The 72,089-nt window shown below is 39.3% G+C and overlaps 1 protein-coding gene across 1 annotated transcript; it reads right to left on the bottom strand.

Moving 5' to 3' along the window:
* Window positions 1-772: 772 nt before the first annotated feature.
* Fbxl5 (F-box and leucine rich repeat protein 5) lies at window positions 773-35,767 on the bottom strand. The gene is made up of 11 exons (XM_027387013.2): window positions 35,596-35,767; window positions 26,474-26,689; window positions 25,523-25,618; window positions 23,221-23,407; window positions 20,324-20,506; window positions 17,849-17,974; window positions 15,787-15,935; window positions 14,815-14,897; window positions 13,299-14,021; window positions 6,626-6,774; window positions 773-1,571 (listed from the first exon to the last, which is right to left on the bottom strand). The coding sequence occupies exons 1-11, from the start codon at window positions 35,677-35,679 to the stop codon at window positions 1,495-1,497; spliced, it is 2,073 nt and encodes a 690-aa protein (XP_027242814.1). The 5' UTR covers window positions 35,680-35,767; the 3' UTR covers window positions 773-1,494.
* Between the last annotated feature and the right edge of the window lie 36,322 nt (window positions 35,768-72,089).

Here is a 72,089-nt window from a genome sequence, read left to right on the forward strand (position 1 = left end):
CAAAAATGGTACCTGCCCACAAATAAGCATTATGAAACACTTTGAGAAATAAAAACACAGTAACTACAGTATATCTTACAAAATAGTCAAACTTTAGACTTGACTCTATATTCAATTTCCTTTCACATTCTCACAGAGGAGATACTGTTTTTTCCTTTGTACATTCAGGAGTAAGCTAATTTTAGTGTGCACAAGACTCGATAAATTCCTCACAGGAGTAACAAACTCAAAATGCTAAGGTTACCTCGATGTACATGTGCTCAGCCCTATACCAAATCTGCAGGGTTCTATTTTGTTTTCAAATGATAACGAAATCAAAATGAAAACTCACAACAGCAGGGTGATACTTCAAAGAGAATGCCAGTAGATATGCCAGTGTTTAATTCAAATGTCAGCTGAACTGCAAAGTGTTCCAGAATTCCTCCGACTGGTTAAATTAACTCTTGCTTCATTTTTAGACACACTGAAACAGTCTCCCCAGCTCTGCTCCTTCCCAAACAGGCAGGAAATACAGCTATAATGAAGCTGACTGCAGGATTACTACCTTCCACGGTTTTGTTTGCACTTAAGAGGAGAAGCAAGGAAAAGACAAGAGACAGGGCACTATTTTCTATAACTTCACAATTATAATTCATTTCAAAAAGAAAATTTAATTCAATTTTAGTATCTAAAACTGTTAATGTCTCAAGAGTCATAATTTCATGGAGGCTCAATAAATAAAACATTTAGTTAACCTGAAATCAGATTTAAAATAAAATCACAACACATGATATTGCTTGGTAAAGTTCTCAAAGTAGATTTTATTTATACATTTCTTTAAACAATTGTGGAATTTTTAAAAATCCCTCCCAAATTCGACAGTTTAGGGACAGTAGTGGAACCAGTTGTCTAAAGCAAATACAAATAGACAGGTGCTTTTGCTAGCTCACTGAGCAAATACTGAGAGGCCAATTTATTCTACAATCTTAAAGAATCTCATTTCTAGGTGTGTTTGAATTGGCTCCTGAGAATTATTAAAATAAAGAAAATGTTAGGAAAAGAGATTCATTTCCAAAATGTTCAGTCTTTGAAAATAAAAGTTCAGAAAGTGTATCTGAAAGGATCTGTAAAACTTGGTACAGTGCTTACACATAGAGAACCAATAACCCCCACTGACTAAAATGCAAAATAATCTAAAAATACTTTAAATACCATGGCATTAGTGATACACTTTTTAAAGCATTTCATTTAAAAGAAACCAGTAAGTCTGTTCTCATCCTAATTAAAGGAGAAAAAAAAAAAAACCTAATCCCTATCTAAAAAAAATATATTTTGCAAGGAAAAACAACACTGTACAGTTGACTGCTAAATTAAATTTCTGAGACTGTAAGAAATGGGGCCAAAACAAAACACACCCAAAAGGGAGCTGTTACCACAAGAAATGTGCTATAAGTAAAGTGCATGAAAGGAAGCCTGCTCAGCTAATTGAAGTAGACAAAGGTCAGAAGTCAAGGGTCATTCGCCAGAGCGGCAGCAGGCTCGAAAACCACACTGCAAATTCTGGCATCCACTGGCGGTGTCAGCATGAGGACCTGTATGAAAGTAAAAGACATGTGAAAGGAGGAACTTCTTGTAGATCATGCAAAAACAGTTCTGCCTATCAATCTGAAACTGCTTTATTAGCAGTTCACTGACATCATGAAAGTAAAATTTTATAGTAAAAGCATTAAAAATTCAGACACAAATTCCCAAAAATATCCTCCATAGAATATGGAACATAGTAAAATTTCCCAAGAATCTTATAACCCAAGAAGAAAAGAAGACAATCCACAGAAACAATAAGAGTGCTAGATAATTTAAAAACAAACTCTTCGAGCATCCTTCCTAGAAACACAATTAACACAAAACATAAAACCCCACCTGAACTGTGTCAACTCAATAATGTAGCACTGAAATTAGATTAAATGTCATATTCAAAGTTTAAAACAATATGCTATATAGACACAGATTCGATGTATGTGCCATATTCTGATCATCTGTAGAACTCTGAACAAAATGGTAGCTTTAGGCGAAATTACTTCCCAAAACTGAATGCAGAATGAGTGATTAAGTAAACATCTAGAATATAAAATAGTGATTCACTTACAAACAATAATAAACCACTTGCGGAATTTTACCCAACCTGCACTATGCAATCAGACACTAGATGAAAGATCTAGATTCAGGAGCATAGCTAAAAATTAGAAAAGTTAACAGGAATTTCACCAAAGTTAGAGAGTGCTCTGAATAAAACTGTTTTCATAAGGGGAAAAAAATGTACAAGGTTGTTTCTAGCATTTCAGAGATTCAATGTAGCTGGTGGTACACTGAATTAAGGAGCAGTTTTTGATGCTTTGACTGGGAAAAACCAAAGCTTGCAATTATGATACATAAGGACAAAACAAAATGAAATATTATGAAACAGAATTTCAATGTAGAATGTATCTAATAAACCCCCTCAGTGATCACAGCTTAACTCAAAAATAGTGTCCATTTGCATCACTCTGGTTTTGTTTTTGTTTTGTTTTGTTTTGTTTTTAGGTTTTTCAAGACAGGGTTTCTCTGTGGAGCTTTGGAGCCTATCCTGGCACTCGCTCTGGAGACCAGGTTGGCCTGGAACTCACAGAGATCCACCTGGCTCTGCCTCCCTAGTGCTGGGATTAAAGGTGTGTGCCACCATCATCTGCTTTTTAAGAGCAGCAGTATATGCAAAGGGTGAATATGCTAATACCCGTGTAAGATAGAAATCATGGTAACTGAAATTAAATACAGAATACATGTATCTATCACCAGAAGTTTAACATTTCCTTTTATTCCCAAGACAGCACATATGAAAGAAAATGAAGAATTTCTTAGGAGAATGTCACTGAGATATAATGTTCATATATTTTATTATGTAAATGGAAAATTAAGGAAAACACTGAATTTTACACTCATGTGTAGAATTGGAATCAATTATTATTTTACTTATGTTTACATATTGAAGACTGACATGTCTGAATTAGCTTCAAATAGAGGAAATGGACATGACATACAATATGGAAATGAGAAATACGATAAATTAAAAAAGATTGGCCCTCAGATTTCAGACTCTTGAAACTGATTGCACATGTTTGTACGTCTAAAAAAATACCCTATAAAACTGGAGCACTACAGGTCCATTTTTATTTAATATTAAAATCTTCCATTTTTAATTAAGGTGTATGTCAAACATTTAAAATATATTTTTTAAAAAAATCCTCCTCAGTACAAGTGGTCAAAGATGGTATTCTCCCACAGACTAACAATTCAAAGAACACTTCCCTCTAAATATTTGACTTAGCCACTTAATATATCAGCCTAAATGATAGTGAGAATATAGAAAATTAAAAGGTAAAACTCTCCTAATTTTTAAAGCAAAGAATACTACTTCTTTATATTTAGATGAAAAGAACTACAAAGGCAGCTAATTTATTCTGTTCATAAAATAACATGTTTTTCCTTGGTTTTAAGTACTATATATTACTCATGCTGTGCGTATGTCTTCACTTACCTTCACTTACCTTTAATTCCTTTTTAACTTAAATTAGAAACATAAGAGAGCAAATCATCTGAGACTGTCATCTCCAGAACTATGAGCTAATCTATCTTAACTGCTAAATTATGCACAAACTGAAATGCAAAGCAGCACAACGAAGTTTACTCACTAACATTGTTCAAATGTTCTTCAGAGCTCAAAACTAGGCCAAACAACAACCACGTTAATGACAAAGGTTTGTGTGAATATTACAGGTAAGACACCTTGCATATTCAAGTCAAGTAACAATTCAAAAATCATGGAGAATCATTCAGAAGAGCCAGAGGGTGTGTTTGGCATCAGAGCTTAGTACAATATCTTGCTCAAAGTAGAAATGGAATTGATGGCTAACACCTTCCCCAGTGTCTGCCAGTGCTTAGGATGTAGGTCATTCTGCCTTTTCATTCATTACTTAATCTATAAGTAAAGTTTATCAGCATTAAATTTTTTTAGTAAATAATGTGGTAATTACATAGATTTTCTTTTAACAAAATACATTTTAAATTAAATGTTATTTTCAAATATGTATGCTTCCTCATTACTCTGAACCATGTACTAGATCTTACCTACTTTCAGAAATAAGCCTAAACCTTCACCAAGTATTTCCTGTACAAGCTGAGCTTTGAAAGACACTATGCCAATGCTGTCACCTTTTATAACTAGGTATAATTTTAGTACCTTACAAGTTCTTTTACAAAAAAGACTTACTCAAAGTATTGCTTTAAGAACAACTACCTAGAATCCTAGAAAATGCATTAAATGAGAAGTCATCCTATAAATGTTAAAGGATTTTCATTTCATCCAAATCATGCTCTACCAATTTAAGAAATTTAGTACTATTTCAAGTACTATAAATACCTTTCAAAACTTAAAAGAAAATGATCTCTAAATTAAAATTTCCTACTGAAAATTGGAAATAAAAAAATTACATTCAGCAAAGGAGTAAATAGCTCCTTTGGAATGCCGATATTACATATTCAAAACAGATTACGATAAAAATAATATTAAAGTACAAAAGATTTTAAGCATTTAACTTTTTCATCTAAATATTTTTCAAAAAGTTTAAAAACACTTAAGTACAAAGTAGGCAGATAATAAAAATTAACTAAAACTCAATACTTTTCACTAAAATACCTAAAGCCACTAAGCACAACAAATTAGGTTATGAGATTTGTTTCCAAACACAATCCATACTGAAAGTATATAGTCAATTCAAATGTAACATACAAAATATCTTATTTAAAAGTTACTTATTAATTAGTCTAAAAATGCATCCTATAAGCCTTGGGAAGCTTTGTTTTTAACAGATATATTTACTGGCCAGGCGTTGGTGGTGCACGCCTTTAATCCCAGCACTGGGGAGGCAGAGGCAGGCGGATCTCTGTGAGTTCATGGCCAGCCTGGTCTACAGAACAGCTATATTTATTTTTAGTTGTTGAGATTACATGTCTGTGTTTGAATTTATGTGCATGAGTACACTGACCACAGAAGCCAGATAGGGTGTTGGATGCCCTGGAACTACAGACAGTTGCAAACTGCCCAGTGTGCTTATTGGGAACCAAACTCTGGTCCTCTGTAAGAACAATATGAGTCATCCACTTAACCACTAAGTCATCTGTCCAGTCCCCTGTGGTTTTATTTTATAACAAACAAAACATTCCATTCATGAATATCCTTTTTCCTTTGTTCAACTAGGTACAACAGTAACAACAAAAAACAAAACAAAAAAAACTTTTTTTCTCTTCTTTCCACTCCTTCTTCTATACTGTCAGCAAGAAAAAGATAGGTTCTAAGAAGTTACTTTTGTCAAGAACATGTCAGCTCTTCCAGAAACAAAAGAGCTGAGATCTCCATCTCATTTATTTTAAGAGAAATCTAAATTCCAAGCAATAGGAAATTTGCTAACTTCTCTGCATGCTAAAATGGTTTCCTTCTCTCTAGTTTCCTGCTCCTGTCAACTGTTCTCCCTCAGATAAACTCTGATCTTCCCTCTCATTTCAGAATAACTGGGCTCCCAAAAACAACAGTGTAAGATAGGTATATAGTAGAATGGAGCTGTTTAAATTTGTTTTTAGTTAAGAAGGGATTTGTTCTATTTATTAATAATTGAGAAGCTTTATTATGCTTTTGAAAAAATCAGTTTCTACTAAACACGGTCAAATGTCCAAAAAAGCAACAAATATAATTTGAAAATCATGTTCTAACCAACAGACTTTTAAAAGGGGGGGATGCTTAACTGATATTGTGGGAGGTGGGGGGGGGTTAAGATGGAGTCTCACATAGTCCAAGCTGGACTTGAAGCAAGGGATGTCCTTGAATTACTGAAACTACCTCCTGAGTACTGGGATTAATTACAAGAACAAGCCACCACTCTTGATTTTATGTGGTGCTGGGGCTCAAACCCAGAATTTCATGCATGCTATGCAAGCACTCTTTCAAATCTCTACTTCATGGTTTTTAAATCGGTTCAGGAGCAACCTCTAAAACAGTATAGAAATTTTGGTCATACATAAGGAAGACTCTCGGTCTTTTCTCAATACTGCATAATCTACTTAAGAGAGAATAATATGAAACAAGACTCGGGGCTCCAGAGTTCACATTGCCAGAGTCTTCCTTTGTCTATCTAACACGATGGATAAAGCAGTGCTGTAAGGAGCATGAGTCTGTCATTCCTAAGAAATCAGTGTGTCTAGAAATCAAAGCTAGTCAATTGTTAATGGTGAGTGCTACAATACTACAGTAGAATCCCCAAAATCTCAGAATAAACTTAGTATTTCTGTAACAACTTGTCATTTTCAAATGATTTAAACTCTTACATGCCCAAAAATCTGTTAGAATGGATAAAGAAACTTAACTTCAAGAAGTAAGTGAAAATGAATGGTATTTTGTTTATATTACCTTGGAAACCCAAATCATTTTAATTTTATTAAATTTAAAGGACTAAACCTGAAATCTGTGCAATTGAGAATCTAGAAAGCAAATAAAAATTATTAGAACTGCCAAAAAATCTAAATGCACTCCTTTAAGTAGTTCACTGTTAAAAGGCATTACCGTTAATGTTGTCACAGTAGTAAAAGTATTCATCATTTAAGGAAGGACATGCTGAGACCAAATCCTGCAGCCCCGCACCAGTTACAGTAAGACAGCCAGAGAGATTAAGGTGCTCCAAGTAAGGCAGCCCTCCTCCCAGAGTCAACACCCTGCGAGAGAAATAATGTGACAGTCAGGAAATACTAACCTTTGAAATTTTTAATATTACAATAGTTCACTCTATCAATATTTTACATACCTCTCAAATTTGATAATAAATTTTTTATAAAACACTGATAACTGACTCATCCTTAGGCAGAAACATATGACTCCAAAAATGTTCTAGCTTTTTCCTAAAGATTCCAATAAAGAAGCATAGGACGTTGCTTTATAAGACCACTTATAACAACTCAATTCTTATATGAAGAAACATTGAGACCTAGAGATGTACTGTTCATTCTCCTACTGAAAATTATCAAGAAAATTCCTGAAGTCTGAAATCTAATTACCAGTTCTGGAATTCCTCCCATAACCTAGTGAGGGGAGCCCTACAGGTGTCAGAAAGGGAAGTGAACCAAACACATGAAGAAATAACCATAAAACCCGGTGCAGACTGACTTCACCAACCACTTCGGGGCATCTAATGCCAGGTGGTTCATTGTCAGCATATTTAAAACACAGTACAATTTAGGAAAAGGTTTCCAGGCAACTATCAGTCCAATTGGTTCAATTTCAGGAGCACGATAAAGCTTGGACTACATAGAAACTCCTTTACAAAGTACATTCGATCACGAGGGTGGCTTCTATAGCTAAAAGACCTAGAATCTAATGTGTGGTCTCTGACTGATAGCACAAAGTGACGTCAGAAGACCATAAAGTACATGTGACATCTCCCCTAAGGATGGGTAATGGTCTGGGGAGGAAAGAGTTCAGATAATCATTCAGGGTGATTTGGGCGAGGTCTGCCTCTACAGATAGCAAAAGGTCACCAGGTCATTAACAAAATCCACTCTCAACTTTTTGGATGGAATGCAGGTATTTGGCTTTTTTCTCCTCCAGTGAGGAGATAAGATATCCCTGTATGATAAACATTCCTGGTTCTCTTAGTGCTTCTCTGGTGAGTACAAGGAGCTCTGTGCCCCCAACAACCTAATAAGTCTTTCCCCTAGGTATACACACACACACACACACACACACACACACACACACACACACACACACGAGAAATAAAACATGTTTATACCACAACTAACATATAAATGTCCACAGCAGTATTAGTCACATCAGATAAAAAGCAAAATCACCCCAAAGGCCAACTGAAGAATGGATAAACAAAATGTGTTATATCCATACAATCAAATGTTATACAGCTATGAAGTACCCATTTTGCCATCTCTATAGACTTCAGGTTAACAATGGTAGTAGTTCAGAATCTACATGGTTTGACAGGAATGAGGGAATTTTTTTTTAAGACAGAGTCTCACTATGTAGTTCAAGCTGACCTTGAACTCATGTAGCCAAGGATGGTATAGAAAGAATCTTTTGCCTCAGCCTCCTAAGTGCTGGGATTTATTGGGCCAAGAAAAGCCTTTAAAGGAGAAAATACTTAAAACCCACTAGTTCATAAAGTCTAAGAACTTTAGCAAATTCACAACAAAACATGTTCCTTTCAAAGGTTAGTCTAAAAGAGCTCAAATAGTGTCTGAATATAAAACAAACTGAATGAAATGTAAAATGTTTCTATTAGAAGTATATCTAAATCAATAATCCGTACAGTCACTGTCTTTATTGGCTCTCAGTGGGAAAGCAACTATGAATACAAACAAGCAATTATAATACCACATGAGGACTACTCTTCTGAAAACACACAGAAAGGTTTTGAGAGGTCAAAAAAGGTTTCTTATAATGACATATGCTACGAGAGAAATAATAAGAATTTTTATCCTGTAGTACTGTTACAAAGAGAAAATAAAATTATTAAAGACAAAAGAAGACAGTACCATAAAAAAATAAGTAAACAGCTATTTAGGCCTAAAGTTGAAGTGTGTATGTGAATGCATCCCCCTCACCCCATGTGTGTTCTGGGCAAGGATAAGAATAGTAAAAAGTCGAAATATCAAAATTACAAAGTTTAGCAGCAAATGCTATAAAGTTGGTTTTAAACAAAGGCAGTATAAGTCAATGATAGACTAAAATGTATTAGTAACAAACAGCAAGAAAATGTATTCTGGTAATATCTCTGTGTCGTGTCACAAATGCCTAAGTACATCAGACACAGGCTGAAATAACAAAAAGACAAATGAATAATAAACAAGGAAATGCCAGGGAAAGGAGCAATTAATAAAGCATACAAAGAGAAGAAAAAGCACAGAAAAATGTGCAAGTTATAGAACTGATTCAAACAATAGTGATTCAAAGGGAATAATTATTAAAGAATTAAAAAGTCCCAAATTCAATGATATGTAATTCAAATTATTTAGTACCCAATGAAAAACTTTTAAATATTAAAACAATATGGGAGGAAAATCACCCATTAGTAACACATAATAAATAATAAAGATGGTAGAGCTAGTAAACATTGACTTTAAGAGTTTTTAGGAGATGTCAGCAAGATAGCCAACTAAATGACCCTAACAGCTGGTCCCTCCCCAAAAGTCAGCAAGACAACCAATAAAAACTACACTTGGATGAAACTAACACAAGGAGAAGGAATATATCAGAAACTCTGTATACAACCTTGAGTCCAGAGTAGCCTCACCACAATGAAAGAAAACATTTCATCTCCACAACCCAATCCCCAACCAGCAACCAGGAGGAACTTCTTTCTTATTGTAGGTAAAGGGAAAGAAAGGACCTCCAGCAACCCCATTGTGGTGAACACTTGAACACTTACAGTCCTCTAAGTATTAAACAGTTGACAGAGTTAACTAGAGACCACACAGCTGTGATATGCCACAGAAGGAGACAAACTGTGTCCCATCTCCTACCCATGCATTGGCTGCATTATAACGTTTTGGAACTAAAACCAACTGCTGGAACATGCCCTGCTCCAGAGGGAAGTAGTCATGGCATCCTTCTATCCCTAAGGCTTTGTGATCAGAGTCACACCTGCCCATGATTCCAAATTCCCAGGGAATAAATACCCTTGTCACCATGATTATGGCCCATACCTCAAGCAAAGTAGTACTCCTGCCTCCAGAGAAAATGGTGCCTTGGTCATCCTAAGCAGTCACACTATTATCAGATTGAGATGACACATTGTTCCAGTGGAAACTAAAACCTAGGCCCCTGGGCCCATGGTGCTGACAGGTACCTCAGAGTCACTGACATTAGTTTTGGTTTTATTTTTAACTTTATTTTATATGTATGTGGAGGCCAGAAGAGGGCATCAGGTCCTCTAGAACTGAAGTTACAGAAGAATGTGAGTAAGTTTGGCATTGAACTCAAAAGCAACAAGTGTTCTTAATCACTGAGCCATCTCTCCAGCCCCAGTCACCAGTTTTTTGGCCAATCTACACCCAAATCTGCCTCAGAGATTGACCCTCTTCCAAGACTCAAGTGTCACACAGGTTTCTGGGATCCCTTACTCCCTGTGGTGGTTTGAATTAGTATGGCCCTCATGGGCTCATGTGTTTGAATGCTTGGCCCATAGAGTGAGCACTACTAGGAGGTATGGTCGGTCATATTGGAGGAAGAATGTCACTTTGGGGGTGGACTTTGAGGTCTTATAGACTCAAGCTACACCCAGTGTAGCTTGGCTTGAGGAACACAATCTCCTGCTGACTATGGATCAAGATGCAGAACTCTTAGGTCCTCCTCCAGCACCATGCCTGCCTGCATGCCACCATGTCCTGCCATGATGACAATGAACTAAATTCTGAAACTGTAAGTCAGCCCCAATTAAATGCTTTCTTTTTAAGAGTTGCCATGATCATGGTGTCTCTTCACAGCAATAAAACCCTAATTAAGACATCACTCCCACCCATCACCCCACACCCCACAAAAGACAAAACAGTTTGAAGAAAGGCACCTTACACATAAAGAGAAAGGCACTCTTTAAAAGTCACAGTACCCAAAATGGGCTACCTCTCTATGCTTTGGCAGCCAGAGAGGTCACTACTACTGTTTTGTTTAAGTAAATATGATGTGCAGTTTTTAGAAACTGCATTCAATTAAACATTTGTATTTGTGCCCACAGATTACGGAGGCTGTCAATCTCAGTCACGGAGGAAAACATTAAGCAGTTTTCAAAGACTCAGAACTTGTCCAGATGCTGAGATTAAGTGCTGTAGCAGATGGTAAAATGAATGCTCAGCCATAAATGGAGAAAAATAATCATTTCTTTATCAGCCCCTCCAAAACTCAGAGAACATCAGGGATGTGGGTATAGGATGAATCAGAGTTCTAGAAAGGGGTGTTGTAGAGGCTGGAGAGATGGCTCGGAGGTTAAGAGCACTGACTTCCAGGACCTTCTTCCAGAGGTCCTGAGTTCAATTCCCAGCAACCACATGGTGGCTCACAACCATCTGTTATGGGATCTGGTGCCCTCTTCTGGTGTGCAGATATACATGGAAGCAGAATGTTGTATACATAATAAATAAAATCTAGAAGGAAGGAAGGAAGGAAGGAAGGAAAGAAAGAAAGGAAGGAAGGAAGGAAGGGGTGTTGTATACTATTTTCCCTAAATTGAAACACTCTCTCTGTGAGGCAGAAGCTCAGAAGATTCAATAAATCCATAAAACTCACTAGACTCAGAAGTTCACCACACTTACAAGACTCAGCTCAGGATTCACAAGGCCCTTTGCCAACATCACACATGCAGTAAATAATTGTGGAGGATGAGAAAACTCTTCTGTAGAGCTGCCTCATAGGGAGCTCTAGGTGCAGCCTTGTGATTCATGGTGGGTGGGCTTTTCAGTGATACAGTTACCTTTAACATTCATGTTTAGTATCAAGAGGCTCCAGAGAGCCAAACAATCTTAACACAATTGGAAGACAACTTTCTATTTCTAAACCTTTTCATAGCTACAATCACTGAAATAGTACTGTCATTTCTACTTATGTTAAAACATTGTAAGTTTAGTCAGATCAACTGAGTAAACAAAATAAAGCAAATGCATCCAAACAGGAAAGGTATAATGAAAATGATCTGTTTATAAATGACATTGGATGTAGAAAAACTTAAAGAATCCACACACAGACTTAGGAGTTTAGCTCAACTGAAAAGCACTTGTCTGATACATATAATGTCCTGGGTTATTTCATCAATATAGGGAAAAAGAAGAAAAAAAAATCACTACAAAACACAGTTAACAATAACAAGTTCAACAAAATAGAGGAATAAATAAACCAACACACAAAAATCAATTCCTGTTTTAAACATATGCCCACCATGGGGGCATACACCTATCCCAGAATGGGGAAGCTGAAATAGTTTGGAGGAAAGCCAGGTCAAAATCAAATTATTAAAACCCATGAAATTCTAAAGTATTTAACTCCATTCCAGCATATTTTTAATTATGTATATAGGTGTATGTTTCTGCATGTACTGCCTATAACACCATTTAACAGGGGCTGGAGAGATGACTCAGATTAAGAGTACTTACTGCTCTTCCAGTGGACCCAAGTTCTGTTCCCAGCATCTGTATCAGGCAGCTCATAACCAACCATAACTCCAGTTTCAGAGGATCCATTGACTCTGGCCTCAGCAAAGACCCCCCATATATGTGCAAATGAAAAACACATACCTACATACATAATTAAAAATAAATCCAAAAAGAAAAAGAGTATTCATAACCTAACAGTTCTAGGTGGGTCCCCACAGCATATGGAAGACCTGGCTGGTGAGATCTGCCTGTCAGTCACTCAGAGATACTGAACACTTCACCCCCAATTTTCTCTCCACTAAAAAAAAGGGGGGGAGTAATAGGGAAGTTGAAGGCAATTAGTATCCTATGCTAAAGATTGTGCTTATAGGGCTGGGATGTCACAAAGTTTCTAGAGTTCTTGCCTACAATACACAGTCTATAGGTTTGATCTCCAACAATGCCAAAACTGGATGTGATATGCCTACATGTATGTTCGTATCAAGATGATATGTGGTACCTTCAGAGGACAGAGGAGAGCACTGGGTCACCTAGAACTAGAGTTAGAGAAGGTTTCAAGCACTCATGAACTCCCATGTGGTTCTAGGAAGTAGATTGCAGCAAGTATGAGGGCAGCCTGGGACAGAGTGAGAGTCCTTGGCTCAAAATTGCAGCAAGTGTTGTCTTTAATCTCAGCACCTAGGAGTCAGAACTAGGTCAATCTCTGTGAGTCCAAAGCCAGATTGGTCTACTAGGCAAGCACCAGGCCAGCCAAGGCTACTTACTTACTAAAACGTGTCTCAACAGCAGCAATGAGTGGATGCAGACCAACAGCAATTTGGTTACAGGCACTTCAAGGCTATAAAAAAATCACACCAAACTACAACAGACATGCTTTCCAAAGTCCTCAATATAAAATGTACTTCTGCAATGCCCTTGAGACAATAACCTATACATCAACCCACCAAAACATATTAAAAAAAAATGTAATGTGGCCAGTTACTAAGCAATTAAACTTCTAAATACATATTCCTCTATATATCACAATGCACTTGAACTGAATGAGTAAGAATATGTCCATTTCCTAATAACTGGAACTGATCACTCACCTGAGACCATGGTCTGTGATCTGATAACATCCAGATAGACTGAGGAACAAAAGTACTCGTCCAGTCTCTTGGTCAGACTTTTCACTCCCAAAATAAATTAAGTCTTTTGCCCTAGGCAATGTAGTCCTTAATGCTTTCCTACACATTGTAGAAGTCGCTGGGAGTGCAGACATAGTCCTTAGAGCTGTCCCTGTGCAGCAGAATGAATGACCACAATATGCAAAGGCTGGAGAAGCACAATGCTGCTGCCAACAAACTCTGGTCCTTAATCCCACAAAGTCCCTATTGTAACAACCAGATGAAGAACAACCAAAGTTGGAGGCTGTTTCCATTACACAGAGACTTTCAACATTTCTGTGTCTCCACTCTACAGCATCTTCGATATCAGCCAAATCTTCAGCATCTAGCATCCACACGTAAGGAGAAGTAAAACTTTCAGAAGATACAGGTTTAGTCCAAGAGTGATCATTGTCTATTTTTTCACCAACACCTTTGTCAGTTAAATTGTGCAAGCAGGCATACTGCTTGGAGGATTGCATGGTAATGTCTTTATTTATCCATGGAGCTGAAGTGGCCTTGCCTGCACTTTTCAAAAAGCCACTCTGATGAGATGTCAGCACTCCAAGAGCTCTAGAAATCTTCTCTAGAGCCATGTCTGTGATTTTTTCACATCCAGACAGATCAAGATGCCGAAGATTCTGGCAGCAACCAAGCCAAGACCAACTACAAGAGGAAAGAAGACTATTAAATTCTCAAAAGCATTAAACTACATACATACAGATGAGCATTAGAATTATTTTAAATACAAAATCATCACTTAAACGTTTCTGGAATTTATATCATTAGGGGATATTTTTAGTGCTAGGAATACAAAAAGATACTAAGACAAGTAATTAAAAAAACAAGTATTATTTCTAACCTAGTAGAGGACAGGATGTGAGAAAGACATGGATGGGAGAAATGTAAGTGTCCTATTCTACAAGTAAACAGTAGAGGAAAAGCAGTGTACACATGGAGGACTCAATACTGCATAATGAAGATTCAGAAGAAGCAAACTCTAGAAATGGGTAGAAGAATCTCTCTCTCCCTCTGAAACAGGATATATCAGAACTTGGAAGAAAGGGGAAGCTAAAATAAGAAGAAAACTAGTAGCCTCTAAGGAAGAAGCATTTGCAAAGAGTGTGGCTTGAACAAACTGGTACTGAACCAGAAAAACAATGAATTAAAAGGGAGTTTTGAAAAATAGCACTTAAAAACTGGAATAAAACCTTGAAAATGGGTAATGTTGATCTAGAAAGTTACAAAGCAAGATTCATAAGCTTAGACACTACGTACAGATGGCTGTAAAAATGTTCTGGATCAGCTGCCATATATAAACAAAAGGCAAGTTACAGCTACACATGGCAGGAATTTAGCAGGAATATAGAATGAGTAAACAGCGATTATGTAAGCAAGAAAATAGAGAATTTTTTACTGATTTCATAGTCAGAATTTATTATATTTGAAAATAAATAACCTGTCAAATGCAGAATCAGAAATATCAGTCTGGGTAAGATCCAGATGTTCCAGGTTAGGACAAAGCTCTAAAATCTGCCTAACCTAAGAAAGAAAAGAAAGTCGCCATGAGGACACATGGAGCTTTAGTTAGATAAGCAACAGACAATACTAAATATAACCCACTGGCTTTTCCTAAGTCTATACTCATACTGAAAGAAAAAACTTAAAGAACACATTAAAATAGATATACTCTGTGCTCAAATTCTTTTGGTTTGTGTGGTATATGTGGAGCCCAGAAGTTAATTCCTATATCTTCCTCCATTTAATTTTCTGATAACTGTTTTCCCTGAACTCTAAAGCCACAGGTTCTGCTAGTGTAGCTGCCAATGAATACCAGGAATCTGCTGTCTCTGCACACAGTTCTCCTGACCCCCAGCACTGTGGTTAGTTACATTCTATTATACACTTATCTGTATATGCTGGGGATCCAAACTCTGGTCCTTGTGCTTGCACAAAAGGCACTTTACTAGATGAACCATTTACTTCCCCAGTCCCTGAATTCAAATTTCTAGCAATCTTCTTAAAGATTCTTAGAAAATTAGACCCTGAAAAAAAGTCTACATTTTTAAGGACTACCTAAGGAGTAAGAAGTCATAATTTTTATAAAACTGGTTTCATCTCATTTGTCCATCTTGTCATTCCTTACACGTTATAATCAATCAGAGCGAACTAAGACTCATCATTTTACATCTATAAATCCAAATAAATGATTACCTACCTAGTTTCAGTTCCATTATCTATAGCACAGGCAATAATTCCTAAGCTACGGAGAATACTATAAAAAATGAAATTATATGAAAACAAGCAGTGTACAACCTACCCATAGGAAGACACTCTATTGTTTCCCTCTTAAATAAACATTAATAAGCAAACCAAAGTTGTCTCACTGCTATTTTTCTTAATACTCAAGCTAGTATTCATTTGTACATACCATTTTGCTGGAGACTGCAGAGCTGTATGCTAACACTAAAGTTTTTACAGAGGTACCAACATATGGCAGAACATTATGAATTAAGCCATGGAGTAAACGTTTTTCCATTTGTGCAATGCTGATAGCAATCGATTCCTCTGCAGACTCTTCTGTAAAATGAATTCAAACATCTAAGAACTAGATACACCAATTATAAGTAGGCCACTCAAAGGATGCATCAAATACTAAATAGGAAATACTCTATACTGCCCTCAAACTCCCTTTTGCAAGCAATTTCATTTTCAGGCAACAAGAAAAAGTTCTGAAGAGAATTCTGAATGGTGAAAAACTGTAAAAATTCTTCAAGAGAACAGAATGATACAAAGGAATAAATTATCTACAGTTTTAAGCTATTCTACCTCATTAAAAAGGACACTAAGCCAGAAGAGATGTGAAACAACTCTATTAACCTTATTATTATGAATCTTCAAGCAAAAGAGACACTTTTGCTCATAAGAAGTTAAACATGAACATGGCCTTTTGCACTTAGTATTTTCTTTAGAGTACTTTCTATAGAACAACAAACAAAAAAACTACAGCTTTAGCTTGGCAAAACTGTTTTCAGAGAATGGGTAAAGGCCTGAGTTTAAGCCCCAATATTAAGGAAAACAAAATTACTACAACTCCAATTTTATGAAAAGAAAAACCTACTGTAAATAGACCTAAAATTTGTATCACTTTTCAGGATTCTATCTTTACTATACTATTCTATCTATACTATACTTATGTATCTAAACATAAAACAGCTTAATACATTAAAGATTTACTTAAAATAAAATAGAATAGAGTAGCTAAAAGAGTTCAGAGAGTAATTGCTGAATAGTTTGCTGATTTCAAGTATTTTATAAATGCCTTAAATTCCTCCTTTACTTGGATATTATCACTAAAAATCACTTTAGCAAACCTTATTTATTCCACACTTTTATTCCTAAGTCATTCTTTCCCCTCCATCCCTACCTGGATGTGCTTTATTTACTATAAAATCTAAAGTTACACATCCTATTGCCTGCCACAGGTATGCATATGATTGAAGCTAATGAAAATAGATCTCTTCACTATTAGACAAATTTTCAAAATGTGCCCTCTTCAACTCATGAAAATCAGAAACACATTAGCTACCAAAGTACAACCGTTGTAGTTCTTATTTTCTACAAGGATCTTCCACCAAACCTTAGCTTACTTCTTTTAGCTTTATAAACAGAAACTTCTTAAAATTTCTCATCTATAGATTTTCACTAGTTTATGATCTTTTAGAAATTACTATAAATATAAAGTAATATATAAGACAGGATCTGCCTTCCTCCTCTCTACTCCCAAGCATCACCTGCTCATCTTTATCTATTACAGCAATTCTCATTATGTACCTTAAAGGAAGAATTGTGTATTCTAAATTCTCCCTTACTATTTATTTAACAGTAGAAATAAATAACTTTTTATCCACTCTCAAACTCTCCCTCATACAGTACTTAATTTTTGCCAAAACTGGGCAACACAATTAATCTTCATGCATGATTTTTTTTCTGCGGTGGTAGAGACTAAAGCCAGGGCTTTACGGTGTTATATAAGTGTTCTACCCTAAGCTACACCTACCCAGTCTCTCATACACATTACTTCTTAACTCTACAAGTAATATGACTTTATAGACAAAACATCATCCTATTTCCCATCTCTCAACCACAGGATGATTCAATAAAAGCTGATGAATTAGATTAACTGAAATCCTCAATCACATATTGTAAGCTATAAAGCACTATAATGGAGATAGTTTATTTCTACACAAAAAGACCATCATTTTCCTGATTTTGTTATTTTAATATAAAAACACAAGAGAAACCACTCTATTTTTAAAAATACTTCTAACAAGAAATTCTAAATTTACTTATTGTTCCTTCAAATTCTTCAGAAGTAGGCTTTTAAGTCTTTACAAAGCATGAAATACAAGGATTTTAAGACCTAACAATATTAACTAGAATGTCAATTATTTAAACACCATGTAATAATTTTTATTCCAAGCATGAAATACCAGATTCATCTATATCAGCATCTTCATCCCATTCCTGAAAAGCACGACTTTCATCTTTCCTACTTCTCACCCACTCCTCATCAGGCTCAGTATCAAGTTCAGTGGCGGGACCACTATACCAGTCACCTAGACAATGAATAAACAAGAGCAACAAAGTCAAATTAGATTATAAGGTCAGTACAGAAAAGAATCTGCTATTCACATCTGAACTTCAGGCAATGGCTATTTTTAGAAATATTTTTAAAAACTGCACACATATAAGCAAATGATTCAATTTAAAACACAAAAAGAACTATGACTATGTGACTTCAAGTAATAGTAGCAATTACTAATCAACAGTATTTCCCAGAGTAGTAACCTTTCTCTAAAACTAAAGAAAAAGAACTTCAAAAGCTACATAGTTTGCTGTATACCTGTCATGTATCTGTTCTCTTGGAAAGGTTTTCAATGATTCCCTTCATAAAAAAAAGGTAAGTTTAATGATCATAATCTAGTTTCTAAGAAACTAGGTATCTATAGGTGCAATTAAAGAAAAAAGAATTGCTGGAAATGACCTAATCTTTTCTTCCCTACAGTAACTTCACTTTGGATACAGTAATAACCTCATTTTCAGACTGCACAAGTAGGTAGGAACAGAAGTCAAGTGACACACTGAGGTAAAGTGAAACCAAAAATGTATAGATACTACAATTACAGTACATGTATTACATGTTCATGAAGATAGAGACAATAACACACAATTTATTAAATTCTTAAGAGTGTATCTACCTTAGGGTTTGTCAACCTAGACACCACTGACATCGAAGGCTACTACTAACCTATGGATTATAAGTTGCTTAGGAGCAATCTAGGCCTCTACCTACTACACTAGTAGTTCTCAACCTTCCTAATGCTTTGACCCTTTAATACAGTTCCTCATGATGTTGTGGTGACCCCCAACAATAAAATTATTTTCATTGCTACTTCATAACTGTAATTTTGCTACTATTATGAATTATAATGTAAATATCTGATATGAGACCCATGAAGGGGTCTCGTATCAACCTACAGGTTGAGATTCACTGCATTAGATGGTATAATAACCAGAACCAGGACAAGCGAAGATGTCTCCAAACATTATAAATATCCCGGACAGGGACAAAAATAAATATCATTAACAAAAATAATTTTGTTTGGTCTAAATATGTTAAAAACAGAAAAAAAGTAGCATATTTAAGATGCAGTGGTTTCATGAAATGAATACAGCATTATCACTTTTGATGGTATTTACACCATCATTTGAATTTGTCTTAATTCTTAATTAAAAACAGCTGAAAAGAAAAAGCTGACTCATTCATGTGCTTTATTTGATTTTTTACTCAAATTTTACCATCCTACAAGTATCAAAAAAAATTAATCCATACAAAAATAATAATTCTGATCATCCCCAAAACACTAAATATCTAAGAAAATCTTATTTTAAAACTGTCTCAGAAGGTGCCTCTGATTCCAGCACTAAGGAATATGATCCAGGAGAACAGAGATTAAGAGGTCAGTTTAGACACTAGATTAAGAACACTTTTTAAAACAGCACTGGCAAAGAAGAGACAGGTGGATCTCTTTGAGTTCTACATAGTAAGAACCTGTCTTTTTTTTATTTTTTTAACTTATACATTCTACAAAATAAACTTTTAAAATAAGACTCATAATTTAAAAGTCAAAATTTTGTTAAGAAATACGTATTACCATTGCAAACTGTCCTATATAAGGGGAAAGTATATTAACTTCTATGAATTTTGAAGGCACTGTTTTAATTCAGCAACAAAACAATGTAGTGCACAATAACTGTAAATATTCCATGAATATTTTACATGTTCATGAGAAGAAAAGTTCTCTAACCCTTCATATGTGAAAGTAACTTAGCACAATGAAATTAATGTAATTTAAAGAACAATACATTAGCCATCATTGTAAAAAGCTATGTTAAAACTAAAACCAGAGTTGGTTACTTTAAACCATGACCAAATGAAAACTGTATGTATCTCTCACCTTCACATTTTATAGAACTGATTCTATGTTTAAAATACTCAAATAATCCAATTATTTAACAGTTCTAAAAATCAATTTTAAACTTTTACTATGAAAAATTCTAACCATGGTCATATGTACAAAGACACAGTACAATGAATCTCTGTATACCCATTTTTTATCTTCAACAATTATCAACATTTTACCAGTGTTTTTTACAATCCCTGACATATTTTTCCTAATTATCCTAAAGGAAACAGTATTAATTACATAGTTTACTCATAAATACTTCACCATTGCTAGACCTTCAAAAACATATACTAATACTAAAACCACATCAACTATAAAATCTATTTTATTTATTTAGGTCAAACCCTCAAAGGTTCTCTTCCCTGGAATTATAGATGAATGGCCTAAAAATGCAAAATGAAATATTTTGTAAATAAATCAGAAGTCCCATTTACTTACCTCTGGCCCAATGAACAGGGTAAAGATGTTTCCACAAAGATCCTGTTTTTGCCAGCTGAGACCACTTAGTACTGACTTGACTGCATCGACACAATTCTTGAGGATTAAGATAACTGAAAATGGACAGCATTACCTCAGGAGGAAGATGGGTTATACCTGTGGAGTGTTCTGACACTTCCGCTTCTGAAATAAAAAAGAAAACCTTTAAGAGTAAGGCTACACAAGCAATGCAGTAAGAAATTACAATCACACAAGTAAAAGCCAGTGCCTGAAGTTAATTCCTTCCTGCTTGCAACACGTGAAAAGGAAATAACACGTATTAGAGGTAACATGGAGATGTTGAACTTGTTAAGAACCTGGAGGGTTAAAACTATCATGGCCCTGATCATACTTCATCAGTGGGAACTACAATAATGAACATAGAATTGACTTCCTCTTACAAGGGCGTCATAGACAAAACAATACTCACTTTGTAGCATAAGTAACATCATTTGAAAAAGGAACCAAACAGGTTACACCGCTTTAAATCAGCAAGTGTATACTCAGCCAGATTGTGAGATCTACAAGGCATTGTTAATGACATACATGCTCACATTTTCTGTTCATGAATCAAGACTCCTGTTAGTTCCTTGTGTTCCCTCTTTGATTCTGACAATTCATGTAAAAGGTCTATGAAATATGATTTCTTTAATGTACAAATGCCTTACCCTATTTGAACTATGTGCCAACTCAGTAAACATAAATGCCCCTAGTGCACAGGTAAGAAATCTTTTGTTATTAAGTATTATAGAAAGTCACTAAACAACTTCCTATGATCTCATAATTGGTAGCATTTTTCTGAAAGAATGAAAATGGAGTGTTAAGATAAAGAATGAATTGTCTCCGAAGTACTACATGAGATTCTTGTATATCTGGTTCTTCACAAAGAATCTTAAATATGAAATGCTATGATTAAACACTTTAAACTGCCACTTAAAATGCCAAATATTTTAAATATAATGCTGCTATATAATTTGCTTTGAAGAAGAGAAAATTAAATGTGTGTGATGCTTTTAAAAGCTGTCTTATAGTTACAATTAAACAAGACACAACAGGTTTTGGTGTGGTATCCAGGGCACAAGCTGAACTACAAGAGTAATGCTCATAAGCTTTATGGGTTTAATCATAGCTTCAACTTATAAAATTATTTTTCTTTAAACATGAATCTGACTACTTTAATATTTGAAAAATACCAATTTCAAAAAATTTTACAGGACTTACATTGTCATTACCAATCTAGAGGCAGAAGAATTTCTGCTAAGACTAAGGATGCCAACTGTTTGGGCTTTTTTATCTTTTGCCTATGTAACCTTGGCTGGCCTCAAACTCAGTTTCTGAGCCACCAGAGTGCTGGGATTAAGAGTGTGCACTACTATTCCTGGAACCAACTGTATCTTTAGTTTTAAAAAACAAAGCTATTAAGATAAAGCCGGGTGTTGGTGGTGCACGCCCAGCACTAGGAAGGCAGAGGCAGGCGGATCTCAGTGAGCTCAAGGCCAGCCTGGTCTACAGATCAAGTTCCAGGACAGGCTCCAAAGCAATACAGAGAAACCTTGTCTCGAAAAACGGGGGGGGGGGGGGGGGGGGGGGGGATGGGGACAGGGGGTGTAAATAAGAATAAAAATAAGTACAGAGTCTATTAGAAAAGGTAAGCATCTATTTTATTTGCATTTCTGATGTGAATTCTTAATGTAACTATACGGAAAAGCTTTGGATTGTTTCTCTCTCATACTCACTACCCTGAACGTTACTAGAGATATACTGAGAGAATAATAAACATCAGAGGATGAAAATAAAATTATAAATGTTCCTTTCCTTAACTCAAAATGAGAGTTATATCCCAAGAGATATACTGAGAGAATAATAAACATCAGAGGATGAAAATAAAATTATAAATGTTCCTTTCCTTAACTCAAAATGAGAGTTATATCCCAATAAACCCATTAAGTTAAATAAGTTCAGGAACAAAAATGCACATAACATAACAACCACCACAGCTGTTAAACTGTAGAGCATCAATTGTTCTCTATGAACAACATGAATAACATGGTTCATTCCTGGAATGGATATGGTTGACTTGGAACCATGGCTCACTGCTGCCTAGCATTTAGATATTTAGAAAATTTTATATTGTACATAAACTAGGCCAAAAAAGGATCAAAATGCAAAACTGAAGTATACAAATTACTTACTTTCATGCCATTATAAAGTCCAAAAAGTCTACACTGAACCATAAGTCAAGGACAATGCTTATAAATTAACTGACTTTGAAACACACAAAAATAAAAGATGGCACTGTAAGACTGGAGAAATGGACCAGAGGTTTAAGATCATTCACTGGCTGTTCTCCCAGAGGACCCAGATTCCAGTCACAAGACCCAGACGGTAGTAAACAACCAACTGTAACTCCAGTCCCAGAGAAACTTCTAACCAATGCAAGCAATGAAAACACATGGTACATAGACATACAGCAGGCAAAACATCCATATACATACATTAAAATAAAGGGAAAAAAATTTAAACCTGTCACTATAAGGGAGCTCAGAAAGCTGTCTGATTCTGTAACATAGCAGTCCTGAATTTTCATTGGTCAAAAACAGAACTTATTTTATACCTACAAATTCACTCAAGAAACACTACACTACATGGAAGCCAAGCCTATAAGATGGAAGATTAACACTAAATTCTACAATATAAACTACTGTCCTCAATTGTACTTTTAAGAAAAACTAAATGACATAAACTGATCATAGAGTAAAACTGACTTAATTAGTCCTTAAACAAAATCTATAATTTATAACAAAATGTCAAGAGCACTGCATTAATAACATTGTTCTGTCAAAACAGGTGAATCTTACCAGTATCTGACTTTTCATCCACAGAATATTTGAAAAATTTCTGTCGCTCTTCAGCTTGATTCCACAGGCTGAGACCTCTAAGGAGTTCTGCTGTGTCCTTCTGTGAGCAGTGCTGTGCAATCACTTTCTTTTTGATATCTTTAAGCTCTTCATAGGTAAAATATTCCATTAACATGGGCTGAAAAACCTAAATTTAAAAGCATGTATAGGGAAAGATTTTCAGTTTACTTGAAGCCCTTTACTCAAGTTGAGTATTATGAGCATACAATTCAAAGATGAAAAAAATGTAGTTATTACCACTAAACTATCTAAATCTTTTAAAGAATGTAAAAATGGATCTTTTTCTAAGATTTTGTAGGCTTCTATACAATTTTAAAGAATAAGGTTTTCCTGTACCAAGCTTGTTAAATAGTCAATCATTTCATTATTGTCAAAAATTTAGCCCCAAACCTGCCTGTTGGTTTAAATAAGAATGGCCCCCATAAGCTCATATATTTGAATGCTTAGTCATTAGGGAATTGAGAAGAATTAAGAACTGTGACTATGCCAGGATCTGTGTGTGTGTGTGTGTGTGTGTGTGTGTGTGTGTGTGTGTGTGTGTAAGTATGTATGTATGTATGTATGTATGTATGTATGTATAAATTTTTCTTCTCTTTTACGCCTATAGGGTCCTTTTCGTACATATTATGGCTTCCAGTTTGGTGTTTTTATGGGATTCCTGAGTGTGCAAACGAGTGGGTCTCTGATTCTGTGCCTTCTCTTGAGTTCTTTTCCTATTTGTTTGTTCTGTCCAATTCTGAAGTGTTAGTTTTTGTTTTATCTTATTGTGTTATATTATATTATTATCTCATAGAAGTCTGTTTTCTAAAGAGAGAGAGAAAGGGGGTGGATCTAGATGTGAGGGCAGGTTGGGCAAAGCCAGGAAGAGTAGAGGGAGGAATATATTATGTGAGAGGGGGGAAAAAAACAAAACTACTTTCAATCAAAAGAAAAAACAAAAAAAGAAAAGCTTAATCTTGGTTTAAGCATTGGCTACATATTACAATATAAAAAATAACTATAATGAGATATCATCAAGTATCAATGGAAGAGCACCAAACCAAGGCTTCCCATCTTAGGAAGAGTTTAGAAAATAGGTTGCATTTCTTTTAATTATCAAGCCAATTATAAAATGAAACCATATGGGCTGGAGAGATGGCTCAGAGGTTAAGAGCACTGGCTGCTCTTCCAAAGGTCCTGAGCTCAATTCCCAGCAATCACTCTGTAATGAGTTCTGGTGCCTCTTCTGGCATGGAGGCAGAACACTGTATGCATAATAAATAATCTTTTTTTAATGTTAAAAATAAAAAGAACTGTTTAAAAATATGAAACCTTAATTGCAAATCACAATACATGATTTACAACTAGAAAAAATTATCCAGAGGCCAACAAGGTGGCTTAGTGAGTAAGAGTATTTGCTACCAACACTGATGACCTGAGTTCAATTCCCAGAACTCATGGTGGAAGGAAAACAATTCCCAAATGCACAATAAATGTTTTGTTTTTTGTTTTTTAAACTAGGGCTTGAGAGATGGCTAGTAAATTAAGACAACTTGATGCTCTTGCAAGTTTGGCTTCCAGCACCCATATGTTAACTCAAAATCATCTGTAACTTCAGTCCAGGGACTCTGATGTCATCTTTTGGTACACAGTGCAAATGCAAACATAGACAAAAAAAAACTCATACATGTAAAATAAAAATAAATCTCAAAAAAAAAAAGGAAAGAATAAGAAAGAATAGAAGGAAGGAAGGAAGGAAGGAAGGAAGGAAGGAAGGAAAGTATCCAGTCCTCACAGGATAGTTTCTTTGTATTATATTCTGAAAGAAGAAAAATTGTTTGCTGTATGTTTACTGATATGCTAATTCATGTACATAAGGCACAGTGATAAATTTAAAAAACCACCATTTAATTATAAGTCTACTCATAAAAAATTACTAAAAACTCTTTAAAAATACCACACAGAAAATTTAAAGATTTGCGGATTCTTCTAAAGGTTCTGAAAAAAATTAGTGACAATAATGAATGTGCATCACACATAAAAATACATATTTCTTAAATAATTAAACTCATTCATTAAGAGTAGCAACCTTTCCAAGAAAATAAATTCTCACTGGATTCCATTCCTGTTCCCAAAAAGAAAGAGTATTCTCTCCATCAATACAACATTCTCTTTTTATGCATTATTTTGACAAACCTAAGACAAAATTGTATTTTCTGTTAAATTATGAATATAAATCACAACAAAGAAAAATCCTGCTTACCTCTTCTTCCTCTTTCATGTGAGGAAGAAAGTCTCTTGTAAAAGCCTCCAATCTCTCTTTCAGCTGTTTTGCATAATTTAACTGCTCATACTCATTCTAGAAACAAAGAATAATACACATTTAGCAGGAAGTGGAGACACATATCTTTAATGCCAGCACTCAGGAGGCAGCAGCAGGTGGATCTCTAAATTTGAGGCCAACCTAGCCTACATAGCAAGTTCCAGACCAGCCAGGGCAACACAATGAGACACTGCTTCAAATATATATAAAGGTTTGCTTTACTGTATGTTGCCTGATCACAGGAAGTCCATTTAGTTTTCTTTTAGCATAAAGATGTCCTTAGAGCTAGGATACAGTTCAGTGCCAGAGCACTTGCTAACATGTCTGATACTATACACTCAGCCCTGACACCACCTTCCACTCACAGCCCTTAAAATAATAAGCTTTGGATTCCTTAATAACTCTAATCTTGTTTGTTTTTTAATTTTTTTAGACTCTGTCCTTAGCCTCATTTGGTAAGAATCATACTGAGTCAACTTAGCAATAATCATCTTCTTTTCAATATGTAACTATAGCAGTAACTGATCAAATCCCTCACTACTGCCTTGGCCTCAAGGATTTAATACCCTGGCCTACTGTCAGCAGAAATCCTGAAGAGTTAATTCAAGAATCCTGCTGGTTTTAATGTTTTCCCTGAGTAATTTTCCATCCACTGGCTCTCTCCTTGCTTCTTGGCTTTTAACTCCTAGTTTTTCTTGTATTCAGAATTGAGCTTTATCTCTCTGCCTTACTACATCCCTCCACTGTAGCCATTCCTCATGAACAGCCTTCCTAGCTATCATGAATAAATTAAATAGCTTTCCTTAAAATAATAGCATTTACTAAAGTTGCTAATAAAAACTACAATGGCAGGCTGGCATTATTTCTGTTACATATCAATTTTCAACTCACCTTAACATTCTTCAGCCCCTTTTCAAAGAGACTAAGCATCTCAGAAAGTTTATTGTCAGAGTGTACATTATAGATGGTCTGACTGCGTTGCTGAAGTAAACCAATAATATATTCATTTTCAATTTGCTCATGCATTTTAAACTCCTTGAAAGTAGCATATAAAGACTGGAGAAGAGCTCGGAAGTCATTGTTGTTGGAAAAGTTGGTTTTAGAAAGCTGAATAAAAATTTAAAGACATAGTAAATGGATGCAAATATGAGACAATGTAACAAAAAACATTCAAAAGTATACCTAAATTTTTGTACACAGCAAATATTTCCTTTACATAGAAATACCTTGGTTACATTAAAGTACAAATAAATGAAATTGATAAAATAATAATTCATAGCTGTATAATTTAAAAGTGCCCTAAGCTAATATGATGTTGGTTGAAAAATAAAAATCACTTAAATAAAAATGATCAGACCCAGTTCTCTCCAAGCCTAAAATCCCATTACACTCTCTATATCATAAATCATACCAAAGATACCTGCATTAGAAGAATATGCTTAGGATAGTTCGGCTTCTTTTTCTTTGTTCAAAATGTTCTCCATGCTATTACACTACTACAATTTAAAAACTAGAACACACTTCACTACAGTTTAAGTTTTAGTGTCAAGACGAAACTGCTCTGTTTAGGAAATAAGTATTAAATACAGAGCTATTAGAACATTACTAGGTAATTTAAGAGAAGTGTAAACACACACTTTTTTTTTCTTTTTTTGACACAGGGTCTCTCTATGTAGCCCTGGTTTAGCCTAGAACTCATTATGTAAACCTGGCTGATCTCAAACTCACAGAGATGCACCTGCCTCTGCACCCCAAGAGCTGGGATTAAAGGCATGAGTCACCACACCCACAAGAGAAGCATATTTTTAAGAAAACTGATATAAATATTTAACACCTTCAGTATGTCATCATTTTTTTAATTCTAGCATTCATTTTGGAGAAAGATTCCCATTCTGGTGTAATTCTAATCTTTCACACTTAATAGAAAATTAAATTCTAATACTTAAAACACACACATCAAGATGGAGAAATTGGCTCAGTGATTTTAAAAATACTGACTGCTCTTCCAGAGTACCCAAGTTCAAGTTCCAGCACCCACATATCAGCTCACAACTGTCTGTAACTCCAGTTCCAGGGGACTAAACACCCATAGCAAAACATCAATGTAAATACAATAAAAATAATTAAAAAACAACAAAAAGTTTGTTAAAAATTAAAAAAAAAGAAATCTGTTTCAAATACAAAGTAAGTTGAGCATGACGGCACAGAATTTAGAATCTCTGTGAGTTCAAGGCCAGTCTGGGTGTGTTGGTTGACTAGGTATTGCCCCCAAAGCCTCTTGTATCTGAATACTTGGCTCATAGGGAGTGGCACTTTTAGGAGAGAGAGCCTCCTTAAAGGAAGCAGGCTTTGAGATCTCATATATGTTCAAATCATACCCAGTTCATTTCCTGTTGCCTGTGGATCAGGATGTAAAACTCTCAGCTCCTTCTCCAGCACCATGTCTGCTGCATGCCACCATGATGATAACAGACTAAACCTCTGAAATGTAAGCCACTCCAATTAAATGTTTTCTTTTATAAAAATTGCTATGTCTCTTCACATCAATAGAAACCCTAACTTAAGACACTGGTCTATATAGTGAGTTCCAGTAAAGCCAGGGCTATGTGGAGAGGCTCTGCCTAAATAAATCAAACAAATAAATTCAAAGTAACATTCAAATCTTCCATTATCTAGATTAAATTGAACTTCTATTGTTCAATTCTAATTGCAAAATTCATTTGAAATAGGACACAATTAGGTTAAGTATAACAGGTAGATAAATTAAAGGGCAATGTTACTAACACCAAATTTCTTAGGCTTCCTTTCCAAAGTGTGGTCTAGTCTTCCTGAAGAGGAATGTACTGTTTTACTAGCCTTTCACAGCAAGAACTGTGATGGAAGAACAGTGAAAAAGATGCCATTACAGCTAAAGTAAAGCCAATCCACACAGAAGAGAATTTAAATGCAGTTAAGTATTAGTAGCAGAATCACAGTGATCCATAGATTATGATTCCCTAAGAGACATGGTGCAATCATTTATTTAGCTAGGTAACTTTTGTCTCTCAATGTCTTTGTTTCTACTTGATGCTAACTGGGAACAAGATGCCTATACTTCACAGGTTTATCATCTTTTAAAAATTAAATATTCATTTTTATAAATTCAGATACTTTTTGCACTATCCCCAAAATCAGTGAACAGCTATGATGAGCCAGATACTGTTCTTGGTACATGGGAATACACAAGGGAACAAACTAAAGATCTCTGCTTTTATGGAATTGACACTCTACTGAAGAGAAGACAATGAATAGTTAACCATAATACATGAGTCAATCATCTAGAACAGGGGCTGGCAGCATTTCTGTAGAGTCAGACAGTAAATATTTAAATTTTCCCAGGCTAGAAACCTACACTAACTACTGAACTCAGCTACTACAAAAAAGGAATCACAGACAATATGTTAGCAAATGACTTTATTTCTACTACTTTATTTCTATAAAACTTTGTATTTAAGGAACTGAAGTTTAAAGTTTCATACAATTTTCACATGTCACAATGTAAAAATAATGCTTAGCTTCTTCCCATACTAAAAACAATTATGTACAACAGACTTGGAGAAATTCACACTTCAGATTTTAAGAATATTCAGAAATACCGAACCACATTACAACAAACTTTATTAGTGGCTAATAGCTACAAATAATACCATGAGTAATTTTGCTTAAATTGAGGGTGGGGGTGTTAAGGGATTCTTAAAAAGTCTTAGTATAAGAGGCCAGGGATGTCGTTCAGCAATAGAAAGCCGTCCTAACAAGCATTAAGGTATAGGTTTGTTATCAACCCCAGAAGAAAAAAAGAAAAAAAAATTCTTAGTAGACATGACAAAAAAAAGCATTAACAGCCATAAACTTTGAATGCCCATAGAGTACACAACACACTGGTGAGTTAAGAAAATTGTCAATTAAAAACTGTATTTGAAAGTTACTACAGGGTAGATTTAAAGTCTGTTTTTCTTCTATCTATACAGGAATTATAACTATGTCAATGGTAGGGCTAATCAATTAGATATGGGTAATCATTAAACATTACAAATGTATACCATACCACTGTATATCTTGAATATATGTAATTTTGTCAACTACACTTTAAAGCTGGAAAAAAATCAGATTTGAAAAGTGCTTTCTGGAGAGAATGCTTGGACAACAGGTGAAGAAAATAGCTTCATTTGTATTAAATTCTTAATATTTGTTGCCTTGATGAATATGTGAACTAGGCCAAGAGCAAAGAAAGGATGAGAGAAAAGGAGGTTCTTAAGCTATGACTCACATCCAGTTTTCTCCACATAAAAATAATTTTAATCTGATCACACAAGTTAGTGGATTTAACAGATAAAAGCATATCACTGCTGTAGTTCAATAGTAGAGCACTTAGCATGAACAAGGACCTGAATTCAATCTTCAATATCACAAAACAAAAACAAACAAAAAGCCAGAACATATACCATATAACTCTTTAAAAATCTATATTCAAACATTAGATTTAAATAAACCTGGACACTAACCATTTTAGGGTATACTGCAGTTTACACTGTGCTGAATCTAAACTATTTTTGAAGTATTCGTTATTTCTTAAGCCAACATTACAATATAGATTTATCATACCCATTTTATAGATTAGAAAACAGGCTAAGAAATAATTTGTCCTAAATTGTTTAGCTACACAGTAATAGAGATTTAGGTTCTGTAAGTAATTTATGTCATAGATAAAATGTCTATCCCACACAGAAAGCTATCTTTTTGGATTCAAGACAGTAACTGGTTGGAATAATTGCTCCACAACAATGGTCTCACTGTAAGGAACACTGTCCCCCAGGAGATAGGGAGAAAGGTCTCAGGACAGTTTAGTTTGTCACCAATGGCTACTGACATAGGGTGGGTATGAGCCAAGAATGTGGCTAAAACATTTTACAATGCAAAGGACAGCTCCCACAACAAATTCTGTAGCCCAAATGTCAACCGTGCTTTAGCTGAGAAATGTTGCTCCAGGCCAAGTGTTTTCCAAATACTGTTTACTACAAATGATGTTATCAGTCCCTCACTATATAAGACATGGTAAAAACAATGCAGTGAAATCCAAACAGAGAACAAATACTTCAAAGATAATTCAGGAAAAACTATCTCCCTCTGTACTCTGGGATGTATTTACATTTCCACTTTCCTTTTCTAATGCTATTTCTTATGCACAAATTTATGATGTACTAGTGAGTCGTAAGATAAACTGTAAAAAAAAATGCTCTATGATAGAATGAAAGCTACAGATATATAGAAAAGTAGAAATATAGAAAAGCTATAGAAAGTAGCCTACACAATAATATACTCTGGTGTCAACACATTCTACAAAGAACCTACATATAACAAGACACACATAATCAGCAAAGAGTAAAACAATAACGTGGTATTTTTCACATGAAAATGCACAATTGACTTTCTGTCTCAAGACACTGTACAGCCTAAAATATAAAGGCTGGCCTTAAAACTGATTGCCAAAAATACTGTAACATAAAGCCAGTAAGTTCAAAAATAAGATAAAAAAATACGCAGTAAGAATCCAAACATTACTACCCCAGCTGCATTTTTTTTTTCTGCCCAATTAGCCAGACCATACTTTTAGTTACAGAGATGTACACTCAATGAAGAAGTTTTAGTATGCTCTGGCCAAATTTACAGATGGAAAAAATGACCTATAAACATTTTTATAAAAAAACAGTAATAAGCAACAAGTTAGGAAATGCTAAAAATCATAGCTTTCAGAGGGAGAAAAAAATTCTAGGATTAAAATTCAGGCTCTACTAATTGCTAAGTGAGCCAGGTAAGTTATTTAACCACTAAGACTGTTTCCTCACTTTTAAATGGGGGATGATAACACTTGTCTTACAAAGCTCTTGTAAGGATTACTGAAATAATGTCAGTATGTAGTAACAATCCATTAAACTCCCTTTTCCTTCCTCTCAGCTCAAAATTCAGTATTATGTTCACTGAGTCAACCTTCCCAAATGCCAGTACTTTTTATAGGTACATAGAAAAAAATGGGAAAAAACAAAACTGACCATACAGCTACATTCTAGCTTCTGAAAGTAATCTATTCAACTTTGTGTTTACTTTCTTCTTAATTTTGATATAAAATATCTTTTATAAATGATAAAAATAGATGACATTTTTTAATGTCCTTACTTGAAAAACTTAGGCACCCCCTAACTGCTTTCACCACTTAATTGTTTTTTAATTAGGGGGTGGTGTTTTGCCTACATGGATGTCTATGCACCACATGCATACCTGATGCCTGTGGAGGACAGAAGGAAACATCAGAGCCCTAAAACTGGAGCTACAGATTGTTTTGACCTGCCATGTTAGTGCTGGGAATGGAACCTGAGTCCTTTGGAAGAGCAACTAGTGCACTTAATTGCTATGCCCATCTTGAAAGCCCCTCACTTCAAATATATATATTGTCTATGTATATGTCTGGAGATCTCTGTAGAAACCACATAACTGTTCTCAGAAATCCCTTCAGAGACTACCCCCACGTTTACTGTGGACTTGACCATGCACTTCCTTCCTTTTGCTCCACTGCACAATTCTTGCATTCCTGTACTATTATAGATGACAGTGTGTATGAAACTGTGACCTCCTAAGGAACAGTGAGTGAGTGATCACATCTCACAATGCCAACAGAAACTTCTATAGGACAAACAGAAAAGAATTAATGGAATTAGAATTTGAGCATTGAAGGGAATGCTGAAAATTGGGAAGGAAATGGGAAAAGGATTATCTACCATTTGGTGCAAATTTTAACTACACATCCCAAATTGGGAGGTAAGTGAATTATGAAGCAAGATTCTCAGAAGACTGTAACAAAACAAATGAAAAACTAAGATAGCTTCTGATAAAGAAAATTATGCTGTGAGTCTTAGTACTGACTTGGGTGGTTATGGAATTATCACTAGCTTACATAAGCCCTTCACCTGAGCAGTCCAGGCCTACAAATCCCCAAGTACAATACAGAAACAAACAATAGTTTTCCTTGCATCAAAGGCCTGTAGTCTGCATAGCAGAGATAAAGAAACCTTTCCATACCACCTTTTCCAAAAACAAACTAACGAAACCAGTTAGACAAATATATCAAGTACACACAACTATATAGTCTGTTTTGTGGTTGCCAACTAACTACTATTCCTGGGCAAATTGAGTATAGTAGATACACCCAGTGTCAATCCATTAGAGAAAACCTGGAATCAGTTGCAAATAGCTTCTAGGTTATGGGGGAGGACTTTGCATCCACTTCCGCTTCTCAAAGCTTGCATTTTGTTTGGATGACTTTTTTTAATAAAGAAAATCCACAGGCAACACATTAAACTATTATACAGAAATATTTAACATAATCTGTAACAACTTAATAATTCGCTCTAAGTAAATTACTCAAAGCACAGAAAAACTGATTTGATGATCCTAAAGAAATCATTTTGTGAATATACTGTGTTTTACAAGTTCAATACTGGGAATAAAATTGAAATCTTTATGGTTTCTGGACATTCTCAGTCAATATCAAGAATACAGTGAAATAACATACTTTGTAGTTTTTAGCTTTAACCAAAAACTAGTTCTCATTTTGCAGTTTTACTGCAGGTTATTTGGATCAGATAACCTTGATCTATACAACTAAAAGAAAGATGACAATGGCAAACCTGGAAATGACAAACTAACCAAAACAACTCTTAGTTCTTTAAGGCTAGTCTGCCATCAAAAAAGTTATTTTCCCACTTCTGCTCACAAAGGACACCCAGAGAACCTTCCACTGGTCATTGGTAACTAGAAAAAATGATGGAAATTACTGTGCAGTTCTTTTTTCGTCATTAAATTGCTTTGGTCATAGTTAAGAAAACTGAAACTTTTAGTATTCTTGAGGAATATAAGCAATAATCTCATTAACTACATGCAATTAATTCAGAATTAATGACTTCTATACAATGCTGGGAACAAATCAGAGTCAATTTGAAATAAAACTATACCAAATTAAACATGCTTTATTAAACTGGCTATGCAAGAGGGAACATTTAACTACTGAGAAGAATCTTATTTGACTCATTTTATTTAAGTCAACTGCATTTCCAAAATTTGCTCAAATGTTCTCAAACACCAAAAAGAGACACAAAAATAATGGCTGTGCCCAGTGGGGTGACAAATGCCTGTAATTCTTGAACCTGGAAGGTGGAAGCAGGAAGCTCAGAAGTTCAAGGCCAGTCTGTGCAATGTAGTGAATTCTCAAGGCCAGCCTGGACTAGGGGAGAAAACTGTGTCAAAAAAAGTAGGAAAACAAAAGAATATTGTTTTTAAAGAGACTGAGTAGTACATTATAAATTTTGATAATCTGGATTGGTCATAATCCTTTGGCAACCTGAAACATCTTAAATACCAGAAAGCTCATATGGAAGTGTACAAACTGACAACATTTCCCATTATCACCAGAGAGTCTCTCGACTCCCTCTCGACAAAATCAGAGTAAAGCCTTGGATTTAATCAGTCCTCATTAAATTCCCCTTTTGCTTTTTAAGAAAAGTGGGGGAAAAGTTTTTCCTTGCCTGAAATTAAAGCATAGTGTGAGAAAAAAAAATCCAAAAAGTGGAGATTATAAAAACAAAACCACTAACTGAAAAATGCAAGATTATACTCTTCTGCTCAAGGGTTAACCAGTCGTTAAGTTTCTCCTAGATAAAAGAGATAATCACCCTCGTTGTACCCCACTCTCACCTGAGAGCTCAAAATTACACTTGATATCTGGGTTCCATGCTCAGACATCCAATATGAATGGGGTCGGATTTTAAAGAGCAACGAAGTGGAGAACCATGATCTAAACAGTGTGTTTAAAGGTACACCTGACTCGGACTGGGTTTGTTTGTTGTTTTGTTTTTTCTTTTCCCAAAATGGAGATAGAGAAAGGGTTGTCGGACAGTAATGCTAAGATCTGAAACTTCAAATTGCCGGTCTTCCTGTGACCTACCAATGAAGACACTGGGTTCTCTGGGTTGTAGGCCAACTCTTACTTGCTGTTAATATGGTGCTAATTCTGTGTAATTTCTGAAAATTCAACTTATGTCTGTGTTTAAGTAATAATTACTTAACAGCTATTTATTTGGTTCATTCTTACCAAACACAGGACGTGCCCAGAGTTTACACATATTTGACCTTCCAAACATAAACTGACAAATGGGAATTTTAAGAAACATTAGAAAAAGACCTTCAACTCATTTCCATAAAAGTAATTCAATTTAGGCGACATCAATTAAAAGTCCAAAACGAGTTTCACAGCAAACCAACTTTCCCTAAGGCCAACAGAGGAACAGCTAGCTGTCTTAAACCAAAATCAACAAGGACTAAATATTCGGGAAAAATAAAAGCTGGAAGGAAAAAAGGTAAACAGAAATGTAGCGTGCAGGTCTTCCCCGGCCCCTGCGTGCGGAACCAAACCAGTGCGACACTGGCAGGGAAAATAAACCCGCTCCGGTGGCTTCAAGACGCTGCCCATGGAGCCGGGAAGCAAGTCACAGGTCCAGGCGGGGGACGCAATGTTTGCAAAGCGACTCAAAGAGCCCGAAGGGGCCGGGCGGGCAGTCCCGCGGTGGCGAGCAACCGCAGAAGCGGCCTGCGGACGCGGACCGGGAGCTCCCGCGGGCGACCGACCCGGGTCTCTCCAACCCTGAAGGGACAGCGGCTGCGGCTCCGGGAGCGCCCCTCACCCCCGCACAGGCCAGACCCGCGAGCAGGACGCTGGGCAGGCGCCGCGCGCCCCGAAGGCACGTCCCAGGCCGCGGCCGGCGCGGGCTTCCCAGGGACCGGGCGGGAAGGTGCGGGAGGCGCGCGGCTGACGGGGCGCAGGCGGCTGATCGTACGGCCCCAACCCGGGGGCGGCGGGAGGCGCGCAGGCCAGGCCGCCCGGAACCCGCCCGCTCCTCCGCGCCGCCCTCCGCCCCGCGCTCCGTTACCTTGTCGCAGTAGCGCCCCACCAGCTGCTTCATCCGCCAGTGTGGGGCGGTGAAGACGTCCACTTCATCGGGGAAGGGAGCCATCGCCACAGCTTCAGCGTCCGCCTCAGCAGCCGCAGCCGCCGCCTCTCCATAGACACCCTCGCCGCGGGGCAGAGGCGGCGCGCCCCCCTGCGCATGCGCCCGCCCCGTCGGCGCGCGCGCCCGGGCCGCTCCGCGGCCGCTCCGCGGGAGCGCGCGGGCCGCCGCCATGCGATGCCGCAGCCCACGTGACCAGCGCGCGCCGAGGCGTACGGATTCCACCTCCCGTCTGCGTGCACGTTCCCCCCCTCTGCTGTGCAGAGACCTGACCGTGTCTTCTCCTAAAAGCGCAGTGTCTGAGGGCGGGGGTCTTCAAGGGTGCTCCTCCGTGACTTGAGGCGGGGCAGTTGACCTGCGTGGTCGGGTCGAGCCTAAGCTCTACGATCGGGGTGACTGTGAGCGCTCCGAGCGCCCAGCCGCCCTCGCTGCCTCGGGGTTTGCTAGGCCGGGGCTGCCGGCTCTGGGCCTCGCTAGCCGGGCCTCCGCGCTGTGGCTGAGGTCAGGAGACATGGCAGCCCCTTGTCTCGCCCCTGCGTGGAGCGTTGGTGTGAGGGTGGGAGGTTGGCCATGGGGAACTGGAGATGCCAGAAGGAGGACAGACACCCAGTACGGGAACAGCAACCCCAGAGCGGCCAGATGAGCCTGGTGGGGGAAGGGCGAGCCATCATGGCGGTCTAATAGGCAAACAGCCTTAGCACAAATCCCGCCATTTTAAACCGAAGGCGCTCAGACAAGAAGAAAGGGCCTTAAACGAGGTCACTGCCCAGAGAAAGGCCAGTAGGTCTCGCCCCTACACTTCACCTTTCCTCATCTAAGCCCTCCAGTATGCTTTTCCGACTTAATGGAAGCAGCTCTCATCTGTGGCTTTAGGACTGATAGAGAAATAGAGGAAACAAGGGCAAGGCTGAGAACCTGTGAATGATGTGCTAATTGCCACAAACTTCTGGACAGTAAACAGAAGATATGCGATATTCACCTTCCTACCCCCTACCACAAATTCATGACAACAGGTAAAAGGAATCAAATGTTCAAAAATGGGGTAGAAGGAGATAAGAAAGAACTCTAGAGCGAATCTGTGTAGTTCTAATCTTACCATTTGATATTAACATGCAAGATGAGCAGGAAAACAAGACTCCGGAGATGAAAATTAGGTTGTTTCACAAAACCCTAGTTGTATTTAACCTAGGAAAGCTACAGGACTTCTGTGCCCGACCTAAGTATATTATCTTCTGTAAAACGGGGGGCGGGAGGGAGTATCTTTATAAGATTTTAAGAGCTAAATTTATATATTTGAAGTGCTTATAGGAGTACCAGGCTCATAACAATGTCTGTAAACAGCGTTAGGAAATTAAGACTGTTGTTCTGCTGGAAGCTCCTCCTTAATCCCCCTCCCCCATCTCTCTCTCCCTAAACCCTGCTTCATTCCAGAAAGCCCATCAGCAGCTCCCCTCTGGAGATGCCAGGGACCGTCCTAACGGCTATTTAAGTCCCGGACTATTGATCTGCCACGTGTGCCTTCATGTTCTGTCTGTCCCCTGCCTTCCTGAGGCCCACTCGAGAGGGCTCTACTTTGTATTGCCCTGTTTATTAAGTCTGGGTTTATTAATTCGTCTGATTTGGCTCATTGCATCAGCTGCAGAGGAACCCAGCAACCAGAGATCTAATACTTAACAACATTGCCCAGGATTTCACAAACCAGTGGAACTTCTGGCCACATGAATCTAGGTCTGACAGTAAGTTCACTCCTGTGTGCTGTTGGGAAAAAAAGTAGCTGAAGAAAAAATGGCTTACTGAACTGAAAAGGTCTTGACAGATTTCTCCTTCTTTCCCTCCCTCAGGTACTTTCTCAGTCTGTTTCCCCTTCTTTTCTCTGCTGTTTCAGTAAAGCTGTGCCTCTGTGCTTAAAGACACTTGTTTACCTTATTGATTCCATCCTGATCTTTCTACCTATCTTGGAATACAGAATCAGACTTCGAGTGTACCAGTTCTATAGAGCTAGATGAGATTATCCTCAGTAGTTGGAACAAGATCTATCAGAGTAAAGAACAAATGAGGAAATCACTTATCATTCTTGTGATTTTCTATTTTAACTATAAATACACCTTCTTGTATGCCTTATTCACATAGTCCTGTCCCTATAGTTTGCTAACTCATCCCTAGAACCCTTTGCCTCCTCCTCCATGTCTCGCTGGCATTTCCTGTGCACCTAGATTCTAACTGAGTTCCTCTCTCTCCCTGGAAGTCCTTCCTATTCTCTCCTACCTAGCTATTGGCCACTCAGCTCTTCATTTAACTAATCAGAATGTGCCTTAGGCAGAGACACATCTTTACAGTGTACAAAAAGTATCCCACAACAGTTTCTTGTTAGGTATTTGGCTATATCAGGAATAAAAGTAACAAATACAGTATGCAATACCAAAGCTATGATAATCGGAGACCTGTCCTTCCTCACAGACATCAGAAACTAGCCCAAGTGTCTCACCTTCCTGATACTTAAGCCTCCCAGCCTGTCACTGGAAATAGTATTTTTTAGAATAAGCCTTACATGATGCACACAAGACATTACCTTGGTGAGGTCTCCCTAACTACCTGAAGTAAGTACCAGCTCCCTTTAAAATCCATATAACTATCAGAGGGCTGGGGGCATGTCTCACCTTGGACATTTTCCTAATTGGGATCTCTTTTGTATACACCATTAGTCTTGGTATCCTTTTTCAGAATTTCAAGTTTGCATTTGCTATGATTTACCTAAATATCCTTCAAAGCCCACATGTTAAAGGTATGGCCCCCAATTCATAGTGCTTTGGAGAAGTTGTAGAAACTTTAAGAGGTAGACCCTAGTAGGGTTCATCCAGTCATTGGGGAGTGTCATCTTAAAGGGCACACAGAACTCTAGCTTCTTCTTTCAAGTCCCTGCCACTGAGTTAAGTATTTTTGTCACCCACTGCCACCATGGTTACAGCAACAGAGAGCTGACAAATGGAGCATGTCTGCAGCACTATTCCCTTCCTGTATGAAGGATAGCTCATGAAATTGGAATACAGGTACTACAAAGTGTGCCCTTTTCTGAAGGTATGGGATTCTGTTCCCTACAGGTAGTTCACTGATACTCAGAGAAATAGGTGGACATATTTAAAGGCATAAAATAAGAGAGGAAATAAGGGGGGAAGTGTCAGATTTGATAGAAATAACAAGAGGAAGAACCAGTGAGATGACTCAGCAGGTAAAGGTGCTTGCTACCAAATTTGATGACCTGTGTTTGACTGCTGGGTCCGCATGGTGGGAGGAAAAACTTGCCTCCTGAAAGCTGTCCTCTGATCTCCTCCACAAGTATGTCATGGCACATGCATCCACAAATGCGTGCACAAGTAAATGTATTTAAAAACTTAAAGATGACGAAAATCAAAGCAGAGAACAGAAAACAGGAAAGAAAACAATACATAGAACTAAAACCAGTAATTGCAATACAGCAATGCATGCCTCACGAAGTTACCATGTTTTCCACATCATCATATGTAATTTCATGTTAACAGTTATGTACCCCACTCAACAGTGTAACCAGACATTTCTCTCTCACCTGCCAGTTCCCGAATAACCACTCAGAGGCTTATAATATTAATTATAAACTGTCTGGACTATTAACTCAGGCTTATTATTAACTAGCTCTTATAACTTAAATTAACATTTCTATTATGTTATATTTTATTGTGAGGCTTGTGGCTTGTTACTTCACATCTTGCTTCCCTGGTGGGTGCTGGTATCTTCTCTAGACCCTGCCTTCTTTCTCCCTGTGTCTTTGTGCTTGGATTTCCCACCTGGCTCTATTCTGCCTGACTATTGACCAAATCAACTTCTTTATAAATAAATGGCAATAAAACATATACACAGCATACAGAAGGGCATCCCACATCATCAGAAAGGGAAGATGATGTTCAATGGCAGGCATTGGCTTGTGTAATATCATAGTTAGTGAGTGATCAATATTAGGGTCTAAATTTATGCCTTATGCATTTAACCTTATGCCCAGATAATTTCTGTCATTAGTTTATATCAACATATTGCATACTTAATAAATGTGCTATTAACCTCTGAGCTGGAACCAAAGTTGACTGTTGTTAGCACTTAAGGGAATAAGTCCTATTAGTAATGGAGTAAGCAGAACAAGGCCTTGCAAACCATACAATAAATTACTCAAGTGCCCAAATGTGTATGGTACCTTATTCCCCAGCTCCCCCACCCCCTGCACCATTTTTCTCTTTCTTGGGACAGAGTCTGGCTGTATAACCCATGCTGGCTAGGAACTTGTGGCAATCCTCCTGTCTCAGTTTCCTAAGCACTGGGATTGCAAGCATGTGCAACCATGCCTACCTTTTAGATCTCCTTTTGTTGAGAAAGGTTAGAAGATAAAATCATGGTTTGTTTTGTTTCAAATACAGTTTGCTTGTTTCCTTGCAAACACTCCATACAAGATCCTTCCATTTCCTAAACATATCTGTGTATCATCTTACTTAGGCTTTTTGTTTGTGGTTGGTAGTTTTGTTGTTTTTGTTGTTGTTTGCTTGCTCGCTTTAACTGTTAGAATATGAGTAGTCCATCCCCTGTACCCTATCCTCACCTCCCCCACCTTGTTCAGGCCAGACAAGGACAGAGTAATACCCTGACATTTCCACCTCTCCTATTATTATTTCTTTTTATTTTTTAAATATTATTTTTATTAGTTTGTTTTTTACATTCCAATCCCCATTCCCTCTCCCTTCTCTCCTCCTTTGCTCCCCCCACTCCCCTCTACCTCCCATCTGCTCCTCAGAGAGGGTAAGGCCTCCCCAAGGCAGGACCAAGGCACCTCTCCACACCCCACACTCCTGTGTCTATGCTGAGCAAAGTATCTCTCCATATAGAATGGGCTCCACTAAATCAGTTTGTGCATAGATTTTGGACCCACTACCAGTGGCCTCATATGTTGTCCCAGCCACACCATTGTCACCTATAGTAAAGGAGTGTAGTTAAGTCTTACATAGTATCCCCATTTGTCAGACAAGAGTCAGTGATTTCTCACTAGCTCAGGTCAGCCTCTCCTATTATTTTGACATAATATTTTATTAATTTTTGAGAATTTCATACATGCATACAATGTACCTTAATAATGTTCACCCCCTCTCCTTTTCTTTTTTTAATTTTTTTTTTTTGGTTTTTGTTTTGTTTTGTTTTTATATCCCAATCAAAGTTTCTCTTCCCTGCCCTCTTCCCAACCCAAACCACCACCCCCATCTACTCCTCTTCCACTGTTTCTCTTCTGATACAGGCGGGCTAGCTATGGTATATCAAGTTGCAGTAGAGAGTGGATCCCAAAAGCAGGCAACACAGTCATAGACAGCCCCTGCTCTCACTGTTAAGAGTCTCACATGAAGACCAAGTTACACAACTGTATCAGATATGTAGAGGGCCTAGGTCAGTCCCCTGTAGGCTTCCTGTGAGTTCTGTGAGCTCCTAAGCCCAGGTTTATTGGTTCTGTGAGTTTTCTTGTGGGGCCCATGACACCACGGGGTCCTACAATCCTACCTCCCCCTCTTCCACAGAATTCATGGAGATCTTCCTAATACTTGTCTGTGGGTCTCTGCATCTGTTTCCATCAATTGCTGGGTGAAGCCTCTCTGATGACAGTTGGGCTAGGCATTAATCTATGAGTATAGCAGAATATCAACAGGAATCATTTCAATTACTTTTTTTCCATTCATGTTTGGCTGTATCCTAGGTCTCTGTGGTGTCCTGCTTCTGGGCTCTGGCCCTCGGGGGTGGGCTGCCTCTCATGGTAAGGATCTCCATCTGGGCCAATCATTGGTTGGTCACTCCCACAATTTCTATGCCATCTTTATGCCAGCATATCTTGTAGGCAGGAAAAATTGTAGGTTCAAAGATTTGTGGTTGGGTTGGTGTCCCAATTCCTCCCCTGGAAGTCTTGCATGGTTACAGCAGATGAACAGTTCGGGCTTCATGTTCCTCATTGCTTGGAGCCCTAGCTAGGGTTACCCTTGAAAATTCCTGGGAATTTCCATTGCTCTAGGTTTCTAGTTCATCCCAGAGATACCCCCAGATTCTAGATGTCTCTCCCTCCATCCTCACCCCACCTGGTCCCTGCTGTTCCCATCCCTATCCTCCCCCCCACCCAGTCCACTGTCTATGTCCATTATATTTCCCCTTCACAGTGAGATTCTTGTAAACCACCCCCCTGACAGCCCTCTTTTTACTTAGCTTTGTTACTGGGTCAACATGGTACATACTCATTAGTGGATTTTAGCCATAAAGCAAAGGAGAATCATCCTCTCCTTTTCTTAATAAATGATGTCAGCTCAATGCCAACTTGGACTTCCAATCAAGGCTTCTATTCTGGGCTGTTCTGCAGGGTGTGTTAGCCTGAGGGAAGGTGCTTGTTTCATAGCCAGCTCAACCCAGCTATTTTACCTTGTAGTAAGAAGTATCACAAGCAGCTAGAATGAAAGAGTGATAGATAAGCTTCCTGTAAATTGTTGGATTTAGTCACTGTAATGATGAAATTTGGCAATTAGGTGGTTGCCTAACTCTATCCAAAGTGGGAAGTGTTTACGGAAATACCCATATTTCCTTCCTCGATAGCTGACTGAGGTGGGGACAGACAGACAGACAGACAGACAGACAGACAGACAGACACACACACACACACACACACACACACACACACACACACTTCATACCAGAGCCCAAAAATATATAATTATATAAATTAACTGCCTGAAAATTTACAAGGCTAAGAACCATGTGGGCAAACTGTTCTGAAACAGCCATGCATACATGAAACACTGGCTTGATTCTAGTCTTACCTCAACTACTGTCTAGACAGTTCCATCCCAGGAACCCATTTTTCTCAACTGCAGCCTTGGTCTGGGATGTTGCTACATGATAAGGGGGCACTAAAAAAAATTAATACTAACTAATCTACAGCACGTGAAAAAATAACTATGTCAGGAAAGTACCAGCCTGTTCTTGGAAATCAATCATCATTAACAAGCAGATAAATTAGTCAATGCTTATATTATCTGCAACCAGTTATTTCTTGGTGTGACCAGGGTAACTGATCAGTTCATTCACTGTCCTAAAATGTCCTTACCAAGAGGACTTTTTTGAGTTACTTTGATCATTTTCCTTGTATGCAAGATTATAATAAAATTGCTGTGTTTGATTTTTTTTCTTTCAGGGGCTGGGTATAAAATTCAGTGACTTGCGAATGCTAAGCATGCATTCTACTCTTAGCCCTTGAATTATTTTAAAAGAATTTTTGTTATTGTTTTATTTATTATGCTAATTCATTTACCCTGGGGGCACATCACACACATACTGTGAAACCAGAACAGGAGCCACATTGTTAAATCCCCATACCTTACAAGACTAGGTTTCTATTTCTAGTTAAGAATAAGTTCCTGTTTACTAAATGTAATGTACCCTGCAAAACATGGTTTTTCAACCAGCACCGAACTCATGGCACCATGATGTAAGATTGACCTTTGCCTTACAACATATGTTTTCAAGATAACTTGCTCTATACCTGTACCATCTGCCCCATAATGTATGCCTCCCCTTCCACATGATGTATATATTTTATTCTTACCTTTCATTGTATTTTTTCTAACAACCAATTATTCTCACCCTTGTGAAGACACTTACAGCTGTTTTCTATTAACCTTCAACTTTTCCCCATAAAGGGGACCTTAAAAAGCCAGTAAGGGGTTGATCTCTCAAACACAGACTTAGGGTGAGACAGCCAGCTGGCCAGTCCCAGGTGCACCTCTAAAATAAAGCTTGCTTTAACCGGACAGTAGTAGATTTGGCCCTTCTCCTCTCATGTTCAGGTTAGCAACAACAAAGAGCTCTTGGGATAGCCTGAGGATAGCATGTGTCAGAAGACAGCTTATGGGAGTCAGTTCTCTCCTTCCAACTAGTGAGTCTCTGGATAGAACTCAGGTTGTCAGGCTTTTAAGTTCCGAACTGTCCACCTCACTAGCCCCATGCTGTTTTATTTAAAAAACAAAACAAACAAAGAGAAGAGAGGATTCAGGGGTAAAGAGTACTTGATACTTTTACAGAGAATCTGGGTTTGGGTCATAGCATCCACAGAGTAGCTCACAAAAAAATCTGCAACTCTAGTTCTAGGGGATCCAATGCCCTCTTCTGGCCTCCATGGGCATTAAATAAGCAAATGGTGCACAAACATACATGCAGGTAAATATTCATTCATACACACACAAAAAAAAAAATGAAATAAGAACTTCAGGGTAAGATAGTGAAATAGAAGCCACATCAGATGGAGCAGCTGATTACAGTTTAGGAAAAAGAGTGATCAGGAATATTTTCTCACTCCATTAGCTGCTTCTTTAGACCTGGAATTGACTTGCTCAACATCTCAAACAATCCCTATCTGGCCACAAACTTTATCTACAGCTGGACCTGACTTGCTCCACTGCTCTAGGGGTATTTTCCTCCAGGCAAACTGGGCTAAAAGACTCTGACCACAAATTCTACAAAAGCATGGTCTTAGGGATTTGACAGAAGGAGGCTCTCAATGACTGCTTCCAAGGCCACCATCAGAGCCCCAACAGGGAAAGACAAAGCTGTGGGAGGTAAGCATAAAGTCTAAACACTGATGGAGCACCATATAACCACCACCTGCTTCTGATTCTGTGGAACCATAGCAACTGAGTCCGGGCAGTTGATAGATTCATCTCTCAGAAGGCCATAGAATAGTCAGGAAAACATGCATGAGTGGCTCTGGGAGCCCACAAGAATGGAACTATTTAAATGCAGCAGGAGCACAGCCTGGACCTGGGCCCAGCTAGCAAAGCTGTGGATCAGTCAAGGAGAGGACATCAACATTCAGGTGTGGTGATACATTATGATCTAATAAAGCCACTGGAGATCAGAATGCAAAGCCAGCCACACTAATTAGCCATAGGAGCTGGGCAGTGGTGGGACACATCTTTAATCTCAGTACTCGAGGCAGAGGCAGGCAGATCTCTGTTAGTTCAAGACCAGCCTGGTCTACAAGAGCTAGTTGCAGGATAGCCTCCAAAGCCGCAGAGAAACCCTGTCTCAAAAAAAAAAAAAAAAAAAAAAAAAAAAAAAAAAAAAAAAAAAAAAGAAAAAAAAAGAAAGAGAGAGAAAAGAAAAAGAAAGGAAGATTGGCCATATACTAGCACAATGTTATCTTAAAACATTGAAAGGGGGTTCTGTCAACAGATGAGGGAACCTAAGTTGAGAGAGGCAGTAATATTTAGCCAATGCTCTCCTCTATCACAGTTATTGAAAGTTTATTTCTCACTAAAAACAAATCCGAGGAACCACTACAAGGGATCTGGTCGAGATGAGAGAGCCTGCTGATATATAGGGTTCTTCAGGACATGGACTTTCTCCAGTAAGATCACATTCCAGTATGCTTCCATGTCCACCAGTGAATAGATGTCTCCCAAAAGATCCAGCCAGTTAAAAAATCTTAAGGCCCCATATTATGCAAGACTCATCCTCTTATTCAGATTACCAACTGCCTCCAAATGCACATAGTGAAAGAGATTTCCAGATGCCTTATGAGCCTACAAGGAACTTGAATACGCAAAGATGTCAAAGTTTCCTATTTCCTCCAGGAATCTCAATGCAACCAAGTCTCCACTGGCTTCCAGATCCTCAGAGGAACATAAGACCTAAGTATCCCCAGAACAATCAATTAAACCAAGTCTCCCAATGGATACAAGTCTCCCAAGACTGGGAACACAATAGTGCACTATAGGCACCAGATGCCTTCATGTTCCTCAACCAGTTCTGGTTCTGAGGGTTCCCTAGACACTATGAAGCCATCAAAGAACCTAGGCCTATCAAATGTTAGCTATGTTCCTGAAACCATCTCCACTAATATCTCACCAGTACTTTTCCCATCTTGATAAGGCTTCTGAGGAAATTCTGGGTATGGCACTGGTTGGCCAAGTCCCAGGTATAGCAACCTCTGGCCCATTTCCATCAAGTAAAGTTGCAGACCTACTCCAGTTGATAGCACCTCAATAAGAAAACAGATCCAGCTCCAGTGATAAAATCCAGTTCCAGGCAAAGGTCTAGTACCCCGCACCCATTGTAGATTCAGCTGCAGCTCAAACTCCCAACAAATGTGCAGCCTTCAGGCACAGCCCCAGCTCTACATGGAGATGATGCTCACAGGACCCTGCATTCCCATACCATTTCTGGGTTCGTGGCCTCTAGAGAATCAACATCTCCCTAGATACTGTTTTCTGACTTGGCCAATCCTAAACATCTCAAGATTATTTCTAGGAACAAATTGGTCCTTGGGAAGACATTAGTGTACAAATAAGAGGTGGCATTGCAAAAAGGCGATCCCAGAATATTTCTCTATAAGGAGTGACTGTGTGGTAGGTGCCTGCTTAGTACTGAAGATTCCCAGGTGATATCCTGATTCTGGTTCATGTTTATGAATGTACCCGATTCTAACTTGCTGCACGTGATTATTGGCTGCTTTCATAAAGCCAGCCTCAGTCCTTTAATGCTCCCCTTTCATTTGTAGACCACAGGAATAAGCTCTTGGATTTCAAGGACAAGCAGTTAAGTGGCTGGGAGCAGCTGATTTCCTGCTGTTCATGTTGCCCAGAGCTCCACCAGGTCCTCATGTGTGGGCTTCCTCATTGGTTAGTTGCCTGGGGTTTTATAGCTTGTTTGATTGCTAAATCTTGTCCAGAGTGGTTTTTACTGTATGTTGTATATTTTAATTTTTTTGAATTTTATTCATCACAGACATGTGCCAATAAATTCAATTCTTTGTTTAAAACAACAAACAACAGCAAAAAAAAAAAAAAAAAAAAAAAAAAAAAAATCCGGCCATGTAGACTTGCTGAGCTACATGGTTATCAGTGGAAAGGGACCAGAGCAATAATGTTCAACATAGCAGGAGGCAGAGTACACGCTGTTCAAAGTTCTTATCCACGTGCTTGCCCTCAGCTAAAGTAATGATAGCAGATAAGAAATAAGATGTGATAAACTCTTTGGTACTGAAAATGCCCCTGTAGTAAAACTTCACCCAGAAAGCTTAAATGCCAAGTGTATTGACTTTGCATTCTTCAGAGTATGCCTCAAAATATGGTACTTGGAGAACCTGCATCAGAACCTTAAGAGCCTTAAAGGATGTGGCATCTGAGTCTCACCTGGATGAGTTAATGCAAGTCCCGGTATTCTTTTTTTTTTTTTTTTTCTGCAGATTTTTTTATTTGAATTAGATTTTTTTATTTGAATTTGAATTATTTAATTGTTTTAAATGACAATCCCAGTTCCCTCTCCCTCCCTTCCTCCTCTACCATCCCCCCTCCCCACCTAAAACCCTACCTGTCATATATCCTTTCTGCTCCCCCGGAGGGTGAGGCCTTCCATAGAGTGTTATCAGAGTCTATCTATCGTATCCTTTGGGATAGGGCCTAGGCCCACCCCCATGTGTCTTGGCTGAGAGAGTATTCCTCTATGTGGAATGGGCTTCCAAAGTCCACACCTATGCTAGGGATAAGTACTGAACTACTACAGGAGGTCCCATAGATTTCCGAGGTTTCTCACTGAAACCCATATTCCTGGGGTCTGGATCAGTCCAGTGCTGGTATCCCAGCTATCAGTCTGGGGACCAAGAGCTCCCCGATGTTCAGGTCAGCTGTTTCTGTGGGTTTTACCAGCCTGGTCTGGACACCTTTGCTCTTCACTCCTCCTTCTCTGCAACTGGATTCCAGTTCAGTTCAGTGATTAGCTGTGGGTGTCTGCTTCTACTTCCACCAGTTGCTGGATAAGGGCTCTAGGATGGCATATAAGTTAGTCATCAATCTCATTATCAGGGGAGGGCATTTAAGGTAGCCTCTGCTCTGTTGCTTAGATTGTTAGCTGGTGTCATCTTTGTAGATCTCCAGACATTTCCCTAGCCACTTTGGAAATCAGAATGGTGACTCCTCAAGAAAATGGGAATCAGTCTACCACAAGATCCAGTGATTCCACTCTTAGGTATATACCCAAAAGAAGCACATTCATACAACAAGGACATCTGTTCAACAATGTTCATAGCAGCACTATTTGTAATACCCAGAAACTGGAAGCAGACTAGATGCCCCTCAACTGAAGAATTGATAGAGAAAATGTGTTACATTTACACGATGGAGTACTACTCAGCAGGAAAAAAAAAATGGAATCTTGAACTTTGCAGGAAAATGGATGGAACTAGAAGAAACCATTCTGAGCCAGGTAACCCAATCACAAAAAGACAAACATGGTATGTACTCACTCATATGCGGATTTTAGACATAGAGTAAAGGATTACCAGCCTACAATCTGCACTGCCAGAGAAGCTAGTAAACAAGGAGGACCCTAAGAGAGACATACATACATGGTCCCCTGGAGAAGGGGAAAGGGTCAAGATCCCCTGAGCAAATTGAGAGCATGGGAAGATGGGGGAGGGAGCTACAAGAATGAGAAGGGAAGAAGAGGAGGGATGCAGAGGACATGAGGGAGCAGAAAGGTTGAGTCAGGGGAAGAATAGAAGACAACAGGAATGGAGATATCATAATAGAGGGAGACATTTTAGGTTTACAGAGAAATCAGGCACTAGGTACAAGTCCTGGTATTCTATAATGTCCCTTTGTAACTAAAGTTTGAGAAACACCATTCCAGTTACTGATGATGCTTCTTTAATTAAAACTTTGTAAACCTGATAAGGTAGCTGCAAAGCATTCGGTATCAGGATACCATGTGCAATAAGTACAGTGACTGGTTCCAGAACAGCTCCTCTCACCCAACTCAAGAATACCAAAATCTATAGATATTCAAGCTCTTGTATAAATGACATCATATTTGAATTTCAACTTCCATGCATCCTCCTGTATTTTAATCATTTGTTTAATATCACATTTCTGTTGCTGTGACAAAACCCCGTGACTTCTGGAAGAAACTTGTAGGAGTTTATTCTGGCCTACAGTGCCAGAGAAATGAGACCATCCTGGCAGGAGGCATGACAGCAAGTGGCAGGCATGGCAACAGGAGCAGGAAGTGGAGGGATAGCTTCAAACACAAATATGAAGCAGGAAGAGGGAGTTGGAAGTGGGACAAGGCTATATAGACTCTCAAAGCCCACCCTAGTGATGTAGTACTTCCTCCAGTAAGGCTGTACTGTTCCCAAAACTGCACTGCCAATTGGGGACCAAGTGTCCAAGTACCTGAAGCTGGAGGAGACTGTCTCATTCAAACCACCACACCTGTTTGGGAAATAATGAGGAGAAAAAGTTCTATACTGTTTAGTGTAGAAAGGATCTCCCCCTCACAACAGGAGACACAGGCATAGACACACAGATACACATAGAGAAAGACATAAATACTTCCAGCTAATGGTTGAATAAATCCATGAATGTGGAACCTATAGGGAAGGATGGTTAAATATATAATACGATAAATTTAAAAGTTCCAGACTCCCTGAATAAGGATGTCAGTTTGGAGGTCTGATTAATCTATGGGGCCTCTGGTAGTGGATCAGTATTTATCCCTAATACATGAATGGACTTTGGGAGCCCATTCCACATAGAGGGATGCTCTCTCAGACTAGACACACTGGGGAGGGCCTAGGCCCTGCTCCAAATGATATGACAGACTCTGAAGATCCCCCCATGGAAGGCCTTACCCTCCCTGGGAAGCAGAAAGGGGATGGGATAGGGGGTCGATGGGGGGGAGGGGAGGAGGGGAGGGAGAGGGAACTGGGTTGACATGTAAAAGAAGCTGGTTTCTAATTTAAATTTTTTAGAAAAGGGAAAAAGTCAGTATAAAAATAGAAAAGACTACAGAGACCTGTGCTCAACTCTCTTTTGCTGCATATGCAACTCCGGGCATGTTTCTAAACCTTTCTGAGCATTAGCTTCTACATACTTCAGGAAAACCATGATTATAATGCCTGGCATAGCAGCCATTCAGTAACATAGCAGCCATTCAGTAAATAATCACAAATTAGTCACTCACTGTGACAAATCCTGAGAGAAATAAATCAAGAGAGGAAAGACTCATTCTGCTTTATTTCAGAGGCTTCAGTCCATCATGGCAGGGAGGGTGTGACTCACATCATGGAGCTAGGAAGCAGAGAAGACCTGGGTTGGTGAACTTCCTTTTTTCCCTCTTCCATCTAGAGACCCAGCCTAAAGGCTGGTGCTAACCCCATTCAAGATAGGTTTTACCTCGTTGGTCAATCCTCTTGAGAAAAACCCTTACCAATACATACTTAGATGGGTGCTTCTTAATACAAGTTGACATTAAAGATTAGCCCTCACTTCTGTTTGTGGAACCCCTTGCAGTGGGACCAGGATTTATCCCTAGTGCATGGGCTGGCTGTTTGAAGCCCATCTCATGTGGTGGGATGCCTTGCTCAGCCTGGATGCAGGGGAGGGCAGCTTGGTCTTACCTCAACCTAATGAGGCAAGCTTTGTTGACTTCCCATGGGAAGCCTTACCCTTTCTGAGGAGTGGATGGGGGCGGGGAGAATGGGGTGAGAGAGAGAAGAAGAGGGAGGGGGAACTGTGGTTGATACAGAAAATAAATAAAAATTTAAAAAACACAATAAAAATAAAAAAATAACCCTCATAATAGGTGTCTTGATGACTACACATGTAAAGTGGTATGAAATAGGATACCCTCTCTTATTGGACTCCAGTATTAAAATCATAAGAGCCAGTGGGTACCTTTGAACTATAGTAGGAGCTCAACACATTAGCTTTGGACTCCAATCGTCTGTGTTCAGATTTGAGTTGGTTCACTGTCTCACTACCAGCAGAGTAAATCAGAACACTTTTGCCTCCTCGAACAAGGACATTGTTAATATTGTCAGTCCACAAATACTGTGTTGCTAACTGACCAGTACTTAGCACTGAATTTTGTTAAGTGATCCTAAAACAAAGAGTGTATTCACTTCTGTTATTCAGTGTGCTCACCATTTTTCTGTTCTCTGAGTTGGCTGGGTCTTCTCTTTTTCCATCTCACGGACTTTTTAAGATTTCAGTGAGGTCTGCTAGGTTGCCTCGGCTCGGCTTGATCCCCATTATGACACCATCTTTTCGTTGATTTCTGGTTTTTTGTGGGGGGTAGGTTTGTTTGTTTGTTTGTTTAGCCGGTTAGGCAGTATATAGCCTAGGCTGGCTTCAAAACCACTGTGTAGTGGAGGATGACCTGGAAGTCCTGATCCTCCCTTCTCCACCTCTGAACAATGCAGCACCAAGTCTGGTTATTAAGGAGAGAGAGGCTCATTGACTTACATTGTTCATGTATTCACCCTAAATGGAGTAAGGATAAACCTGACTACAAGACAGTTTTCTATGGATTTTGGGAGCATGAAATCATTCCTATTCTCAGAATAAGTATATCAAGTATTGAGAATACGAACATCTGGAATTTACAGATAAAAAGAGTAGAGGAGGTCACACAACTTGCCGAAGACTATAACTAACAGAGCCTTTACAGAGCTCCCTGCCTTGCCAACAGGAATCTGTGACCGCATGGACACTTTGCACGTATTCGGTCATAGCCATATCACCACTATGGCTGTGGTGATGCCCTTCATGAAAATAAAGTCAATGTGTCATCTTCATTCATTTGAGTCCTACATTCTCATGCAGTCATTGTGGGCTTAGGTAGAAAAGAACAGCTTACTCCTTTGTGAACATACTGTTAAGATTCCCAGTGGAGGATTGCTTTGGCCTACATGTTCACTGAAGTGGTTTGCAATTGCAGTCACTTGGAACCCTGTAGTTTTTTGGGTATTAAAATACTTTGAGTGTTCTGAAACTTCAGGGTACATTTGAGATATAGTTCTATCATTTATAGTTTCAATCTAGAATATCCTCCATAGGCTGATGTGTTGGACTACTTCTTCCTTGATTGATCATGCTGTCTAGACTGGGATAACTGTAGAGCCACTATCAAGGTACAGCTTAGCTAGCAGAAATGGGCCACTGGGAACAGACCTCTGAAAGTTAGACCTTTCCTTAGTTCTAGTCCTTCTCTCTCTCTGCCTCCTGGCCACTCTCATGTAAAGAGTTCTACCACACATTCCTACCCATGGACAGATTTATTCCTGTCAATCATGCCTTCCCCACACTAATGGGATGAAATCCATCTGAAAATATAAACAAAAATAAAGTTCTATTAAATTGTCTCTGTTAGGTATTTGGATCACAGCAATGCAAATTTAACCCAATTAGGAAAAAAATGATACCAGAAGGGTGGGCTCATTTCTGTGACAAAACCTTGCCATGTGGTTCTTAAGACTTTGGAATTAATCTGTGGGAGGAATTTGAATGTTTAGACTAGAGAAGTTTTAAAATGGTGTGAGCTTTGCTTAATGAGCCATTCTGGTGAGAATTCGAAAGACCAGAATACTAACAGAAATGTGGGCAATAAAGCCTGCTCATTAGGTTTTTCAGTAATTTGAATGTAATTGACCCCCATAATTTCATAGGAAGTGGCACTATTAGTAGGTGTGGTGTTTTTTAGAATGGGTATGGCCTTGTTGGAGGAAGTGTATCACTGTGGGGGTGGGCTTTGAGGTTTCTTATGCTCAGGATACTGCCCAGTGTCCCAGTCAACTTCCTGTTGCCTGCAAGATGTAGGACTCTCAACTATTTATCCAAAGCCATGTCTGCTTGCATGCCACCAGGCTCCCTGCCAAGATGATAATGGACTGAATCTCTGTAACTGTAATCAAGACACTTCAATTAAATGTTTTCTTTTATAAGAGCTGCCATGGTCATGATGTTTCTTCACAGTAATAAAAACCCAAAAACAGATGGGAATATGGACTTATTGGGAACTGGACTATAGCCTACTCATGTATAGTCTAGAGAAGAATCTGGCTACATTCTGTTAGTTCCCTAAAGATTTGAGAGAGGCCAAATCCAAAAGTAGTAGAATATCGTTGGTGTAGGAGATTTCTAAATAGAATAATACTCAGACACTGTTATGGTTATTGCTTGTTGCTCTTAGTATTTAAGTGAGAATTAAAACATGCGGCCGAGGGAACAGGTTTTAAACTGCAGTTTTGTTGAGGAAAGGAGCACAAGTACTTGAACGTCTGCAGAAAAACGTCTACAATGTAAAAGAGATTAAAGCTGTTGAAAAGTAGCCTAGGACACTGCACTAGGGCAACAGAGAGAATGCCTCGAGGGCCACACACCACACATTAAGGATTCCAAGATGTGAAAACACAAATGTGGGAAAACTGCCTGGAAAGAAAGGCACTGAAGCATCCTGCAAGGAAAGGCTGTCTAAGGAAGTGTTTTCCCAGGTCAGATGTGCAGGTGTCTATAGATGTCTGCAGTCAGGGTCCAGGATGGTAGCAGAATTCAGCATTATCCATGTGATGCTGACTTTGCAGGCTTGTATAATGCAAAAGCTATGAGGTTAAGGCAGCTTGCACCAAGATTCCAGGGCCAGGCAATGTAAAATGGAGCCCCTGGGCAGGTAATTTATGAAGCTGGGAAAATGGAGAGCCCAAGAAGTAGAGATTCCAGGAGCAAGAGATGTCTCCAGAGGAAAGCTGAAGGCACTGAGTGGAGCCTGCCCAGGTGACAGGCCACATGTGCAGCATGTCAGAGATATAGGGGCAGAGCCTAAATGATGGAGCTATACAATTTGTTGATTTCCCTTCCGGCTTTGTTTTAATTCATGGCTATAAGACTGGCTATAACAAAGATCTTTGTAAATATAGCCTGAATGTAAGAACAGTTTCTTTTGTATTTAGGGATCTATTCTTGAAATTTTAGAAAACAAATGTGCAGGTGTGATTCAACAGTTATATTTTTAATATTTAAATTTTATATTTAAATAAAATTAAAATCTTTTTTTGATTTTTTTTTAAATTGAAAATAGTTCTTTTTCATATAATCTGATGATCTTTCCTGGAGAGTCTCTGGGCACCTCCCTTTTGGAATGGGAATTACTACCTTGCATCACTGAATACTGAAAGCTTATAACTCTTTGATTTTTATCTTACAGGGGTATACAGCTAAGAGATTGGCATGAGTTTTAGCAGATACCTTAGACTTCAGACTTTGAACAATGTTATTGGTTAAACCTATGGTAGTTTTTAAAGTTGAGTTAATGACATTTTGCAGTTTGAGATGGACAGAAGCCTTTGTGGGGCGGGGCTAAAATGTTATGGTTTGAATAGAAAGAGTCTCTATAGCCTTGTGTTTTGAACCTTCATGCCCCAGTTGTGGCAAGTGGGCTTTCAAGGATTGAAAATAACTCTGGCCACAGTCTCTGCTTCCTGGACCACCAAGACATGACAGCTCTAGTATTCATCCCTGCCACCATCCTTCACCATGACAGACAGAAATCTCTGTGATGCTTTGAATCAAAGATTTTCTATTAGTTTTTTGGTAACAGTGATGTAGACGTAGTTAATATATCACCATAATCACTTTCTCCTTCACTGTAACAGTAGCTTTACTGCTGAGTCAGATCATTTCTTCCCATAATCTGCTTCAGAATAGTTACCTTAGCCAAAATGTTTGGCAAAACTTTAAGAGGTTATCTACAACTTTACCAAATACATCTAAAATTATTGGAATCCCCAAGTACCCATAGTTAATGTTTAGCGTATGTAACTGTCTAACTCCTCCCCAACCACCTCCATTGCCAACCAGAGTTCTGTGTACCAAATACCCCATAAATGTTTTTTTTTAACAAGTAATAACAAATTACACGATGAGAATAGAACTAACGCTTTTGTGAGGGAAGGACACAACTCAAAAGCTGCACAGAAACCCTGCCATTTAAGCAAATTGGGGAGTGGGGGGACCAGAATGTGAGTTCAGTCTATCCACATTTACATTCTAGAACCCTCTGGAAGAATCTGGGTCACAAGTAAGTGAACTGTCCAAGACCACATGCCACCACACCCTCTAAAATGAAGCAAGAGGAAGCTGATTCACTTTCCTCATGGTTTGATGTACAGAATTGCCTCACTTTCCCAGCAATGGTGTTTGTTGTTGTTTTTCCCTAACTTACTCATGTACTAGAAATATTTTCAGTTGGTTTGATTGTTCCAATTTTAAAACAGTGAGTGTTGTGTTAATGATGGTTACTGCCGCTATTCATATCGAGTTTTTTTTTTTTTTGATGAAATTACAGTTTATTGGGGAATAAAGTATTAATGGATAAAATTCATCTGCTTCTTATATTATGACTGTAAACAGTGATAATGTTTTAATCTGTTGTTATTAAGTAAGCTTCATTTAGAAAGAGGTTAGTATAAGACAAGCACAGAAGGACAAATAACTGTCTAAAAACACTTAACTGGAAGTAGAAAGCTGGGGGTGGGGGAAGAAGATGGGAAGCTGTTGACTGTTAGAACCCAGGCCCCATGGGGTCTCTAAGAGTTGTTTTCCAGCATAACCACAGGTACCTCCTGTTTTCCTGACCTCACCCCACTGAGATCAATATCCTGTTGTGAACCCTCTGACCTGGGGTTTTTGTAAGTTTGTATATAAGGCTACTCCACAATAAAGGTGGAAGACACTCTCTCAGAAAAGGACCAGGAGTCGTGTGGTTCGTCCAAATCTCCAGGCTTTCGGCCAGTACTCGGACTTAGTGGCTAAAAGCAGTCACAAATGGAGGTTTCACCGAATTCGGGAAAGAAAGAGGACCCTGAGAGATCACCCTCAGAAGGCTGGCAAGCAAGTAAGGAGTTGTGAGGGTGGATTGCAAAAGGTACTAGAAAATAGGTACCTCAACTCCTGAGAGAGTTGGATTGACAAAAGGTACTAGAAAATAGTTACCTCAACTCCTAAGAGAGTTGGATTGTAAAGGCACTGGAAAATAGATACCTCAACTCCAAAGAGAGTTGGATTAGAAAGGCACTGGAAAAGGGAGAGCCTCAACTCCTGAGAGAGTTGGATTGGAAAGTTACTGGAAGGGGTGCCTCAACTCCTAAGAGAGTTGAACTGCAAAGGCACTAGAAAAGGGGTGCCTCAACTCCTAAGAGAGTTTGATTGGAATAGAGATCACAGTCAATCACACGATAAAGTTTAAAGAGACAAGGTACTGGTAAAATTTACTTTTAATTTTGGATTAAGCAATAATGCTAAGAAAATTATTAAAGAAATGTGGGAAATCTGCCACTGAGGAATCCCTCCTCCTCCATGAAGCTACCCACCAGCAGACAGCTAACCCAGCAGCCCTTGCTTTTGTCCACTAAAGCCTTCTGCCGGCTCCAGTCAGCCAGCAATGATGTGGTATGCACAGGCTGGCTGGAGAAATCACCTCCTGAGAAAAAGTTGGGGCCCTATGCTTGGAAGAACCCTGACCTTCAACAAACAAGAGGGCCAAAAGAGTTTTATGTTTGATATCATTACCACCTGGTGGCTGAGACAGAGGCTGACATGAATAGGTGGGTCTAGAGCATCTGCCAGATCTGCGGCTTCAGTCAGACTAAAGAGAACACTGATGCCCTGAGAAACCTTTCTTCAGTCAGTCATAGTCTCCGCTCTTCTCCAGCTGAATTCAGCAGCTCCAGTCATCTGCTCTGAGCAAGAAAGTCCTCAGCCTTTTCACACTCTAGCCGGCTACCTATGCCAAGACACATCCAGCCTGCCTTGTCCACCAGTGCACCTCAGGAGTATCAACACTTGCACCAATGCATAAATGCAAGGAATGCCAGCTTCTCTCAGAGCACCGGACAAGGGAGTGATACAGCCACACAAAGCTTGCCCAGGGCAATAGACACTGTACAGCACTGTTATCAATGAGCTCCCTTTCAAGACACCTGTCACCAAGTCTTTTTCCATGGTCAACCACACCTTTAACTCCAGCTTCTCTTCAGTACTGCCATTCCATCTCCAATACAGATTCCAGAGACAGTGAGGAAAACTATGTCCCTATGCAGAACCCAATGTCTTCATCCCCTGTATCCAGTGACACTAACAGCCAAGCTCCAAAAAAGAGTACTGGCAATGTGAATTACATAGCCCTGAACTTTCAGCCGGTCTCCCAGAGCCCTCATCGAAAGCCATCCACATCATCTGTCACATCAGATAAGAAAGGGGAATATGTCCAAATAGATAAAAGAATGGACAAAGATGCAGCAGTCCTCAAGACCCTCCAAAGATGACAAGCTATGGTAAGGACGGCCATCCCTGACACCTCCTCTCCTTTGTGACTTTTGTTCAAAAGATGTATGTTCTCTATGGATGGTGTGGCCACACATGTGTGTATGAAGTGTGATTGTAAATGTGTGATTGTTAACAAAAGAATGCTATTGCGTTGTCTTTGAATCGTTTAATTGCTGGGGAAGGAGCAACAGTTGTTAAAGTACAGGTTACTTGGGAGGGAAATTTCTGCTTTTGTTTCCATGGAGGGTGAAGAGCTGTGGATTTCTTCTAGTCTGGTATGGTTTCATGGGGCAGGACCCCCTGAAGCAGTGGCCCAGGTGATCTGAATATTTGTTTTCATTTAAATTTGGTCAGTTAGAAATGGTAGTGGTCACAGTCAATCACTTTTAAAAGGAAAAAGGAGGTATATGATATAGAAATGATACTTTGTATTGAATGGATCCTCATTTGTTGATACTTTGTATTGGAATGGATCATCATTTGTTGATACTAGTTAGGTTTTCTAGATATATAGATATTCTTCATACCATTTAAAGACCAATGGAATATATGGCATTTAAATGGTTTAGGGTTTTTCTTGACAGTGAGACACAACTGCTCCTGGCACACCAATTATATCTGAGAGGAAGATGGGCATCCAAGGAACTTGTTATAGATTTTGACTTTGGCATGGCAAGACCAGCCATTTGGGCAAGAAGCTACTCTTGCCTGAACTGTTTAACTGTTGCTTTATAAACTGGACATGCAGGACCCACAGGAAAATGCCTAAAGGGTTCCTGCTTCATGGAGGAGTACAAACTGCCAATGCAGGACAGTTTAGAATTCCCTGCTTCATGAAAGAGTCTGCCAGACATTCTACAGGACACAGAAAAAAGATGACAAACTGCCAATGCAGTTGGACAGTTTAGAATTTCCTGCTTTGCTGAGAAGTCTGCCAGACACATTGTGGCCTGTAGGCTAAAGATGGATGCCCCAAGGTTACCAAGAAACTTTGGGTGACTGTCTAGGAAGCAAGGTGTCTCTGTCAGTTCTAGAGTTTATATATTATCGTTCTATGGTCTTTGATGGTGTTGAAGATAGATAATTATAAGATAGAATGCTTGAATTTTTATAGTTCTTCCTTGATAACTGTTTTGTTATATATAAAGAAGGGGGAGATGTTAGAACCCAGGCCCCATGGGTCTCTGGGAGTTGTTTTCCAGCATAACCACAGGTACCTCCTGTTTTCCTGACCTCACCCCACTGGGATCAATATCCTGTTGTGAACCCTCTTACCTGGGACTTTTGTAAGTTTGTATATAAGGCTACTCCACAATAAAGGTGGGAAACATTCTCTCAGAAAAGGACCAGGAGTCTTGTGGTTCATCCAAATCTCCAGGCTTTCGCCCAATAGTCAGACTTAGTGGCCAAGAGCAGCCACAGTTGACCAATGGGCACACAGTCTCAGGATGAAGAACAGACCAGACATTGCATAGAATTGTGACTATGCTCAGCAATAATGTATTTCAAAACAAATAAGAGTCAATTTCAAATGGCTCACTGTAAGAAATAATAGGGAAGTTATTATTAACTGATTTAATAATTCTACATTGTGTATGTACATGAAATGTCTTCATTATACTCCATAAATGTACATACTTATGAGATGTCAACAAAAATAATGGAAAATAAATCAGTTGCTGAATATTTGCAAGTTTAATGAAATAATAAACCATGTTGGTACTATTAAAAATTATTAACCTTAAACTTTCATCCTACTCTTACTGCCTGTAATGATGAGCTGGAACAAATTCACTTGGATAAATACCACAGTCCTTGGGTTCTGTTACTACTTTTTACTACACAAGGTCTTTTAGAATTTATGGCAATCCAGAGTGTTTAAAACATGGGACATGTCTAGCAGGACATTTGACATTTCATAAGGCAGCATTTAGCAGTTGTTAAAACAGAAGTTTTAACTCATACTAGATAAATCACTGCCTTTGTAAGTTACATACCAGCCACAGTACCCTTCTATTTTTCATATAGATCTATAAAGGACTTAAACATCAAGTTAGAGCATTCAAGATGTGATGTTCCAAAATCTCTGGTCACAAGCTAAATGTGTATTGAAAATAGTCATTCTCCTCATGCACGCTGAGAACAGAAGTGGACATTATTGATGTCATGTGTTATGTCCACTTTATTCCCTTGAGATGGGAGTCTTTCAATCTGGGGCTAGGCAGGTAGCCAGGAAGCACAAGCAATCCCCCTACATCTGCCCTCCAAAGCACTGAGGTGACAGGCACTCCAGATTTTTTTCTATGAATGCTAGTGATTTGGGCTGAGGTTTCCATGCTTATGCTGTAAGCCTTCTTATTCCTGGGCAATATACCTAGCCCTGAAATTAACAATTCTTTTTAACAGAACTAAGCAGAACAAGTTACTTGAGGTCTTGTCAAGGACTCCATTCTGACAAATACCATAGCCACATGCAACCACTATTAGAGACAATTAATAAAGAGGATATGTTAAATAAAACCTGAGTTGACAGGATATTTTGATTTGCTATCTCCTCAGTATAGTTTCTGTATGTCAATATAACTGTACCTTAATGGAAACATTAACAGCTATACAATTACATTTTTAGTTAGTGTAATTCAATCAGTTGTAGCAATATCTGAAGGAAGTTCATTGTTACTGACCAGAGTCTCAAGACAGAAAAGGTTCATTTATGAGGGTCCAGTAAATCATACTGTACATATACTATGTAATGTATTCAAGATATTTCAATTTAAATCTTTTTTTTCTTTTTTTATTTGAATTAGAAACAGGATTGTTTTACATGACAATCCCAGTCCCCTTCTCCCACTGTCCTCCCCTACTCCCCTGCCCAACTAAAACCTTATCTGTCACATATCTTTTCTGCTCCCCCTGGATGGTGAGGCCTTCCATAGGGGGTCATCAGAGTCTTTCATATCCTTTGGGATAGGGCCTAGGCCCACCCCCATGTGTGTTGGCTCAGGGAGTATTCTTCTATATGGAATGGGCTCCCAAAGTCCACACCTATGCTAGGGATAAATACTGGGATTCTAAAGGAGGTCCCATAGATTTCTGAGGTTTCCTCGCAGAAACACATGTTCTTAGTATCTGGATCAGTCCCATGCTGGTATTCCAGCTATCAGACTGGGGAGCAAGAGTTCCCGGATATTCAGGTCAGCTGTTTCTGTGTGTTTCACCAGCCTGGTCTGGACCTCTGTGCTTCACTGGTCCTTCTCTGCACCTGGGTTCCAGTTCAGATCGGTGATTAGTTGTGGGTGTCTGCTTCTACTTCCACCAGCTGCTGGATGAAGACATCAGTCATCAATCTCATAATCAGGGCAGGGCATTTAAGGTAACCTAATGTAAACTGTATGCAGACCTTACTTTCTCTTTTATTATTTTTGTTGTGTGTGCAGGGATGTATGTGTATGATGTGTATGTTCTGTGTGTGAATGTAGGCAGTTGGACATGTAGAAGCCAGGGGAGGGCATCAGATGTACTGAAGTGTCTTTCTTTCCCCACCACATTCCCTTGATACTGGGTCTTTCAATGAATCTCAAGTTAGGCTAGCAGCTAGCAAACCCCATCAATTCTCCTGTTTCTGGCCAACACAGCACAGGGGTCATAGGTAAACATTGCTACCTGATTTTTACTGGTGCTGAGAGTTTGAGCTGAGATTCTTAAACTTAGGCAGCAAGTATTCTTATCCACTGTTCTAGATCTCCATTTGTCCAGCCCGTCGACGGTGCTGGCATGAGGTGGCACCCAGCCACTGGCTGAGGGGTGACAAACTGTGTCCATTGCCAAGACTGACCTTGGCCTTAGCTCGATTTTTACCCTCCGAGCCATTGGAAAATCTGTGTCTGTATTTCCGGCACAAGCCTTGAAAGGTTCAGGCTTTAATGCTGATTGGCTGTAACTCTTTAAGAGACAGACCCCACCCCCTGACAACAGTCAGGGCGCGCACAGGGACGTGCCATCACCCCACCACCCACCACACATTTACAGTCTGTGTGAGGACTCTGGACATGCGTGGAACCTCAGTACGCATGCGCAGTCTTCCCTTTAAAAGTTCCAACTTCCCTGCTTTGCTCTCTCTGCTTCTTTTTCACTCTCTCGATACTCTTCTCCTCTCATACTCTTCTCCTCTCTCTGTTTGCTTCTGCTTCTCTTCTCTCCTCTCCCTCTCTCTCTCTCTCTCTCTCTCTCTCTCTCTCTCTCTCTCGCGACCAGCCATGGCGATCAGCCATTAACTCTGTTTCTCTTCTCTCTTAGTTTCCCTACTCTGTCGGGTCTATAATAAACTGGTTAATATGTCTTATCTTGCGCCTCCTCTTTTTCTTTATATCTAATTTAAACAAAAACATAACAAGCCTGATCCCCTATTTTCTCTTCTGTTGGGACTCTGTTTGACCTGGTGCCCTTCCTGATCATGTCCAAAGCAACCTCTAGAAGGCTCTGTGTATTTCTTTCTCCCTATGGCTTGCTATCTCTGTAGGAATAACATATTTTTAACTGAAGTTCCTGTAAGGCAGCCACCATTGCTAATCCCTGAGTGTAAGCTAGGTCCAATATCTGAAAAAATCTTAATGAACTTGTCTACATCAGTCCTCTTCCTGTGAGTCCTTAGCGTGGCCTGGCATGCAGTACCATCATTCTCATAATCTAGCAGTTTTAAAAATCAAAGTTCCAACACCTGTGTCTCTAATTTTTTTTTGATAATGTCCACACAGGCCTAGAGACAAATTCTGAACTAACTTCTTAGGTCCCTGCCAGTCCTCTATAACAAATGTTCTCCTCCTGATCGGCAGGCCTTGGCTACATGCTTTCAATTTCCTAGGAATGAGGCTTTTACAGCAATATTCCCTATCAGTCTCTGGGTAAAAATTGCTGTTGGTCCATATTGGGCATAAGCTATCTTTAGTTCCTTGAGTTGTTCGAATAGTATTGGCGCATGTTTCCTGCTTATGTTCCCCTGAGCCTCTCTCTCTCTGATCTGAGGAAGCCTATAAATTTCTTATCTCCTGTAAGCAATTTTGCTAAAACTTCCAAGTCTCTTAGCTCCTGCTGAATTTTACCATTGAGTATTTGCTTTTCTGTATTCCCAGTTTAAAAAGAAGAAGGTGAAGACTCTCCATCTTGGTACTTATTAACTCTCTCTTCCTGCTCATCCCAATCATTTGCCCTGTATATTCTTTACCATCCAGCCACCCCTAAGTAGGTGCGGAGTTTTCTGTTCTCCATTAAATTCCTAGATATCTCCCTCGGTCCTGTGTGTATGCAAGGTCGCATCTATGTCTTCCCAAGCCCCGGCACAACTCAAAATGCTGACAGAGTCACCGCGGTGGCTTTTGCAAGCGGGAAGGATCCTTTTAAAACTCTAAAATCTCCTGTACTTGCTTTTTGCTTTGTTTTAGCTCTCCTAGTTATGAAACTATACCCAAGTAAATAAATATACAATCATCTAACAATTATCTGCCTGATTTCTCTATATACATTTTTACTTTCAAGGCTAACTTACTTCTCTTTACCATCTGGCTAATATTCCTGTTTCATATTTTCAATTACCTGCACTTTTCACTCTGGAGTTTAGCGCACTATATTCTACTACTTTATCATCTGACTGACATTTCAGTCTCACATCTACTTTGTGTACCTTCTATCACTTTAAGGGTTAAATAACCGCTTTACCTTTTTTGTCAGCTGCTGGCTGACATTTTTTTCTTATATATACTTTTGTGCATATTCTTGCTTTAAGAGTTAAATAACCCCCTATTCAGGCACCATTTTGTTGTGGCCCAGCATGTCTCAGCCCCAAGCCACAGTAGCCATTAGGTTCGGCCTGAGTGGGGGAGAGTGGACTTGGGAACTCCTAGCAGCCCAACAGTGATAAAGACCAAACATAGGCATCTTGTCATCTTTAGAGAGCTCTCAGTTCCATGTTGTAAAACTAGAGTCTCTTGTTTATTTGGCATCTTACTGTGTTTTCTAACCATGCTTCCAAGGCCAGGAGACCATTTCTGTCTCCTTCAGTTGACTTCTCTCTGTTAGATAGCTCCTAATTCTCTGTCCTCACTTGTTACTCACATACCTAGCCCTCCACCCAGGTGCAGGCCTATTCAAATGCTTAGGCCCATAGTGATGCAAACTAGGAGGCATTCTATGTTGAGGCCATGGAATTCAATAGCAGACTTGCTTGCATTAGCAATACAATTGTAGGCCAGAGCTCCTGGGTGCTCCTGGGTGCTACTGAAACTGGAGGCTGGACCTTAAGACATTCCATAATGGAACTTTTCTGGTCCCCAACAGTCAACACAAACTAGACTCAATGGTTTTGCTTTGTTTTCCTCTTTTCTTTTAGCAGAGAGAAAGAACACCAACTTGGGTAGGTAGAGAAGCAGGGGAGAAGCTGGGGGAGAGGAAAGAATACAATAAAAACCTATGAAATCCTCAAAGAATAAATAAAAACATTATTTTTAAAAGTTTATTTTAAACAGCAAAGTATGACTTCAAAGTACATTCTTAAAAAGAAGTAAAATACAAGGCAGTGGTGGCACACGACTTTAATCCCAGTACTCTGGAGGCAGAGGGATCTCTCTGAGTTCGAGGCCAGCCTGGTTTACAAAGTGAGTTCCAGGACAGCGAGAGCTACACAGAAAAACCCTGTCTGGAAAAAAAAAAAAAAAAAAAAAAAAAAGTAAAATATTATAATGAAGATAATTTAATCTGTGAGTTCAAGTGTGTCAATAGTATTCTTGGATTAAAGATTAAAATATTAAAAATTAAAAAGCTATTTAGGAACTGAGGGTTGTAGCTTAATGTTAGAGCACTTTCCTAATGGGTGCTAAGCCCTATATAATATCTAGAACTGAAGAGGAAAGGGAGAATAAGTTATTTGATAAAGAACTAGAAAAGTAATCTTCAAGAGTCTCATTTAATCTCTTAGTTATTCCACCACTGTTACTACTGAAATCTTATTTTCATCAAATACCCACTATTGAACAGAAAGCAGCTCATGTATTTTCTTACATGTTTGTAGATTATGTACACCTTGATATCTCAGCTAATTAAAGTTATGTAGAGTAGCAAACAACTTAGCTTCTTTTTAAACTATGTGCTGGGAATCAAACCCAGGGCATTGCACATGCCAGGAAACCATTTTACCACTGATCTTTAGCCCCAGTATAATCTTTTTATTTTTTACCATTGCAGAAGCAACACTTGCAATCTGTAAGATTTCACAATCCAGTTTTTGAGAACAAGTTGCATAACACTTGGTTAGACATATGCAGAAAGATCAGTTGTAAAGGACATGTTGTTTACACATGATACACAAATTTGAATTAGATATAACTAAACATTGTTACTTGATGTAATAATGTTTAATATCTAAAAGGTTAACTAAAAGATATTAATTAAGAGACAAGCAATGTTAATTAATAACACAAAATCTGTGGTAGTGGTTTTTTCTAGTTAAAAGGAATACAGTCTGAAAGGGTCACAGGAGACTTAAAAAGCTACCTTAACATTCTAGTTCTTAACTGAATCACACATGGTGGCCCAGGCTCGCTACTAACTCTACGTCACCCTCTCAAATGCTGGGATTACAGTAGCTTAACTTCTTTCTGAGGCAGGGTTTTTCTGTGACTTTGGAGCCTGTCCTGGAATTCGATCTGCCGGACCAGGCAGGCCTTGAACTCATAAAGATCCATCTGCCTCTTCCTCCCGAATGCTGGGATTAAAGGCGTGTGTCACCAACGCCCTAAACTTAAAGGCGTGTGCTACCAACATCTTAAATTTAATTTCTAAAACATGAACTGTAACATCTTAAAATAGATCAGCATCTTTCACAAAACAAGAACTTTACATTGTCAGGCTTTGCTTAAGAATAATTCTAAATTGAAGCTCTTTAAGTACAAACATTAATAAAAACAAACATTTGAAAACTGGTTTTAAAAGAAATTTAAATTCCCTTAAGGTCTTTCTGTAATATATAGAAGCATTAACATTTTAAATCTTAATTGAAAAACTTGTTTCTAAGATGGTACCTCTAATTTCCATGCGGTCACCTTTAGTCAAGATGGCGGTTTAAGTATTCTTTTTTAACTTTAGCAGAATGGCGACCAGTCAAGTCATGTGACCAGTTGGCCATGTGCTGGCTACACCAGGAAACAGAACATTTTAAAACAAGTATACATAAATTACTTGAGAAATAAACAGGACTTTTAAAAACAGAATTAGCTTAATATGGTTAAAAATTTATTATTTGTAGACATGAGAAACCATAACAGTTTACATTTTTTTTAACTTGTAACAACCTTTTCTCTGACCTTCGACAACTTTCCTCTGACCTTCTACAACTTACTTTATCCCTCTATAACTTTCTGTAACAATCTTTTTCTCTGACCTCCAACTTTTCTCTGACCTTTTACAACTTGCTTTAACCCTCTATAACTTTTACCGCTTGCTTTAACTCTCTATAACCTTTTAGTTTATTTCTCTGACTTTCTTAGACATTCTTAGACAAGTTTTCTTTTTTTCTTTCCCTCTTTATTACTTAAGTCTCCTACATTTTTTTTATTTCTCAGTCAACATAAAAATTTTGTCAAAGTCCCTTTTACAGTTCTTAATAACTTTAAGGCCCTTTTTTTTTTGTTTTGTTTTTAGAATATCCAGATCAGGACAGATGGTTCACCTGCCTGAGCTAGCTCCATGTGCTCAAGGCAGAGAGACCTGGGGTGGGGGTGCTGCTGGTAAACCCAGACCCTTGGCCAATCCAGGGGTGGGAAAAAGACTCCTGCGGCCCCCCTGCATACCATGTGTGTGGAGCACAGAAAGACGGGTAGCAGATGGCGGCCTTGTAGCCATGTTCCCTCAGAGCAGGGAAACAGCCACAACGGCAGCTGGGGCAGAAACAGCCCTACTGGGCATGCCTCAGACCCGCAGGTGGGGATAGAAAAGGGGTGGCGTGGTGGATCCTGAATTGAAAACCAATGATGATAACACAGAATAGACAGGAAAGAACAGACGCCAAACCAATCCGCCCACGTTGCTCATAAGGCAATGGCGCCGGGAAGACGGCGGCTAACTGAGGCGGGTCCAAGTGTCCTTGGCCCGAGTCCGTACCTCCTGGGTCCTGGGTGTCCTCAGAGTGGCAGTCTGTCCTCCGGGTGCATCTGCCGATCATAGTTGAGGTGGCGCCACGTGCTCAGAGAATCAAGAAAAGACCCCTGACCCCCTGACCAATGCATGCCACATGCATAGGGAGAGCAGGGACAGAAAGAGATGCTTAAGAAACATATAACACAAATGTGAAACATGGACAGACAGTACAGTAACACAGACTAGGGTCCTATTCGGAATTTTAGATGACTTGATTCCAACAAGTACCTCTTTTACAGATTGGACGACCCGCTTGGATCCCCTTAGAGATGGAGCAGGCAACTTGCTCCCACCAAGTCCCTGTCCTTACAGATTGGGCGACCCGCTTGGGTCCCCTTACAGACGGACCAGGCGACTTGCTCCCAGCAAGCCCCTGTCCTACAAATTGGGCCACCCGCTTGGGTCCCCTTACAGATGGACCAAGCAACTTGGTCCTACCAAGTCCCGCTCCTACAGACTGCAGAAGCTGTCATCCGAACCTCCACCCTAAACAATTCTTGTACAGAAACCATACAGAAACAAAGACTGGAAAAATAAAGTTACCTAGTGTGACGCCATGTGACTCAACGAAAGAGGGTGCTGTAACTTTAACTGACTAACTATGGTCCTTAACGTCCATCCATTGGTCAAAAGTCAGACTGAGGGGGGTTGGTTACAGTCAGTCCCATCATCAAAGTCACAGATAAGACAAAACAACACCCAAGACACAGACAAAAACTATCAGATGTCTGTCTCCACCTTGACAGACAAAACCATTCCAGAAATACAGACGGCCGGGAGGACAGATAACTTCCCCAATCCAGGAGAACTACCGTACCCTCACCGGCTCCCAGACGGAAATCTCCCAAGCGTCCCTGAGGTTCCCACAGACTTCCTGGAACGTCTTCCAGGGTGGCAGTCGGTGATCTCCCAAGCACGTCTACTGATCACACTCTGTCTCCTCCCGAGACCAGAGCTCTTGTCTCTTCCCGAGACATGAGCGACTGCAAAGCACAGAACCAGATTTCAGCCGGCACAAAAACACAAAGACACAGACAATACAGGGTACCCACTTACCTCCAAGATCGACTCCACTCAGGTGAGGGGTGGTCGCAAATCCCGGACGAGCCCCCAAAATGTTAGACCCCCGAAAACTCAAGTATCCGGGGTCTCAGGCCAGGTTCGCAGTCACCCCAATCACCAGGCGGATTCGAGAGCTTGCTGCAAACTGCACGAGGCTTTATTGTAATTTAACGAACTAACCCCATGTTAGCTCGGGTCTTTCACCCACCCGCCATGGCGGACAGCTAGAAAAAGACGGCTCCTTGGGTCTCCCAAAAGATCTTATAGGGCAGCGTAAGGGGAGTGTCTAGGGGTACGCACAGGCTTACGCACAGGCTCATGATTGGTGTGCCTCCAGGCTTGGAGGGCTTGCCCTGTGTTGATTGGTCAACTGGTTGTTATGGCTCATAGGCCCTCCCAGGGTGGTTGCTATGCTCTCTACGTCATTGTCGTGCGCTTGTCCGTAAAGCACACCCAGGGTCGTAAAGCATAGCGCCACCAGCTAACTTCTGATTGGTTCCTTGTCACAAGACAGGCATCTGACCTCTAAGTGACTAAGGTTCCTTGTCACGAGACAGGCATCTGACCTCTACGTGACCAAGGCAGGTTTATGGCAAGCACGTGTTCGGCTGTTATGGCTGCCAAAAGGAAGCTGGTTCCTTCAATAGTAACAATAATAAAAAGTACTTGTTCTTTGTCCTAGGTTCCTAGTGCAGAGCCATTTGAATCCTTGCATTTCCTGATGTGACTTCTTTCATAATTCACTCTTTCAATCCTCTCTGAATTTACACTAGAGAAGTGACACATGAGGGATGGACTATATAGGAATCTTAGGTAGCTCCATGTAGGGAGACACTGTAGCCCTGCCTCCTAGGAGCCCCTACAGGTGTGCCTGGCCACGTCAATGAGGGCATAGTCAGGGGAGGTCGAGGATGACATGGGAGCAATTCTTAAGGGGCTGCAGATCCCTAAGACAAAAATGGATTAGAAAAGGTTGAGTTTTCTCAATGAATTTCCTTTTAAATAGTTTGAGACATATAAAATAAATATTTGCTAATCAACAAATAGTTTTAAAAGTCAAAGAGCATTTTAAATTTTAATTGACACAATGGGTATGTATTTGTAAAGTACCATGTAGTATGTCAACATGCATATACAACATTCAATGCCTAATAGATTGGGGTTAATTGGTGTCCCCAGCAGTAAACAGTTACTATTTCTTTGTGTTGAGAATGTTTGAAGTCTTCTCTATGATATTGTGAAATATGCAAACACTGTCAAACATAGTAACCTAATTTACTTTAGAACATTAGAAACTTTTTAAAAATCTCTGTAGTGAACCTTTCAAATTACAAAACTAACGGCTCAAGAAAAAGAAATGCTGTAAAGGTCATATGAAGTTTGAGTTGGTGAGACTCAAACTTCTGTGCCCAACTTTCTTTTTCCATTTGTGTGTGTGTGTCGCGCCTAGAGGCCAGAAGACATTGCTAGCGGATACCTTAGAAATGGAGTTATATATAGGTGGTTGTTAGCCATCTGATGGTCGGCTCTTGAGCAATGTCAGTACATGATCTTAATGGCTGAGCCATCTCTCCAGCACCTTTCACACTGTAGTAAAAGCCTACATATGTATCAACCAGTGACAGAGACACATTCATTTGCACTGACTGGTTCGTGATGAAGAAATGTGTTTTATTAAAATCATTACAGGAGGAAAAACCTATGTATGTCTAGTGAATGAATTTATGGTTTATTTTAAAAATCAATGGTCAGCTTAACCTAAAGGAGCACACAAGACTACTGTGATTATTGAAAACACTAAAGCATTCTAAATAAGTTAACACAATAAAGTGGATTTCAGCTGTCAAAAAATCTCCACGATACCTGTACAAGGGCTGTGGATTACTCTGGCATTTATCACCTGGGTCACAGCCTGGCCCGGAAGCTGAGCAGGGTCCAGTCAGCCTGGGTAGTCCTGGTGTTGCTTCTGCGCCAGCAGAAAAGCCTCCACGGATGGGCAGCAGCTGCTCCGCTGCAGCGAGCAACTGCCTGGAATTCTAGTTTCCCAGTTTCTTCAGACTCAGATCTTAAAAGCTCCATTATCGTCAGGCCCTTCAAAACAAACAAACTCACTCCTGCGAGAGGAGGAAACACTGCGATAATGCGGCCAGAGCCTTTAGATCTGCAGAGTGGGATTTTGCCGGGCACTCGGAATTGCACATGCGCAAAGGGTCAGTCCAGGTTCACCCCAAATTGGTTGAACTGCAGCCCGTAGGGTTAAGTGTGAGATCTGCAGCTGAGGTTGTGAAGGTAGAAGAACGGCAGCTTGTGGGAAGGATGGAGCAGAAAAAGTGACCTTCCGGATTTACTCAGGGATGGATTACGTTCTGCCAGAATGAGGCAGCATTTTGCATCCCTGGGGACATGTACACAGATCAGCTCATTTAATGAGGATGAAGTTCTTTGCAGTCTAGCTGGGTCCCTGGAGGTAGGGAGGCAACCAGTCAGGAATCTCTTAAGAAGACGGTTACATTCTAATACACCAACCTACAGCTGGTGTCTGGAAGTTACTATCTTCAAGGTTTCGTTTATAAGGGCAATATAGGAAGACGGCAGGGAATGCAAGAGATGGAGGGCAGTTTTAAGTTAACAGTAATATGACAGATTTGCATTGCCTTTAGAAAAGCACCAAGTCTTATGAATGCTTTAAAACACTGTAAGACCATTTTAGAAAAAAGACAGTAACAAAACTATGTGTACCCACCTAATGGGAGAAACAAATGTTATATAAACAACTGAAATCCATTGTCATTTTCACTCCATCCCATTAATTTGCTCCTGAACCTCTTACCATAGTAATCACCTTCCACATGCCCTTATTCTTTAATTCTTAAGTTACATATCCTGTGTGGAATTTTTGTTTGGTTTTGGTTTTGGGTTTTTTGTTTTTGTTTTTGTTTTTTTTTTTTTTTTTTGCATGATTTTAGATCAGGAATATTTATTCTCTTCACAACTATTTTGTTCACAGATTTGTCACTTAGCTTTAGTTCACACTGAGAGCCAAGTACATGTTACTGACATAACAATATCAATTTTGTTTGTGTCTATACTGCCCAACACTTTAGGTACTTACTTGTTGAATTTTATAGCTAGGTTGTAAACCATGAAAAAGATTTCCAATTGTCAAGAAAACTAGAAAAGGTTAGGGATACTGGTACACACTTGGTGAAATCCAAGACACTCAGCAGGTTGAGGCAGGAGGATCACCAGTTTGAGGCCAACCTCATGATAATAAGACATGTCTGGAAGAAGAAAGTATTGCATGCAAAAGGATATGCCAGTCAGAACAAACTAGAAATAACATTACTTTGTGTTGTGATTCTTTCCTGTCATGTCTATGGTTTTACATAGGTCTAGCATGCATGGACTCAAGAAAGTTCTGTGAAAATATATCACCAACTCCAATGTGATAATTGACCTGATCATGGAAAACCTCATTGTATTCTCACTAGATCTGACTGTACCAAACTATTTTTTTGGTTTTTCAAGACAGGGTTTCTCAGTGTAGCTTTGGAGCCTGTCCTGGCACTTGCTCTGGAGACCAGGCTGTCCTCGAACTCACACAGATCCACCTACCTCTGCCTCCCGAATGCTAGGATTAAGGGCATGGGCCACCACTGTGGGGAGCCACAGCCCTAAGAGGGCACCTGGCTGGATGCCAGGTAGTCCAAGTTTAGCTGTAAACAAGCCTTATTTGGAAGTGCTTGAGGCATCTGGTGCACTTCCTCCTTCTGTGGCCTATCCGGGATTGCCAGATGGCATGAGCTGATTGGGCACTGAGCATCTACTTAAGGGCTTTCGGGGGCTGGGAGAGAAGAGAAGCTAATGTACAAGGTTCCTAAATAAACTGCTTGAAGAAGAGCCCGGACCAGCATATACCGATGTATCCTTTTCTGCCTTTTGCAAGCAAATTCATATAGATTTAAAGTATGGACCTCCTTATAATCCTCAAGGTCAAGGTATCGCTAAACGAGCTCATCAAACCTTGAAGGAATGCCTAATAAAACAAAAAGGGGGAATAGGCCAAGGCCGCACCCCCAAGGAAAGAATATCTTTAGCTTTATTGACTCTTAAGTGGATGGGCGTTTGGCTGCTGATGGCCATCATAGTGCCCTTCCCTGTACTAAGGGATTGGTAAAACGGAAGGATGTCATTACTGGACTGTAGAAGGGTCCTGACCCTATGCTATCATGGGCGAGAGGGTCTGTTTGTGTTTTCCCACAGCATCAATCAGAGCCGGTATGGGTTCCAGAAAGGCTGACAAGAAGAGTCCCTGCCTCTGAGGATGGCGAAAATTATAAGCAGACCAATGTACCTGATGCTGACGATCATGACAGTGGTGCTGATAACGCCAAGGTCTTGGGTTCGATCCCTGTACGGGCACCACTTGTCGCGTCTATCTTGACCAGCAAGAGAAACATGACCACGGCGCTTCTTCAAGCAATTTATTTAGGAACCTTGTACATTAGCTTCTCTTCTCTCCCAGCCCCCCGAAAGCCCTTAAGTAGATGCTCAGTGCCCAATCAGCTCATGCCATCTGGCAATCCCGGATAGGCCACAGAAGGAGGAAGTGCACCAGATGCCTCAAGCACTTCCAAATAAGGCTTGTTTACAGCTAAGCTCGGACTACCTGGCATCCAGCAAGGCGCCATTTTAGGGCTGTGGCTCCCCACACACCACCACCCGACTCTCAGCAAAAGGCATCAGCAAATGAAAACCTAGAATTTATTCCAGACACTTCCTGAAGTTCCTAAGCAGGTCTGATCTCTCATCATCAAGCAGACCCTCAAATAGCAGACATTACAAAATGTCTTTGTCTCAGTGTTTACCACAGTATGTCTTTGACCCATTCTCGAGTTATTCAGTCAGTTGTTGGTCATATGATGAACTTTTAAAAAACAAAAGAAAATACAAAGTACCAGAATGTTTTGCATAAAT

The sequence above is a fragment of the Cricetulus griseus genome, assembly GCF_003668045.3.
Source record: "Cricetulus griseus strain 17A/GY chromosome 1 unlocalized genomic scaffold, alternate assembly CriGri-PICRH-1.0 chr1_1, whole genome shotgun sequence".
In the NCBI taxonomy this organism is placed as follows: Eukaryota; Metazoa; Chordata; class Mammalia; order Rodentia; family Cricetidae; genus Cricetulus; species Cricetulus griseus.

What these genes read in the sequence shown, in the direction of transcription:
- Fbxl5 (XM_027387013.2), bottom strand. Translation starts at nt 35,679, where the DNA reads ATGGCTCCCTTCCCCGATGAAGTGGACGTCTTCACCGCCCCACACTGG. An exon ending in TGCTGATATAGATGAATCTG is followed by an intron (nt 15,936 to 17,848) that starts GTATTTCATGCT and finishes TTCATTTTACAG; the next exon opens with AAGAGTCTGCAGAGGAATCG. An exon ending in ATCACAGACCATGGTCTCAG is followed by an intron (nt 6,775 to 13,298) that starts GTGAGTGATCAG and finishes TTTCTCTCGCAG; the next exon opens with GGTGTTGACTCTGGGAGGAG.